The 53,252-nt window shown below is 38.9% G+C and overlaps 1 protein-coding gene across 1 annotated transcript; it reads right to left on the reverse strand.

Annotated features, from left to right (window-relative positions):
- Positions 1-6,892: 6,892 nt before the first annotated feature.
- On the reverse strand, positions 6,893-27,903 carry Gpr37 (G protein-coupled receptor 37). The gene is made up of 2 exons (XM_004642705.2): positions 26,127-27,903; positions 6,893-8,183 (listed from the first exon to the last, which is right to left on the reverse strand). The coding sequence occupies exons 1-2, from the start codon at positions 27,135-27,137 to the stop codon at positions 7,365-7,367; spliced, it is 1,830 nt and encodes a 609-aa protein (XP_004642762.1). The 5' UTR covers positions 27,138-27,903; the 3' UTR covers positions 6,893-7,364.
- Between the last annotated feature and the right edge of the window lie 25,349 nt (positions 27,904-53,252).

Here is a 53,252-nt window from a genome sequence, read left to right on the forward strand (position 1 = left end):
GGAACTCGGCAGAGAATCGAACTCGGCGGGCTCGATAATTGCAAATTTCTTATGTCAGCTTTATCACTAGTGCTGAGGCTGCCCTAGGAGATGTCTGTTCTTCAGGGATCTCCTCTAGATATAAGTAGCTCTTTTTAGCTATTCCAAACACTTATTTTTCCACTTTGTAAAGGATACAAAGTTACTATTTGGCTTAGCATCGAATCCTTTGTTATCGGGTTGTGATGGTGATTATGACAATGACAGCTTATTATACAGGGGAGAAAAGCTGATTATAACATGTAGGACATCCTGGATAAAGTAGTACAATTAATAATAACAATGCTTTCAAGTATAGCTTACGTACTGACAAACTATGGTCCATATTAATATGTGACACCTGACTAGAGAAACAAACTCTAAAATCATGTAATAAAATAAAACATATAGCATGTGTTTGTATGGAATGATTTTACCCTTATTGAAGTGATTTTACCCTTTTGTGTATAGGAAGGTAGGATGGGCAGGGGACAGGATAAAGTAATGATTGAGGAGACAATATTTACTCATTTGAAAATTTAAATTTGAAAACACAGTTGAGAAGAGTGAAACAGGATCAGTAGAAAAAAACAGGAAACATAGGTAAGAAACCTAAACAGTATAAAAAACAGAAGGAAGAAAGAGCAGGAGAACAGAAAAGAAAAAACAAGAGAAAAATAGACCCAAGGAATAGAGAATACAAAACCAAAAATAACCACAAAATACAAGACAACTTCCAACTTTCCAAACTACAGGAAAGGGATAACTAATCAAACATACAAAGAAGAATAAAAGTAGCAAAATATCTCTGGTGATTGCAGTTCTGTGATAATGTCCATGTCAGACCCCAGAAATGTGCAGTGTACTCCAGCCAAGTTTGCCATGGGAATTGTGCTGGGTGTGGAGCTGGTCTTGGCTTCTGGATGTGGGGACTGGGATTGGTTTTCTGTTGGTGGAGCTCTCCAGAACTGCTGGCTCCTTGCTGCTGCCTGCGACACTTCTATGTGGGTCTGGTGGATCATTCCACGCATAGGATGGCTGTGCTGGGTGTCAGGACTCTGGTCAGTCTGCCTGCCAAAGCATCTCTCTCTCTCTCTCTCTCTCTCTCTCTCTCTCTCTCTCTCTCTCTCTCTCTTTCTCTCCTGCTTAAAGAGGAATTTCAAACTAAGTTCAATTTGATAAGTTTTCCTAGTAATATTTAGATTTCATAATTCTTGTGTCATTTTGGTGATTTGTTTCTCTAAACTTTCCAAAATTAAAGACCCAGTTAATTGGGAGGAGGGAATGTTCTACAAGGACTTCCTATAAAGGACAGAATAGAGGATAATATGTGAAATTTTAACCTTACTTGTAAGTTTTATGAAATATTTAAGGAAACTAATAAGAATTCATCAAACAATTATTTGAGAAGATGAAGAACTTAACATTTCTTACCTCTATGATATCCATATTACTATGACGCCAAAGACATCACAAAAGAAAACAGGCAAGCAAACTGCAAACCATCATCACTGAAAAATGGCACTGCAGAGATGGTGGAGTGAATTGGCACATAAGCCCAGCCATTCCTACTCAGGAGCCTAAGCAGGAGGATTGCAGGTTCAAGAACAGCAAGGTCAATTTAATTAGAACATGTTTTTAAAAAGATTTTTTAAAAGCTTAGAAATTTCAAAAAGCACTGACGATACAGCTCACTAGTATAGCACACAAGGCTATGGATTCAATCTGTAACACCATACTTGCAAACAAACAAAAAAGAACAAAGAAATAAACCACTGGCATACAAATTCTTTTCTGTAATTTTGTTTTCGAAGGAACCTTGACTAAAACAATAGCAATACTGCAAGTTAGGAAGAGATATGGGAATAAGTCATGAAATGAGGAGGAAATGTTCTACAAGGACTTCCTATAATGGACAGAATAGAGGATAATATGGGAAATTTGAACATTAACTGTATATTAGTACATAATTCTGTTTCAAAATTTAATTTCTTGTATCAGATAATAATACTGGATGATCAGGAAAACATTCTTGCTCTTAATAGATAATATGCTGATATGTTTATGGAGGAAGCCACTTAACGTTTTCAAATAATGAATGTTTCGGCTTGCACATAGACTGTCCCCCCAAGGTCTCAGTTTTTCAAAGGTAGAACTTCAGGAAGATGACTACATTCCAGGTCCATTATATTTATCAATGGAGTGTCCTCTGATGAGTTCATAGCCAAAGTGTTCTTAAGATGTGGAGCTTGTTGGGAAGGAATATGTCACAGAAGGAGTGCCTTTGGAGAGAGTGTATCTCTCCACAGTTCTTCTCTTCCCATTTGATCTCTGTTTCTTGGCTTCCCTGGATAGAGAAACTTTCTTCTTCTAGGCCCTTCTGCCAAGTCTTACAGAGAACCAACTATGGACTAAATCTTCAGAAAACCTATGAGCCTAAATAAATCTGTCCTCTAAGTTGTAGGTGTTGGATATTGTGTCCCAGGGATGAGAAGTGACAATAATAAAATAAAATAACATTGAAACTTACCAAGTAGTGAATGATTTTATGAAAATGGTATGTGCATGTTTATCATTCGTCTTGTCTTTAAACATTTCTGTTAAATTTTTAAAAATATAATTGATGAGAGAAATGCAGAAACACAGTGAGATGGCATTACAAACATACTAGAATGCCTACAGTTATTTTTTTAAACTAGTAATAGCAAATATCATTAACAGTGTAGAGTAAATGGAATTCTCATACACTGCTGTTGAGATTATAAAACAATATAGCAACTTTATTGATAATTTTTTATAAAGTTAAAATACACACTTAGTATGCCACCCATATTCTCCTACCTGTTTACCAAAAAGATATGAAAACTTGTTCACATAAAATTTCACACATGACCATTTTACTGGCTTTATTCCAAATCTGGAAATGGTCCAAATGTTTTTTGATATACAAGGATGCTTGAAAAATACAGTGTGCATTAAAATAAAATTGATTACAGTAAAGGACCTGTTGCTATCAATGCCCCTCAAAACACTCCGCCTCATTTTAAAGACACTTATCGCAACATCTTTGTCACTTTCTGAAAAAGTATTGGAACTCTTATTTTATGTGTCCTTATGAACTATGACAAAACCTACAGTGGCTTCTGTGTTCAATGCCATCCAATAGAAAGGAAGGCACTAGAAGCATTACAGTATGTCCCCACTGACCTTATTCCCTTGACCTGGCACTATTCAACTTCTGACTCTTCTCCAAAGGTTAAATGGCCAGGACAAGTTAGTGTTTTGAACACAACTGAAACACTGAGGCAGCCGCAGCAGAACAACTATGCATGAAAGAGGACTTTTAGAATTGCTTCAGAAGGATTACATACTGCATAATGCCATTAGTATGGCACACTGCAAGAGGCAAAATTATTTAAAACAAAACAGATCAGCTAGGGAGGAGTCATTTTGGCTGCAAAGGGGAACTGGGCAAATGCTCTTAAATGTAAAAACTGCCTGGTACTTTGGGCTGATGATTATGCAAATGTGTGTGCTCATACCTATATGCTGAAAGGAGTAAATCTACTAGATGCTATTTTGTAAGATTAAATAAATTTAAAAGGTTATTAAAAATCATTTCACTGTGTCTAAATCCATGCACAGATGTCACATCTGGAATAAAGAGTGAAGCCCGTTTTGGCTGCTCCCACAGCCTCCTCGTAGGTCCCTGCTCTCCTGTTAACTTCTCTTTCTTCCCCTTAGGCATTTCCAATTTCACTGCCCTTCTCATTCAGAAACCCCTTCACCTTCACTTTCCTGTCATGCCACTTTTTCTCCAAAATCCATTTTTTTTACATATATGTCTTAATTTCAAAGAATAAGCTACTCAATGGCAGGAATCAAAACATTAAAAAAAGTTAAGTCATATTCTACAGCAGGTAAGCTCTAGCACCAGGCACAAAAAAGATTTATGCATGTTCATGGAATTGATATTTGAAGGGATGAATTTAAAGGGATCAAAATTGTTAATAATTGGGGAATTTTTAAATCATATTCATTGTGATATAGTTATAGAAATAGATGCACATATTTTGAAAAAAAATTGACTGTCTTGAAATCACAAATTTGTTGTCCTTAAAGTAACCATACAACATTTACAGAGCTTTCTAATGACTATTGGGTGTAATCTTAGATTTGAGTTTCTTTTTTCAAATAGGTAGAGGAAGACAGGAGATAGAATATCAAACAGGGAAAATTCTAACAAAAATAGCTAACAATATAAAAACAAGTTATAGGACTAATAAGCTAGATCATTTACATAAGTGCCCACCTGAAAAGTGCAACGTTCTTAGTTCGATCCCCAGTACAAATATATATATATATATATATATATATATATATATATATCTTTTCTTGCAAAACAAGACTATGAGAAAAATTTCAAATCGCTTTATATTCTGGGCAACTTATTCTGAGTTATTAAAGTTCCTACTTTGAAAGAAGTAGGATTCAACAAGAAAGCACGTGTTTCCAGAGGCAAGCATAAAACGAAAAAGAAATTAATGTTCCTGCTTCGACTGTGGCTTGGTATATATAATAGCTTCCTCATTGTCTCTTCCTGCTGAGCCTTTGCCTAACCAGACTGTTTATCTTCCTATTGCAGTCATGATGCTGTTTCTCCATACTCAAAATCCCCCCAAAACAAAGGTATACTTCGTAGACTCCAACTGAACATCTTTCAAAACATGACCTTTTTATTATATAACCTCCCTACATATCTTTCACAAGACTTCTGTTGTCACTCCATTTTTGTATCCATAACAAAATACCTGCTACTGAGTACTGACTGTATCAACTAAAGAAATTTATTTAGCTCTCACTTTCAGAGGCTGACAGTTAGGATCAGGGTGCCCCAGTTGTCTGGCCTCTGATAAGACAACCATTGACTACATCGCAATATGGTGAAGTAGAAAAAGAATAAGTTGTAGGCAAAAGAGGCCAAGTACGTGGGGTGGTTTGCTTTATAACAACCTGCTGTGGTCTCACAGAGATAACGGGGTTTCTATGCAACAAAATGCTTCTTCTCCATGAGTACAGCATCCTCATGGTCTGTGCGCTTCTACCTCGGCTTCAGATTGCAGAGGCTTTCCTACCTTCTAATGCTGACACCCTGGGCCCAACTTTCCAACACATGGAGAAAGGCACACTTACACTATATTCAAACCATCCCAGCTTCTATACACATGGAGTATGGGAGCCAAACTGGTCTAGTCTTCCCTTGTTCAGCCACACTCAAGGAATCCTTTCCCTGTCTGCTGGCTACTCTCTTCTTGGAATTTTCACTCCTCGTGCAACATTTCATTGCCTATTTCTGAGAGCTTACCGCTAGTTATCTCATAACATCTGTCAGGTTCTTCTGTAGTCTGACTTGTTCTTTCTTTTTCCTTTACTATGAATAAGTCGTACTCCTTCCTTGTGGCACCCGAAAGGTCTTAGGTGATATCATAATTGATTGTGTGTTTGCCTTATTCTTACCTGCCAATTCACCTCTCAACTGGTTTTGTATGATCTGAGCCTGAATTCTATTTATCTTTATTCACTACAGGCAATTACATAGCAACTCTGTACATGTTTCCCATGCATATTTCTGGATGTGTACATTAAGCATCAGAAGAGGCACAGTGCAATCCCCATTGTGTACCTGCTCTGCAGCCCACACCGAGGTGTCCTCAAATGTTCGCTTGAGCAAACAGGTATTGGAAAGAAAACAAGGATGCCTTGTTTTCAGCCTCCCTTAAGTCCCTTACAAAACAGAAATGGCAAAAACAGCCCATGAAAGATGATAGTCTGGGTACTCTCTCTTAGTTAGCAGAGGCTGCTCTGGAAGGTAACTAACTGGTCTAGTTCAGTTCTCTTTATTTCATTTTTCTACTACCGAATTTTAGTGAATTTAAATAACATCCTTCTTAGGATGAAGGAAGGCACTGAATCAGTTGCTCCGAATAGTAAAGAAATCCACAAAAGGAAAACACATTCTCCCAGATAGAAAATTGGGTTCACTTATCATACAATGTTTTACTGAAGACAGACATTCAATCACAACTTTTATAGCTTCTAAATATCACCGTGTCACCAGGTCACCATCTCTGCCATCTCATTCAGACATATGTTCCATATGTCAGGAATCCAACACAATTGCTGCAACTTAAAATTCCCAGAGAGGCAAGGGGGTTGCATGTAATCCAAAAGGAGAGGGTTAGGGTATTATTAAGAATTCATGAAGTGTCAGTTTAAAGATAGTATTTGAATATTCAAGTGTTGTAATCAAGCTATATAAATACATAGTTTATTATTGTGCTACTATACTTTCATTCCACTTAAAGAAATTAGTTTTATAGTTTTAATCAACTGAACTTTTTAAGAGGGGGAACATTGGAATTCAGAGTGCTTCATGTAGGGTTCAGAAAGCTTCAAAGGCCAGCATTCAGAAGCCAACTGATGTCACATGTCTTTTTTAAAATCCCTGATTCTGTCCATAATACCCCATGGGAAAACCTGTAGCTCTTCATGCTAGTTCAGAGATGAATTTAAAAAATAAAGATACTTTCTTCCTACCCTGCTATTTATTCATAATTCATAAATATTCAGATGTAACTGTACATCTATATGAATATTAAAAACAGTTCTTAAAGATACAATATACTTTATGAATCATGCATATAAAATAGTACTATTAGGAAAACTCCTTTATAACAGTTATTGCCTGCCTTAGAGGAGAATATAATAAAACAGTAAGGCCAGTTTTAAATTGTGCATAGAACCAGTAAGTGTGTCTTTAAGGCAATTAAAAGATTTATTGAATCTTGGTTAAAAGTAGATTGACAATGGCATTAAAGAATAAAGTGTAGTTTATTTGGTGCTACTTTGTGAATGCCTCTACATACAGATTATCTTACAGTATCATATACAATATATGTGCAGTCACAATTTAAACATAAAATAACTTGCAAATCCAGATAGCTATAATCAATATACAACACTACATTTTGAAAGGAAATCTAGCCAATTAATTAAGTTAAGGTGCAGTAACTTTTCCAAATAAAATATTAGCACCAGACCAGATAAAATGATCTAAAACTATTGGCCTTTTGGTTCTTCTTCAATAACTAAATATAAACACTTTCTTTTTCGGAGCACAAATATTAATTTGCAAAATCAGTTCTATAGTTGTTAATATGTATTCCTTTGCTTGGTTTATTAATTTATTTTTTGCGTGTTTTCCACGTAAGGAAAAAATACTAGGTAAAAATGTTCAAGGATATGAAAATCAAACAAACAGATCTGACCAAACCAACTAGTTCCTTTCAGCAGTGAGTTCCCACTGAAGCGAAGGTGGACATCTCCCTGCGTATGGTACTGAACGGGGAGAGCTCCAGCTCGGTGGTGTACTCGTTGTCGTTGTCATCACTGGTCACTGTGGAGGACTTCTGAATGCACTCCTCGCAGCAACAGCAGCAGCACTCCAGGAAGGCCCGGCTGAAGGGCTTGCAGAGACAAAAAAGCAGCACGGGCGTGACACAGGACTTAAAGAACAAAAGGAATTGGCTGATGATGTTCAGGAGGTCCATGGTCTGTTGTGAAACCCCGGTAGCCATATAGGCAGTGACAATGTTGCAAATATTCTCAGGAATAATGCAGAATCCGTATAAAATGGTCAGGGCTACCACTGTGCAGTTCATCTGGCTTTCTAGTTGGATCTGCCGCTTGTTCCCTCGTGTGCTGGCTTTCTCCGCTTTGCGGATTTTCCTCGCAGTCACTAAAGAGCAGGTGATGGTGAAAAGGGTGGGTAAACAGAAATAACAGCCAAAATACCACCACAGCCTCGCACTGTCGTAGGTGAGCGCTAACACGTATATGGTGTCCGGTAAATTGGGGGAGATCTTTATGACACATCGTTCTGCAGGAGCTCGGCCGCTGAATCCCAGGTCCTCCTTGCTCAGCTGACGGAGAACAACTTCTGGAAGTGCCAGCAGTAAAGCACCGACCCATATGACGGCCAGCTTGGCTGTTGTCGAAGAGCAGTTTTCAATCATTTCGTAGTACATCTGTACGTTGCTGGCAGCGCGGAAGCGGTCTATACACAGAGCACATAAGGTGAATGTAGTGACTCCGAGGGAAGCGACCTGTTGGGGACAGAGAATACATTCACCTAAATGCTCTGTGTGTTTTGTTTTGTTTTTTTAGAGTAAAGCACTAGATTATCATCAGAGCTGAGGGAAGGAGGGTGAGGGAGCGAGAGAAGAAGAAGAAGAAAAGAGAGGGGGGGAGAGAGAGTGACAGACAGACGGACAGACACAGACAGAGAAAAAGGAAGAGAGACAGAGAGGTAGAGACTGACAGACATTTCCAGCAATAAGGCTCGGATAACAGATAGTTGGGCTGGTGACACCAGCTGAATCACTCAGCATAACAATAGAAGAAGGAAAAAGTTGTAGTAGTTCAAGGCTGATGTGGTTAAAAAAGAAAAACAAAAAGCTTAGAGGCTAGAAACATCTATAAAGTCCACCTAATCTAACACCATCTTATTACAGATAAGAACTCAGAGATTCTAAGAATTTCAGTCACCCTGAAAATACCTGTCCTCAGGAGTTTGAGATATGAGGTAAGCGTGCAGAAGTATGCTCCATTTTCATTACTAAGAAGGATGTTTTCCAGCATGAAAATCAGTAATGTTCCTTACCTCACATTCAGGAAACACTGAGGACATTATTGTCCTCAACAGGCTAGAAGGTTAGAGATGTTCCCCAATTTCACTGAAGTGCAAAATACTGTATAGTATTTTAATATTATTTTCAAAGGCATATATTCATGAGGAAAAAAAAAAAGAAGTTTACCAGAGGCCAAAATCAATGAGGAAATGGAGCAGATCATAATTCTTGTATCTTTCCTCATCTTCCTACCCCTGCATGATGCCTTCAGGGCATCTGCCTGTCGCATATAGTTAGTTAGAGGCAGAAGGGTGCGATCAGGTATCTAGGCCCCCAGAGACAAGAGACAAAGCTGGGGTCAGCGTTGGTGTTAAGGCAGAGGTCTAAGTTGGATTTGGAATGCCCCCAATAACTGACGTCTTTAGGAATGCAAAGAACATTTTTAAAAAGAGATAGGAGAAACTTAGAATGACAGAATCTGACTAAGTGCTTGCTTAGGCAAGCACAGGGACTGGGGTTCCAATCCTGGCCCCACCCCACCCCAGGGCATATTGAACTGGCCACTGAGTCAAGGCATGGTGGCACACACCTGTAATTCCAGCACTAGGGAGGCTGAAAACAGGAGGATCACTATGAGTCTGAGTTGCCTAGTGAGACCCTGTACCAAAAAAAAAAAAAAAAAAAAAAAAGAAGAAGAAGAAGGATAGACTCCGCCTGATAAAAGTCAGGGGTGAGTGGCATGGGAAAAGTTGGCAAATTATAACCAAGAGTCTGAATTGCATGGCATTAAGGCCAAAATTCGCACCATCTGCTTAGCTTAAAAAAAAAAAATCCAAATGGATTTTAAAATCATTCCAGATACCTAGGAGAAGCAAGCATGAATGTTGTTTGGAAAATGTGCTTTATATCCGGCCTCAGATAAACCTCATGAAGTTCAAGGGAACATGAATTCATAAGCAAAAATCTCTGTATTCAAGAGACAATCAGCCAATTTGGGCCAAAGTGTGCTGAAAGAAACCAAGTTACAGCTGTCAAATAAGAACATTCATCATAAAATAAACCTGTTTAACAAATATGAAGAAATATGAGATATTGAAGATTTTCAAAATTATACATAAAAAGAACTTTGAAAATAGAAGGATGCAAAATAAAATGACTAGGTGATTATAACCACCTAGTCATTTTAGGAAAATTTTGAATCCAAAGTCACTTTGACAATGATTACATAAAGCATTGTATCCAAACAGCATTCTTCTTACATGTGTATGCCGTGAACATTTAGATGAATCAGTGATTGAAGGCTAAGAAGAAAACATACATTCTTGTTTCTTTCACACAGAGGTTTTTTTCAGGAATATGAATGCATGTTCCTAAATATTGACCATGACAGATATACACTAATGGGCCATACAAATCAGTACATAACTCAATATTCATTTACAAGATACCAACTCTATGCTAGGCACTGTTCTTGACATTGGGGCTACAGATGGGAATGCGGAGTCTTCTCCCCCAGAAGATCACAGTCAGCCAGCAGGAGGAAAACTATTCTCAAGGTCACAGTATAAACACAGAAGTCACTTGGTAGCATCAGGTTGACTCACCTATTTTGAGGGAAATTTAAGTAAAATTAGTGCTTAATAGATGCAGTCATTATTTATGTATTTAAGCAAGGACAGTTAATAAAAGATAAAAATGTTAAAGAGATTCCAGACACAACACGATTCTACAAGAAAAATGGTGATGCTTGGAGATGTTGTTAAGAAACCAGAGTTTGTGCATTCACTCTGCCTCTGCCTGGAGGTGGGAGTACCTAAGATATTCAGTGGTGGTGCACCTGTGGCATGCACACTACAACCTGTTGTTTAGCAGCACTGAAAGCTCTCAAAGGTTAGCCATCACCGGTAGGTCATACCTTGGCAAAAAGGCAAGGAAAACATGATTATAACGTTAGACTCTAATTCTTGAGGACCCCATGGGATCATGTTAACAAAAGTAATACCATTTGCCATCCAATTTTAGTACTAAAAACATTTGTTGTTTATCTACTGCATTCAAGCTGTCACTGTCCCCAGAACTATGGCAACTTGCCTTGTGGATTCTAAAAGTCCCAATGTCAAATATTTGCTCTTCTTTTTGCACACTATACATCACACTAGACCTACTAGTTCTAATGTAAAAAATAGGCACATGACATCTGGGCCATGGACAGTTCCGTAACCATTAATGCAGACTGTTTCCAAATGAGACACACTGCACATGCAGAAAAAGTAAATGAAGGAAAATATGATTAAAGCTCTGGATCAGTACAGACAAAGAGCTTACTGTTGGGTAGACACCCACAATTCTTGTTCTCTGAGAATTAATTTTGAGGACAACTTCCATAGACACCAGTATACGGAAGAAAAATAAAAGCCATTTCTACATTTGTCTTTTGAAAATTAAAATTTCAAATTAATGAGCTTTTCATCTTGATGGAAATTTGCTTCCTACTTATACTGAAGACCAAAAATTTCTATAGTAGAGGTCCACACTGTGCATATATTTCTTCTGTTCATATATTTCTAATGCCAGTAACTGCAACACCGGAGAAATCTGGAAAGGGCCTGCCACGTATCACCCAAAGGAATACATCAAATATTGTCATGTGGAAATTATAGTAGTTAATTTTATACTATTTTGCAGTGATAAGGATCAAACACAGTGGTGCTCTACCACTGAGCTACATCCCCAAGCCTTTTTATTTTTTATTTAGAGATAGAATCTTCCTAAATTGTCAAGGCAGTATACATTTGTCATTTACATTTAAGTTTGTCAGATGCTTTGATTTGTGTCTCTTAAGAACATAACAAAAAGAATTCTCAAACTTGTAAATGTATACAAATCTTTGTAAGTCTTTTTGAATAGTTTTTGTTAGGGTAAATCTCTGTGCACTGTCCCCTGTCCCTTTGTGGGTCAGCCCACATGTTTATCTTTTATTCACTGTCCTTGTTTAAATACATAAATAAACGTTAATTTTACTTAAATTTCCCCTCAAAATAGGTGAGTAAACCTGATGCTACCAAGTGACTTCCGTGTTTATGCTGTGACCTTGAAAATAGTCCTCCTCCTACTGGTTGACTGGAAAAGACTCCTCCCTGTTCCCATCTGTAGCCCCAATATCAAGTACAGTGCCTAGCATAGAGTTGGCATCCTGCAAATGCACTGAAAGGAAAGATCAGTTACAAGAATACTGGAGACTCTAGGAACAGGCAGTCTGTTAGAGGTTCAGAAGATGTATTTGTTGGCAATTTTCTATCATCATTTACAAAGAACACACAACACTCAAAGGATATAGCATCTTCTCAGTTAATCTCCTTAAGCATAATTATAGAGATTTTTAAAAATCTGGACCAATTATCATTAGTCGTAGCATTTGCCTCCCTACCTCAAAGTCACTTAGAAGCACATTTCATGGGAGCAAATGCATGTGGGTGGATGCATATTAAGATGATGCATTAGACTGTTAGCTCCTTCGCTCTCAGGAGCTGTCCTGCACAGCCACTCTTCATTAGAAGATGTTCCCTGCTTTAAAAACCAAAACATTTTCCTGGTTCCCTGCATTCCCTCTATCTCATAAGGAAACAATAACAAGGGCAAATGTTAATCAAATTATATATGTTGTAAATTTTCACTGAAGAGTTTTTATACTACTTTTTATTTGAAAAATGCAGCTCTTCAGACATAGTCCCAAAAGCTTCAGTATCAAATTAGAATCTCAGATATATTCGATCTGCAGTCTCCCTGACAAACTACGGAAGAGGACAGGGAGAGGGTCCCTTCCTGATTTGCGTATGCAAAATTCAACAAGCTCTTTTACCCACCCTCTTGTGTTCTAATTGTTTCTCTAGGATAGCATGCTCTGCAGTTAGGATCTAGCTAAAGCAGGATGAGTAAGCCAGAGAAGTCATAAGAACATCAGAGATAATTGCTGAAAGAGCCAGTAAGAAAAGCAGCTATACCAGATGCATACAGTGCTTGCACCCAGATGCCAAGTATAGTCATCAATTCTGCCCTGTTGCCACTGCCTGCAGTGTTATTTCAAGTATTCTTTTGTAAATATACTTATGCACTACCATTTATCCTGTGAAAGAGAAAACAAGTGTGCAAAGACCTTGGCCAATATGTTTCCAAAGTATTTAAGAAGTCTTTAACTTGTGTAATGTTTTAAATACATACCTCAGAAATTCATTGATAAAAATCTGTCTGAATAAGGGATAGTGGCCTAGCTTCTACTTGCCTACATATGAAATCTGTCCGTGTAATTAAAATCCTAAAGGTTGGAAAACACAAAAAGATTTTATCAAAATTTTTAAATATGCTTGTTTATGTCAAGTTTATTAAAACTCTACCAAGATGAATAGTGCAATTATATGCAATTATAAAACTGTATCATAAATGCTGGATCTTTTTGCACTTAATGACCATAGCTGATTGCTACAATGCAACATCACCATGAAATGTGCTCCTGGGAAGAAAGCATTCCGCTTGGGCTGAGATGAGCGGCCTTTGGAGCAACATCCTCAGGTGGAATAAGGAAGATGCAATCGCTTTGAATTAAATTGCAATGGGAGGAATAATTAACATCAATAAAAGCAGAACTATAAACATTTTCAAGATGAGAGGAAAGCTAGAAGCAGACAATGTTAACCATTAGAGAAAAATAGTGAGCATTTTGGGGAGACTGGCATCAAAATTCAGAAATGGCAGGCAAATCAAAATAAACAACTCTAAGCTCTTTCTCTCAAACAACAATGTTCTGCTGTCCTTTGTATCCCAAAGTAAGGACAGTGAGCCTCCTTTAGCTCCTGCCCAGTAGACATCCAGAGCAGTAAGGCTTTAGGCAGATGTAAGCACCTATAATACAGCAGTGCTCCAAGGCACAGGCAGGACAGAGTGAAAACAGAAGCCTGAGAACGTGCACAGACAAGTGGCAGTCTCAGTGCCATGTGCAGGATGAACTGTCATTCATCTTAATCACCATGGTAGTGCCACTGTTCTCTCTTCTTGGCCTTATGGCTGCATGCCTCTGCCCCCAGTGGCAGAGCACTGTATTAACTCAATGCTATATATGTACACATGTGTGCATTATTTCTGAGAACCCTAAAAAACTGATTATGTTTTCATGGAGTGGTGGTGCACACCTGTAATCTCAGCACTCCAGAGAATGAGGCAGAAGAGTGGGAAGTTTAAGGAAAACTTTAGATACATAGAAAGATCCTGTCTCAGAAAAAAAGCAAAACAAAACAACAACCAAACATTGTACTGTGGTTACTTCTAGAACTTACCATGAACAAAGCATGAGTTTTGTACTCAAGACAAAAAGTGTCTTGACTATTCATGACTTGCTGCCATGCAGCCAGCATGTAAATTTAAATGTGCGTGCTCCTTAGAGTTTCTTGGATAGACTAGACTGCCCCGTCTGGCACGCTTGATGTGACTGCTTGATCTAAACCAGGCCTCTGAATACTTGGAGATGGTAATTCAGAATCACTGGTTTACAAGATGAGGAGATAAACAAATTCACAGAAATTCCTTGGAAAGTTACTACAAGTATCTAACTAGCTTCCCAAACTGGTCAAATGATAAAACTTGCCATTGTAAAACTTCCCACTTATATTTCAAAGGGTATGATCTAATTCACTGAGATTTCTTTCCTATATTTAGTCTATTAGACTAGGGTGACTTTAAGATTTGGCAGTCTGAATTATATATTAATAGCCAGTGACAGTAGGAATTCGTACTTTGAGACATGCATTTAAATCTGTGGGATGCCAGGATGGCTCACAAAAGCAGGAGCATTTGAAGATCTCCAACAATGGGGTTCTTCACATGCTTTTTGTTGTTCCTGACATACACAGCAACCTTTATAAAGTTGCAAAAGATTTGTTCTTGTGTAGGAAAAACTAGCCCCCAAAAGAAGATGATTTGCTTCGTATATTACTTTAGTCACTTATAAGATCATTTAATATTTCAGTGAGTTACTTAAATTTTCTCTTGTGTGTTAATGCATTTAGAGATAAAGATAGTATGTTTGCAATATTTGCTAATTTGGACACTTACAAAGTATTGGAAAATGGATACGAAGTCCTTAAATCGCGCATAGTAAAAAGCTGTGAGCTGAGGAGATAGCCCGGCAGTCTAAGCACTGGCCTGGCAAGTGCAAGGAGCCACGGTACTGCTTGCTGCGCTGCCCCTGCATCCGGGTGAGCTGCATAGTGAGACCCTGTACCAAATAACTAAATAAAAGATTTTCAAAAAATTATAAAAATAATTTATAATATTCCATACTTTAAATGTCTTACTAAATCAAGCTAGATTCAATTTTGAAATCACCTTAAAAGGTTTATTCCTAATCACAGTCAAGATACAACTGACTTAAATTAATGATTATACTCAGTTGACATTCAATGCCATAACAGTGAGTTCTCGTATTCCTTTCTTCTGTTTTCTTAATAAGGAACAAAATTAATATTTCTTTCTTTCTTTTCTGTGTAACTTGGGCAGATAAATCACTGGAGATGGAAAACAGAAAGCTAATAACTGAATCTGAGCCTACACAGAAGTTTTGAGAATAACTTATAGAGTTATCTTCTAAATTTTTTTTACAGAAAAGAAACTAACAAAGAGTCCTAGTCTGATCATGACAACAGAGCAGCACAAGTATAGCCACCTGCATGGAAATGTTAAGTTCTTCAGCTGGTTCCTTATCACCTCTGGAAAGAGCAAATTTATAGAAATCAACCCAGTACTCATAAGCTCCACCTAAGATAGCAATTTTATAGTGTTGCTGGAAAAGTAATCCAGCCATCAACGTTTGTGTGACAAGAGTGACTTTGGGTAAAGACTCAGGATGGAGCTGTTGATCCATAATCAGAAAAAAAATATTGCTCTTTCCTTAAGGTTAAGTTCATGGTTTCCTTGGTTTCTGTTAAAAATAAAACAAACAGAAACCTGTAAGGCAAAAATATTTGGTAATTAATATAGAAGACATAATTTATAAATTAGGATATACCTTCATTTCTGTGTTCCTACTCTTCAAGTGTCTTCCTACTCTTCAATTCTGTCACTTATAGGATCATTTAATATCATGCCTTGGGGAAACTGGGCCAATGGATTTACTTTGTGCTACATCAAGTCCCTTGTCACTCAAAGTGAATGAAACAAGAACACAACCTGTGTCTTAGGTATTGCTCCAGGTCTCAGAAGCTTGCTGCAGACAGCACATGAAGCAATGACTAAGAATGAGAATAGACCATGCAAACAGACAACGTATCATCTAAAGTATAGTACAACTTTTATATGAAAAGAGAAAATAAACCTTCTGCTATAACTCATTGACACCAGTGATAAAGAGGAAAAAGGCTGATGTATTGCTAATCAGAGTCATGTGCATGTGAAATGAAGTCTACATGTGTAAGCCCAGTGAAATGACTGGCATACACTAATTTTTATAAAACAAGGAAATTTCTAAACAAGGTCATGACAGTTGCACTCTTAACTATTTTACATCAAAAAAGTTTAATGCAACAATTTATGTGTTGTCCTTTGTTTACAAGTAACTCTCCCTCAGAAACAAGGACATTACTGTTAAGAGAACCCATTCATTTGGGCCATGAATGATAATCTATTGTAAGTCAGCGGTTTTAGGACTAACAACCAATCGAGGGAAACACAGGATGAGCAAAAATAGTTTCCTCTGAAACGCTAAATGGTTTCAGCTTGCCTGCCACTGGCTTCCTTTTCCATTTTCCATAACCCTCTTCCTTGTAGCACTCCAGGGCAATTTCCCCACAAAAATGGTACTGCTTCCAGCACCACTGGGGAAAGAGTGTTTATCAGGCTGCTGTGAATAAGATGACCTTTATCAAAAGCTCTTCTATTGAGAGAGCAAGCAGATGACATGGCAGTGGCCCTAGTCAAATCATGTTTCCACACTAAAAACGGAGTAGGAGAGCTACCTCACACTTTACAATTATGTGCAAATCTCTGTAATAAATGGGCTTCTTCATGGCCAACATTCTACTAGCTTCTCACCTTTATTAACATTTACTGATACTTCCTTGGACACATCCACATATAATAAATATTCATTTATGTCTATTACATGAGGAAAAGATGTTAAAGTCAATATTTCAAAGGCAATTATAACTATCAATTGTAATGATTGCCTCATTTTCACTTTTTCTTTTACTTAAGCTTAATAACATGCACACATTTACTTAAATAGCAATTAAATCTATTTTAAACTACTGTATCAGCCCAAACTTCCCTTGATTTCATAATTACTTTTCCATTTTATACTTGCAGTTTAAAGCTTTCTATTGAATATGATGTTAGCAGCACAATAAACTTACATAGTTAAATTTTTTTCATTTAAATATAACTTACCTAACATTCTAATTTAAATATGAGGGCTGGCAAGATAGCTTAGTGGACTAAACACCTGATTAGGCAAGCAAAGGGACCAAGGTTCCATCCCTGGCACCACATGCTGTGCTGGCCCTGCCCCCAAGGTACGCTGAGCTAGCCATGGAGTGGTGGCATGTGGTGTGCACCTGAAATCCCAGGGCAGAAGAGCCTGAAAACAGGAGGATCACTGAGTGCAATATGCCTAATGAGACCCTATAACAACTACATCAAATATATATATATATATATATATATATATATATATATATAATGATTCGTGTCCATTATGCAAAATGCAAATAAATAAGATTAGCATCATTTGTCCAAAAAATAAGCTATCAAGTGGAATCAAACTGTATGAAGACTTTTGTTTCATACATATTCTTAGTAATTAGAAATCTATGTCAAAATGAAATATATATCATAGTCTGTTTTTCAATCCTTGCCATTAGTACAATGGCTCTAATCAATGATCATGTGACTGGGCATTTCAGCTGTACACCTGGAGGTTCTGAGTAGTATCCAAAGAGTAGTAACAAATGTTCATCAACTTTAGTTTGTTATTAGTGGCACTGAATTATATGATAATGTGCCCAAACTAAAACCAAAATTTTGGTGGTCAGGTCATTATGATTTGAAAAAGAGAAAATCATATACTCTCAGATGAAATTTCTCAATATCACCAAAATTCTACCATTGGTGACAGTACAGTAGTATAGAAATTCACTTCCTTCATTTGATCCTGTTATTTTAAAAGTTAAAATAAAAGGGGGAGCGGGATATAGCTCAATGACATAAGCACCTGCCTGGCAAGTGTAAGGTCCTGAGTTTGATCCCCAGAACCTAAATAAATAAATAAATGTCAGATATTTCCAAATCTCACAACTCAATGAGAATTAATGAAAGATAGTTATCCTCTAAGAGAGGAATTTGAACAAAGGAGAAGACAGAAGTAGGGGAAAGGCCACCGAAGGGGAAGAGTACGAAAAGGAGCCTGTTCATTAAAGTCACAACCCAAGAAGCCTATTTTGTGATCGACAATCCTGAGTAGTCATAAACCTATGGAGAATGACTCATTCCACACATGGATCAAATTAATGACCTTGGCTTCATAAACGCCATGAGCCATCTATATGGGAAGACAGGTAACAGTGAAAGCTATCACAAATTCACATACTCCAAGTATTTAGCCACAAGAATAAGCCCAGAATGAAAGGTTTATCCTATGTTTTATGGAAATCTTATGGGAACTATCTGTACCTCCTTTGTAAATAGAAAGACCCCCATATTTTAGTTTGCAATATTCTCATTCTCCACTCCACTCAGAAGTTTTAGATGACATCATCTCTTCTGGCATGAAGAATACTGTTTTAATTAGGATATTTAAGAGTTGGCGTTGGTTAAAAGGTTGAGTTAATTATGGGACCTTGATGATTCTTGGGAGATGAAATGACAGGAGCATCCGGGAGGACAGCAGCACCAGCGCAGCTCTGGAGACCAACCACAGTGCCCAGCAGCCTGGCCACATCTCTCCCCCAGCTGTCTGTCTACCTCTCAGCCCCAGATCCATATGCTTGCAGTGAAACACTGTTAAGTCTGGCTGTGGGATGTAAGAGTGTCATTAAAGATACAAGAATGTCACAAGGTGTGTGCTGCGCGAGCTGAAGAACAAGGTAAACTCTCACCCACTCAGCCATGGGCGGACTCACAGGCTCAGACCTGTTTTCCTTTGGCAGACATATTTGGTTCCTTTTCTCTGTTGAAAATGTTTTCTGGACATAACCAGGCACCATGCAAGCAGCCAAGAACCCAGGTTAAATTGCCACTCTGAGAGCTTGAGGGATGGTTCCAATTCCAGGCTTCAAATGAAATACTATGTGTGTGGAGATTTTTAGAAAAAAATTAAAAATTCAATTTGCTATACTATCATTAATTGCTAAGCATATTAAAAATTTGAAATATTATTTATTTAATATCCTTATGGCTAATAAAGACTAACAATTGCAAAGCAGAGGTTGTTATTTAGGCATTGGCACAAACTCAGTATTTTAAAAGTAATTTCTATGTCTTATCAGCTAATACCTTGTCAACTGTTATTACAGCCTTCCTGTGTCAGGAACGGTAAAGAAATCAGCAAACAGGGCTGGGGAGATAGCTCAGTGGAATACGTGCCTGTTTTGCAAGCACAAGGTCCTGAGTTTGATCTGAGGTACCAAAATAAATAGAAAGAAAGAAAGAAAGAAAGAGAGAGAGAGAGAGAGAGAGAGAGAGAGAGAGAGAGAGAGAGAGATTTGTAAAGAAATAAGCAAACAAATACTAAAATATTTTCATTTTTGTAATTTTTCATCATAGTTTAAGGTTCTATAGGCATTTATAAATACTAGGAGTCAGAACATAATTTGCAAGAATTGTAAAGAGAGGTCTGGTGTGGTGGTTCATGCCTATATTTCCAGCACTCTGGAGCCGGTGACAGGAGAATTGCCACAAATTCAAGACCAGCCTGGGCTGTGTAGTAAGTACAAAGCCAGCCTGCACCACACAGCAAGACCCAATCTCAAACAAACTAACCAACCAACCAACCAACCAACAAATAGAAAAATGAATTATATGGAGTATGATGTTCACTTGATTTTTTTCCACTGTTAGCAATAACTATGCAAAATTGTGAGCTGACCCATCATAGGGCCATTCCTGACACTGCATAATGCTTTGTTGCACACTCTATTGTAGTATTTGTTATGATGTAGAACACTGCTTTTCCCCAACTAACATGACAGTAACTTACCTATGACAGTCATCTTCGGAAACTTTGCCTCTTATCCTCCTATCTCTTTCTGCCCACTCCTAATACAGTTCCTGTCACTGAAGAAAAGCCCAACAAATGTGTGATGAGTGAATGGGTGGTGACTCAATGCCTGCATGATGATGTATATGAAAAAATTATACGAGATAATAAATTATTCACAGACTCTTTGGCAGTTATTGAGTACTACTGCTTCATATATAATCCATAAAAGCTAAATGTCAATGTCAGATAATGTATTTAAAAGGGAAGTAAACAAAATAGGTATTCTTGGTTATACTTCATTGACACACTTTAGAAAAAGAAATGTCCTTATTATGATTAACAGCTGACTTTTTAAAAGTTTGACTATTATAGCTTTTAGTTTTTATGTAAAATCCAAATACAAGCTTTTTTATCCTGCAAGAATTATCAGCTAAATATTGTCACTTTCATTAAATGTAGAAAATGATTACAAAGGGATTAAGGGGAAGTCATAAAATATTTGTAAGCACCATTTTCACATACTGGGTCCAGAGAATGTTATTAGTAGCTTTCAAATTGCTCCTAAACCGGTATGTTTCTAATTAAAAGTCCATCAGAATATCTAATGGCTAATCTACCACTCAAGTAAATATAGCATCTTCTATGATAAATGTGCAATTACTTGAATGTGGAGATTCTAGGGAAATCTGTGTAGGCTCTAATACTTACACAATGATGTCACAATTAACCTCCAATAGCATCCTTTTTAACTCAGGACACTGAAACTAAGGCAGTGAAAGAAGCAATTGTTTCACAAAGTTTAAACAAATGTTTCCAATGTCATTGAAGAAGTTGGCTTTTGCCATCAGAAAACATTCTAGATTTGTCACATATTGTCCCTGGAATGGAGGCCCTGGTGAGATTTGTTCCTTTTTTTTTTTTTTTATCATTTATCATCACACAGGCATCTTATCCCAAAGAAACAAAAATACAGATAAATCTGTGTTTGTGTTAGCTCTAATTGAAGGCTCTGTCCTACTATGTAGCTGTCAATTCTTTAATGCTCACCTACTTCAAGGTTACCAATTAATATTCAAAGATGAGAGACAGAGATATTTGGAAGTGGGTCTGGACCATGTGATCTACTGATGCCAAATGGCTCAGTAGATCATGCCTATAATTCTAGCACTCTGGAGCCTGTGACAGGGGAATGGCCACAAATTCAAGACCAGCCTGGGCTGTGCAGTAAGTCCAAAGCCAGCCTGCATTACATAGCAAGACACAATCTCAAACAAACTAACCAACCAACAAACAAACAAAACATGAATTATATGGAGTATGGTGTTCACTTGACTTTTTCTACCTTTAGTAATAACTATGTAAAATTGTGATCCGTCAAGTAATGAGCAAAGAGCTACTCCAGTTGACATATATGATACTTGAGTTACATAGCTTTAAACATTTGTTCAATCCTTAAGTTAGGGGCCGGGAAGATGGCTCAGTAGAATAAGCGCTTCCCTGGCAAGAGTAAGGGCTTGAGTTCAATCCCCGATTCTGAAAAAAAAAAAAAAATTCTTAAGTAAATGGCATGGTAGGGAGCTCCTTCACCACTGGCCTTCTGCAGCCCACATACAGCCTTCCGTATCCATATCTACAAACACGCAGACACACCCATCCCATCCCATTCCATCCCATCCCACTATTGCATGACATACAACTATTTTTTAAAAAGCACTGATTCTTCTGGTATCTTTTTGATAAGTTACTTTGAAATGCTGCATCCTTTTTTTTTTTTTTTTCATTAATGTATTTGGTACAGGGTATCACTACGCAGCTTGGACTCAGCAATTCTCCTCTTTTCAGCCTCCCCAGAGCTGGGATTACAGACGTGCATCACCACACCCAGTCTCAGTCACAGCTCAGCATCCCCCTGGGGTGGATCAAATCTGGTCCCTGTGCTTGCCAAAGCAGCCACTTAGTCTGCTGAGCTATCTATCTCATTGGCTCTGAAATGCTGTATCTTTGATTATGGCCTCCCTCCATCCAAATTCGCTCCTCTCTTATCCCCACTTTTCCTCCTATTATCTTTGCCCTTGGTTCTTCTGAGACATCATAATTCTAGAAGAAAAATGGAGAAGTTATCTACAGAAGTTAACAGTTCTCAGAACACTGCCATTAAAGCCATGTTGAGATCTTTAGCTAGATGCCAGAAGCTAGATGCTGCTTTCATGCCTTAGGCCAATAAGATGAAATCAACAAACTGTAGTCTGTAGTTTTTGCTGAAAAAAGCTCCCGTTTTGCTATACAAACCCAATTCTCAGATCATGATAGCATCCAAACTGATAAAAGCAAAAAGTAATGAAACATGTAGGCAGAAAGGGAAAATCAGGAGAAAGAAAAAAAAGAGGGGAAAGAAAATGAGAAGTAAAAAATGTGAATAAAATTTTAAATAAAAGAAACTTAACAGTGAAATTATTTTGAAAAATGCTAGCTACATTCCTGGAAAAATGATAAAGGCTACATTAAGAAAATGGTCAAATTTAAAAAAAAAATAGTCAATGAATAAAATAGGTACAAATTGAAGAAGAGGAAACATCTAGAAACATGAAAAAGTCTGAGCGCCAGATGGTTTTTGGAGATTTTAAGGTCAAGGATCAGAGCATTATACATGGAGATTTGGGAGAACATTTCAACAAGTGCAACACATCTGTAATAGCGTACAAATCTAACACATTGTGTGAGTTTAAGAACATAATATCCAACCCATATAATTTATTTGATGACTAAAATAATCATGTTTGACATATCAACATGTGTATCTGTTTCATGTTATTGCAATTTTTTAAAAAAATTAATCAGCTACCATCTGTTGAATTTGCTGTGTTTATGACAAATAAGATGAAACTTAAGAATAGGAAAAAGTCACAAATTTCATTATAGTGCAAATTGTATCAACTGGCCTTCCAGTTTCAGTGCCTGTTGAATAGGTTCAACACCCATTTATTAGCAAATATATTTTTGTCTGTTTAGTAGATATAGAAACATTTTTCAAAGATGCTAAGGAGCAGAAAGAAAGGCAAACAAACAAAAACACTCAGTAGATGTGACTTTTGCCTCATTAGTACTAAGAAAAACATCAACACAAAGCGTTTAGGTTAATGTCCACTTGCCACTGATTAACTATATTTTCTCAGGACAGTTATTTCCCTGCTCTAACCTAAGATTCCTTATTAAAATGCGTGGGCTTCATTAGAATGCCTTCTGTTTCTGATTTAACATGGTAATTGAAAACTCACAGAAGCAGATACTATGGTTCTCCACCCAGAATCCTCCCTCCTGAAGTTCTTTAGGAATAAGGCACTGCCTCTTCCTTCAGCTGTGGAGTGGTTCAACTTCTTAAAAGCATCCCGCTCTAACAACTGACCTTGACAAAGAGGTCCACCTACCTCAAGAGTAGGCTTCATTCCTGGGAGGAACCGGTGTCTGATGAGTAATTCGGTGAGAAATATAAGGCTAGGCCCTCTGAGCTCAATTCAGAACATCTCTACACTGCCATATCAGCCCTTCAGTTCTTCATGGCGTCAGCTGGGGCCTCTGTAGCCACTGCAGCACAGTTTAATGTCTTCCAATCCTGTTTCCTTTGGAAATTCCTTAGGTATTCTCTAACACTTTTGAGCCACAAAGCATGCCCCAGTGAACTTGATGCCCAGTAAATCTCCATCTCAGTTCTGTTTCTTCAGGAATCTGACGTGGGGCAGGCACTAAATCTCTGTTAATTCTGTGAAAGCAGCATTGGATCTGGGAGGTAGAAATGTTTTACTCTGAAATATGGACTGTCGTTCTCAGTAACGAGGAATGATAAATCTGATACTATTTCTAACAATTACATTTGTAAAAATGCTAAATATTATAAAATTATTTATAAGGAATAAAAGGTAGGGCCATATTAAGATTGCCATTTATTCCTGTAACAGTAAAAAGTATATATTACTCAAAATATATAATATAATTGTTTTAAAAAAGAATTGAATTTTTAAGCTATTTTCTTCTTTAGAAAAAAATATAGTCTAAAATGAATAACTGAGAGAGGGCTATAAAAATAGGGAAAAACGGGGCCGGGGAGGTGGCTCAGTGGAATAAGTGCTTCCCTGGCAAGTGCAAGGGCCTGAGTTCAATCCCCAGTTTTGGAAAAGAAAAAGAAAAAAAAAAAATAGGGAAAAACTAAACAAAACTATGAACAGATATCTTATTAACAGCAAAAGTGCTAAAAGCAAAATATTATTAAGAACCAGAAAATATAGCTAAACACAAGTACAAAAAAGTACCAAAATATTTTTTTAAAAACCCCCAGAATTAGTGAGAAAAAAAGTTAACCAAATCATAACCAATGCCATTATTGCGTGACATTGTGAGGTCTCATAAGGCTAAAGTTGTATGTTTCTTCCTGAATTTGACAGTTGATTCTTTTTCATTGAAAGTTTCTTTCAAGAACTCTAGAAATCGATTCTTCCCCACTTTCTTTCTTCTAATTCTCCTTTGTTTTTCCACCTAACGTACAAATAAGTATCCACCTGTCTAGTACTAATGATTTCTAGTGGGATAGGCCAATACACTTCTCTCTTATTGGAATAGCTCCCCTGTTCACTTTAGAGTCCTTCCTGCATGAGTCTATTTTCCTGTATTATTAAAATAAACCATCAGAGAAATCCTAAACTGAAATTGACCTGTGAAAGATGATTAGCAGACAGACATGTGTTGTCTAACATAAGTTCCATCACTTTCTCCCAAGTTCAGGAGTGAACTGTCTCCCAGACAAAAGTAGAGCTACCTCAACCTTGGCAACCAGGGCATCATGGATTCTGGTGAAGTGGCAACAGCTGATTCAGTAGCCGTGGAATGACTCTGCATCTAATCCATGTCAGGGTAACAGAGGGGCTTATTTACAGTCTCTTGCTTTGGTTCTTCTAAGTGGGTACTGTTTTCTGTTTACTTCTCCAATTTTAGGCCCTGGAACAATGTTGAACATAATGTCACTGGCCCTGGTGCCAGGCAGGATCAGGGGCTCTGGAATATTTAGTTTCCCTTCTTCTGCTTCCATAAAAGAAATGGACAGGCTGAATGAAGAAAATCAAGGGCCAGCTGGCTAAAAACACAACTGGCAGCAAGACACTTGGGCCTCTTCCAAGAGCTGGTGTTTAAAGAGAGGCCATTTAAAGAGCAAATTCCAACTATCACAGTAACTGCTCAGAACACTAGCTGTAAGAAAAAGCAGTAAAACCTTAATAAAAACAGTTGTCCTTTCCAAAGTTTGGAAACTGTTACATGCCTCCTTCATCCTTAAGAATTTACTAGTCTTGGAGTCAGTCCCTTCAAATAACTAATCCTCCTGCTATACACACAACAAATGACAACTATATGCTGCAGACTTTGAAAACCACAGGGTGCCAAGAGTGTTAGTTTTTGCTTACGTTCATTCACATAAAAAGAATAAAATTGCGAAGATAAAAAAGGAAAACAAGAAATTATCTAAGAGTCTAGATGAAATAATCTGGAAGTCAGCCTGACACTTAAACTGATTTGAGAGGTTATTAATATAGCAGAAGGCCAACTGACAAAAAAGTACTTTTGTTGGTGTTACTCTAACTTTCAAATTAAAGAAAAAAAATGCCATCATTTTCCTGGGGAAGGAGCAGATAACTGCGAAGCATTAGAAATCTAGTAGACAAATGTTAGGGGGTTTTTTTCCTGCTGGGATCTGATATGGACAAACGTGAGCTGGTCATTTTTTAACCCTACAATCTCTGGTGGTTGCCACATCAAGAAATGTGCATAGCACCACATTCAGAGAGATAAATCTACAAGTATCCAAACAATAGTGTACATCATGCGATCATCTTTTTTTTTTTTTTTTTTTCAGTACCAGGGATTGAACTCAGGACCCTGTGCTTGCCAAGCAAGCACTTTTCTACTGAGATTTTTGCACATCCTAGGAGCAGATGAATTTGTAAGTAATTTATCAGGGCTGTATCTATTTTTATATAAACACATGCTCGCATAGACGATTAGGGAAAGAAATGAAAGAGGAACCCAAAGAAAGGACAAAAGGGCCCAGCCAGGTAGGGGGTCCACGGAAGTTCTTTGTTGCCATAATCTTGGAAATAGATAAAGCCAGTGGTCTGAGACCCCCCAGAAGGCATTACCTCGATATAGGGCACTATCTTGCAGGAAAAGTCCTCCAGCAACCACTTCTTGGTCAGCTCGTGAAAGATGACAAGTGGAAGGCAGAAGAAGATAATGAGAAAGTCCCAGAAAGCCAGGTTGGCCAAAAGGGAGTTGGAGATGCTCCGCATGTAGTAGTTATGACACACGATGCACATAACAGCCAGGTTGCCAATGATGCCAGTGCCAAAGATCACCACCGATAAACACATGACGGCGTAGGCTCCGTAGGACTCCTGGGTCAGCGGGTAGAAGGGGTTCTTCAACCTCACACGACGGTTGGTACTGTTCCCCCGGCGAGGATCCCCGCGGTCCTGGACATCCTCACCCGAGGATCCATTCTGGGCTAGCGCCCTGCCAGGGGGTGCAAGAGTTCGACCTTCGTGCCCCGCGGGTCCGCTGACCCACTCGGGTGAGGGTTTGTAGTGGGAGTTCCTGAGTTTTCCATCTCTCCTGGGCCAGTAAAAAAGATCGCTGGCTCCGGGTTCCGTTTTCACATTCTGCTCCTGACTGTGCCAGGAAATGCTAGCACCTCTGGAACTCCTCTCTTCCTCCTCTGAGGTCTGAAGGAGGAGCTGGAGGGCCACAGGATCCCCTCGCCCTAGCCCTCCAGGGCGCTCCTGACCCCGGGAACCTCTCTTCCTCCCTGTGCCAAGTTGAGGTCCCTGGGGCCTGGCTACAGTCGCCTCCGCCCCTGCGCCCGCACCTGGGTCAACGCCCACGGCTGCCCCGAGGTCCCAGGAGGGCGCTGCGCGCACCGCTGCCTCCGGCTGCGCCCCGGGCTCGCGGACTCGAAGAACATCTCTTGCAGAACTTCCTGGTCCCCAAGCATCCCTGTAGCGGCGCTGGATCAGAGCAGGTGAACAGCTCTCTCCCACACAAGTCTCGTTTCTGGGAGCAGGAGCAAGATCCAGGGCGGACACTGAAATCTTGAGCAACAGCAGAAGCAACAGCCGGGATGCGCGAGCCAGGAGCGCGCCCTGGTCCCTCATGGCTTGAGGAGGGCGCACCGGCGGCTAGGCTGTAGTTGTGAACCTATACCTGCTGCCTAACTTGCTGCGGTCAAACACATGTCATCCGCGCACCCATGCCTGGCAGCGGGCAGCCGGGAATGGGGGAGAGCCGGGGATAGTCCTGGGGTCAAGGACCTACAAGCCTTCCTCTTTCAGCGTCCTGTGCATTTCTCGGTCAAATCCAATCCAAGCTCTTTGTACCCCCAGGGTCGGAAAGGGAATAGCTGCTCCAGTGGCTGACCTTGAAAAGTTGCAACAACACCTGATTGTTGATTAATGTTGCGACTGGACGAAATCCGGACGAAGCCCCGCGCTCCTCCCTGGCTTTGAGTAGTGGTTGCCTTCTCAGTAACAGTTGCTCTGCCTATTTACATCCTCTCGGTACTGCTTCATCCAGTGCCAAGCCGACGTCTCTGGAGAGAAAGAGAAGCAAGTCCCCCTCCCCCAGACGACTGGCAGTCACAATCCCGTTCCCTGATCTCTGGAAACAGGTTGCAGTCAGACCCAGGGCTGGTGCGCCGGGAAAAGTCTCGACCCACCCAGCCTAGTTTCTTTAAAGGCTACCGATGCCAAGAAGCCACATTCTAAACCCACGACCACCGTCAAAGTAGTTCGCCCACCAGCTCCAAGATGACGTGGGGGTGGCACAGGCTGCGGGGTCCAGTGCCCCTGCGCAGATGGGACTCTAGGGGGGCAGCGAGGGAAGAGGGAGCTGCTCCTCGGTAGGAGCTATCGCCTGCACCGCGGGACCCGCGGAGCGCGTGGTGCCTGGAACCGCCGCGGGCGAGGCGGTGCGCGGCCGGGAAGGGGAGGTGGCCCGGCGGCTCCAGCCTCTGCGCGCGCCCGCGAGCCGAAGCTCCGCTCTTTGCCTCCTCCCTCTTCTCCTTCTCCTCCAAGGCGAGATTCCGGTTTGTGGGGAGACGGGATCCCCTGGTGGTTTACCACTCACTAAATCCTCTCACGTTTCATTCAAGCCGTTTAGAGCCGTGAGGGAAGGAGGGCGGGCCGACTGGTGGGCGGGGGACGTACTCTCCAGGTTAATCCCCAGAAGGAGCAACCCGCCCAGCCGGTCCCGGGGCGGGGATGAAGGGGCGGGGCTAGGGTAGGGTACAGGGAGGGGGGCGGAGAGAAAAGGGGACCCAGGAGAGAGGAAAAGGATGAGATCCGCGCGTCGTCCTCGGGTGACCAGCGAGGGCGGTGCGCATGCCCAGGCCTTAGACACCAGGGAGTGTAAAGTGAGGAGATCAACTCTTCAGATACTCCCCGGGGCTGAGACGCGAGCTGAGAGAATTCTCTCCTGAAGAAAGAGTAGGATGCAAAATAAAAACAGCCAGAATGTACCTTCGCCTTTACCATTGACTTCGGACGCATCCTTTCAGGGGTTGTTTCCAACCATACCAGAGCATGAGTAGTTTTGATCGGTGAAGTCCTGAGAAACGACAGAAGGGGGAAAATTCACTTGGACAGACCCTGTTCCCCCAGCCATGTCCTTCCGACCTTTAGACTATATTCATTAGTCTGTCATAGCTGTCAGGATGTAGCTGATGGACAAACAGACAAACTGGTTAGGAGAAAATGATCGAGGATGTGATACACAGGTCTAAAATGAAAAAGTAAAGGCAACACATCCAGAGATACTAGAGAAAGTGTACTGAAAAATACTGCAGATGTGCCTTCCAAAGGATGTTTGGAGCCTGATTGGATCCTTGTGAATATGGAAGTTTGCAGATGGTCTTGAGATGCGAAGAGTGACACGAGTTATTCAGGTGATCACGTTGCAATCCTAAGGTGCCGCCACCGTAGGAGTGGGAGGTGAGAGCCTCTATGGGCACGTGAGTGATCTCCGGAAGCAGGAAGGAACCGGGAGCAAAAGGCGCTGGCCGGCTGTTTGAGATTCTGACCACTGGAACTATACGTTTCTGTGTGTTTGTTTGTTTGTTTTTGGTACTAGAAATCCAGCACAGGACGTCCTGTTTGCCAGGCAGGTGCTGTGCTAGTGAGCTATAACTCCAGCCTCATTTGTGGTGTCTTAAGCCACTAAATTAGTGCTCATTTATTTCAGCAGCAATAATAGACAGACACAAATTAATGTAAAAATGTATACATCAAGGACAGTTTTATAAGAAAAATACAAGTTGCTGAAAAATAGCTCAGGAAGATTTTTAGAAACTTAAGTAAAATTAGAACATTAATTAAATCAAATCATTTGTCAAGATCTATCCAAGAAACCACTAGGCCTTGACATAGTCCAAGGAATATATATCCATAGAAAGTGTTTGAAAGCTGCCTAATTCATATTTGAAACCAGAATAAATTTAATATCAAAATAAAAAAATTGGCTAATATCTCATATTCATCTATACCTTCACTTATTCATCAATACACATGATTTCTCTCGTATTAAATCGTTAAAGAAATATTTTTCTTTAGTTACTTCAGGCAGAACAGTAAATAAAATAAAACTTTGTTCTCACAATTCATAGTCTCCTGGGAAAGTCAGGCATGGAACAAATAAATAAACGATATATGTTATGACCGATGATAAGTGCTGCAGGGAAAAGGATTGAGAGAAGAAACAGAATAATGGGCTGGCAGATCCCCACTACAGGAAAGCCACCAGGGTACTCTATCACCTTTCAGGACTTTTATAGCTACAATGTAAACAAAACAAAAACAAAAAAACCTGGTACTAGGGTAAGATACCCAACTAGACCAATGAGATAGGACAGAAAAAAATAAAATGCACATAAACATATGTGGGAATTTTATAAAATAAGGGAAATGACATATAAACAGTTGTAAGAGTTGAACCAGCCAATAAATGGTACAAGAGAAAAAAATGATAGGATAAAAATACTAAATTCACCTCTTTGCACTTATATAAAACCAAGTTCAGACAGAAAATGAAAATTAAGTATTTAAAACTTTGAGGAAAAAGTTGGGGCTAATGAAATTAAGATATTAGAGTAGGAAACATTTCTCTAAGTAAGACTCAAGGAGAAAAAGAATAAAAGGTCATAGTTACTAATAAGGGTATCTTAATGTTTTACATTTCTGAACCAATAAAGAAACTACAGTCTAGCAACATGTTGGAATCAAGGTCCTGACTTCAATTCACAAAGAGAGAGAGAGAGAGAGAGAGAGAGAGAGAGAGAGAGAGAGAGAATATGAAAGGAAGAAAGAATTAAAGAAAGAATTAAAGAAAGAAAGGAAGAAAGAATTAAAGAAAGAAAGAAAGAAAGAAAGAAAGAAAGAAAGAAAGAAAGAAAAAGAAAAGAAAAGAAAAGAAAAGAAGCAAGAAAATCTCCTCTGTGACTGAGAAAAGCAGGTGTCTTGGAGACACTTAGAAATGGTGTGGCCTTAGGGTGATTTACTATTATTTTTATCTTTCAAATAAGCCATATCCCACAGAGCTCTTTATAATTTTAGTCTTATTCTGTAACCCAGACAAAAAGATTGGCATCCATTACCTACAAGAACAGGTTTAAATTGACATGAAAAGTAAGTCGAAAATTTCTAGTGGAAAAGTGATGGGCAAAGGATGAGATCAGAATTTCACCAAACAGGAGATACAAATATATTAGTCACTTTCCTGTGACTGGGACAAAATAACACTGACAACTTAAAGGAGGAAAAGCTTAATTGGGCTCTTTCCAGGGGGCTCATTCCATGGTTAGCTGGCTTTAAGGAGAAACCTCAAGGTGAAAGGGAGAGACAGGAAAGCCTTCACCTGGTAGTAGCCCAGAAGTGGAGAGAAAGGAGGAGCCCAGAGCAAGGAAATGCCCTGCAGTGTCGTGCTTCAGTGGCCGGTGTTTTCCAAGTAGGCCTCACTTTCTAACATCACATTCTGTACAAATGACAACCCCAAGATCCAATCACTTCTAAAAGCCCCACCTTCAAATATATGAAACTTTGGAGGGAGGACACTTCTTGTTGTTGTTCTTAGAACAGGGTCTCTCCATATAGCTCTGGTTGGCTTTTACCTCACTATGTAGCCCAGACTGGCCTTCAACTCCTGATGTTCCTCTTGCCTCAGCCTCCTGAATGCTGGGTTCAGAAGCATGGGCCACCATGCCAACTGCGAGGACATTTTAGATCTAAATCATAACACCAGATGACCAATAAAATGAGACAAGATCCCGAATCTCACAAATAAATTAATCTCACACTATCAATCTCACAAAGTAAAACACTGAAGAAACTGTACCTTCTACAAGAATGAAAGAGGGCACTATTCAACTGTATGAGAGGATAGGAACTGAGAACTGTCCTGCTCTGTAGTGGAAGGAAATAATTGGTCAATACTTGAAAAATGTTGAAAGTTTATGCTCTACGAACCCTTAGTGCTGCTCAAAATTATGAACCCTTGCAGAGCTCCTGGACGTGGTGCAAGGAACCTCCACACTTGCTTTTAGAAATAAAATGGGATAGAAACAATATAAATGCCATTCAGAGCAGGAATAAAAAAGAAAATTGCATTGTATTGCAAAACCAAACAAACTAGACTTATATGTGTCACCCAGACTAAACCACAGAATTACAAACCTAAAAGGAAAAAGCAATTTACCTCTACTGTGCCACTATTTGTGCAGCTCAAAATGCACAAAATCCAAGTTACATAACACGTCATAACATCTGAATGGAGCAAATGGAAAACATCAATTCCAGAATATTAATCATGTTATGAAACAGAGGGATGGAAATGAGACAGGAGGAAGCTTGTGTTATACCTTCAGTTTTTTGTTTCTTTCCTATGAATCCAGGATGATGTGGTGACACAGGCCTGTTATCCTGAAGGCTGAGGCAGGAGCACTGCACAATTCAGCTCAGCCTGGGCAACATACAGGCTTAGCAAGACCATGTCTGAAAATTAAAAAAGAAAAGTGCTTTTGATATAGGCTAATGCAAAAGCCCTGAGTCCCATCCCACCCACACCCCAGGGAGATGCAGAAAGAACCTTAGGTTAATTTAGAACAATGGGAAAAAGTTTTCAAAATGTTGATATTCCTTCTTCTCTTATTTTATTAGCTTGCAGCTTGCCTTAGGTGTGTCGCTATTTTTCTATCGTTTTTACTCTGGAAATTGTAAGTGTAGTACTTATTTCCACCCTATTTAGTCAGAATCAGAGGAATCAAAATCAATTTTGTCCTTTCCAGATATTCCTCTGCGTGTGGCATTCTGGGCCTGAGCTGGGTGTTATTCTCAAATCACTAGGCTAACTCACTCGAGGTACCTCAGAGAACAGCTTACAAATCTGTCGTAGGTGCGACTGACTGGGTTTGTCTGAGACACTATCTCCTGATTCACAAGTAGACTCCACAGCCTGCACAGGGACACCTTGCTATTGAGGGCAGCAACATATTAGATCCTTCCGTAAAAACTTACTCTGACCATGAAAAAGAACCAACTAACCAACCAACCAACCAATCAAACCAACCAACCAACAAACAAACAAACACAAGGAGTTCCAGCCACTCTATTGGAGCCTAGAAAAATTATTTTTCTTTTTATAAATATAATTTTCTCATCTTTAAAACAAGGATACTCACATCTGCTCTCAGCTCTGCCTATCTAGGACATTATTTTAAGTAGACACAAAGATTTCATGAAGTGTAAAATATTAATTGTTCTTATGCTTAGTTCATCTATTTGTGGTTTGCAACAAAATATAAATGCCTTTAAGAATATGCAAGCCTTGAAGGAAATTATGCTTGATAAATAAAATTCTAAATAAATTTATGTAAAAATTTATAATGCATTCACCACAAAAAGTCTTTTCCTAAACTTATCTCACATTTGCTATAATTTTAAAAATAGAAATGGCCACACTCATCTACTTCTGTAGTTTTTACTTTAAAAATATACATCAAAAAGAAGTTAGCTAATCATTTTCTGGTTTAGATCTCAGGCCATTTATCTACTCAGAAAGAACAGATTTACACATGGGTTCTTCTTCATCAGCATTTCACAGGGTTTATACTACATACATTGATTTTTCTTTATACAAAGGGAACATGTATATCATTACCTATCTTGGCATTTCTGTGGAGTCTGTTATACTCCATTTAGTGTTTGGTGTGCTGAAATAAGACACATTTCATGTTTTAAAAAATGACCATTTCAAGTCTTAAAATGCATCATTGGACAGGACAAATTTTACCCATCAGCCAAATCATATCTCAAACACTTAGACTTTTCATTTTACCTCCAGAGAATTCAAAAGGACTGTATTTGTAAAACACACTGTACTTTGCAACCAATAAATTATTATTTTCTGATACTCAAACTGCACCTTTAAAAAAAAAACAAACAGTTCTCTGCTGCAAACTTCTCACTCCCTGAATTTCTGTTTTTGGATTCCTACAGTGCCCACCTACTCTGTCTTATACATATGAGAACCTAACTAGATTAAATGGGAGCAAGTGGTACTGTTAAGACTATGACATCAAAGCACAAACAAAAACTTAGAAGACTATCACATCAAAATAGTTATGTGTATCTTCAAAAATAAATATCAAAATTAAAGTTTTTAATATGCAAATCAAGGCAAGCTGCACAAACGTCAGTCTTTGCTTAAAGTAGTACATGCTAGAAAATTTGACTCTTTAGCAATCTGACTCTAATGCAATTTTGTATACAAACCTAGTAAGGAAGAGTAGGCAGTTCTATGAAAAAAAAAAAAAAAACTCTTTTGAGTTTAAAAGACAATGTACCATTGCTTGGGCTCTCTTGTCAATTGATTGAATTTAGGCTCCAGCATGGAAAACAACTCAACGGACACATGCAAGCCTGGAATCCTGGCATTTTCAGTATTTATTTCTTTGATCCATAGTTGAAATACAAATGGTATCAAAATAAAGTTTGCTTGTGATTTATAAAAATCCATCCTAAATTGTGGTCAACAGGAACTTTTCAAGCACAGCAGATTTGTTGGAATTCACATTTTAGGATCTTTTGCAGAGAATATTTTGCCTTCTGGGATGCAGGTCCAGAAAGGACAACAATATTGCTCATTCTCAGGAGGAAATCTGCATTATGTTTAATTTTCAACTCACTCAGAAGTATATGGCGAGGTTATGGTGGCTATAATCATCACAACAAAGTGGTCTGTAAATGTAGAAAATTTTGAATGTTAAAATTAATACCACTTTAAGACTTGACTGATAGTAATCAAATTTTGGTACTTGAAGTTTCTACTAGAAGGTAGAGACTTTCAGAGATGGCAAAGGGGATGGGGTAGAGTGGGACAGGAGAGTTGAATAGTGAGGAATACAATTATTTCAGTACATATACCAATATACCTGAATAAATTCCCTGATTCTGTATCACTACTACTACTACTACTACTACTACTACTACTACTACTACTACTACTAGGCTATTATTTTCTAGTGTTTGCACTTTTAGATTTCCATTGCACTCATTCTATGCTAGCCTAGGAAATGTTTTATCTAGGACTAATTTTCTGCTCCCTTTTTCATAAGTCAATATCCTTCCTGGAATATTTACCCTTAGAAACTAGAAGATTTTCTGCTTAGACTCTTAGACAAGTTGATTTCTTCTCTCATGTCAGAGAAACAGTATGTCATAATATGGATGAGGACCTTAATGATCTACCTCTTAAGGAAACTCCTTCTGGTGACTGCAAGAGTCCAAAGGGCGACCCCTTCTGGGCAGTATAGGATGGAGCAATTTCCTTTCCATTATTTCTAGATGTTTTTGAGCCCACTAGAGAAGAAAAAGAATCATTTGACCCCTGACTAGACTTCCTTCACTGTAAATATCAGATCTCATGAATGAATTTTATTTGTAAAGAAATTAGGCCACTAAAAGGAAATTAAATCTAGTACAACATATTTATTTTACAAATAAGGAAACTGATCTAAGTGGTTGAGGCTATTTGTACTGTATTCTATAGTTCAGCAGAAGGAGTGAAGAGGAGCAGCAGCTAGTGAGAGGTTCTGAGAAGTTTCCAGAATGCAGGGTATACAGACAGATACTGAAATGAGAAGTGGAAAAGTCCATCTTGCTAACAAAACATTGACTCCAGCAAAGATTGGGAGAAGGAAAAAAGAATGTCACCCATGGAACTAAAAGCAATTCAGTGTCCCTAGGAATAATGTTAAAAATTTCATTATTTAAAAGAAAAGTGTTTGTCTGTGGTAGCTGTCATGTGTCAATCTGACTGAAGAATCATCTAGAAGATTATTAGGTTCTGGGTGTGTCCATAAATGATTAACACATAAGTCAGTAGGCTGATGAGGGAATACCATAACCTGATGCAGGTGGCACCAAATTCTGTAGCTTGGACAAAAATAGAAACAGTAGAAAGTGTTCCCCTTCTTTCAGGGCTCTTGGATCTTCACCACTTCACCACTTGCATCTTTGCACGTTGTTCTCCAGCTCCTTCCTCTTTAGGTCGTCACTCACCAGCCATCCAGCAGATGGCCCCTGGGACTCAGTTCTGATTCTGTAAGCCTACTAATAAACCCCTGGCATAACTGCACATACATTGGGTCTGTCCAAGGGAACCCGAAGTTATCCACTGTCTTAGCTTTCGTAGAGTTGCTCAACTGTGATGTTAATTGGATCACTATTGTATTTTAAATCTGATAATCTATCAGTATAGATTAATCTCTTCAAGAATAATGCCTACCTAGTCTGTGCTACCACCTTGTTTTGAGCACTATGCACACATTGTGAACAAAGCAGGTGTGGCTCATTTTCTGAAAGAGCTTGCATCATAATAGAGCAGTCAATCAAGAGAAAAGAAATTTTGTTAGATTGTACTGCAAAAAAAATTACTTGTTTAACAGGAATTGTGGGAAAGACATAACAAGATCTTACACAGAGGATGGGGTCAAAGTAGACAAAGTTAAGGAAGAAAGCTTTGCACTGAGGCCTGTGAGAAAGTAGGGGAGCCCAGAGGGGAAGGGGAGAGTTGGGCTTACAAATGATACTGGGAAGAAGCTGAAGTGCAACATGATAGACTTGAAAAGGTGGAAGGAGTGTGGAGGACCTGAGAACAGCATTGACAGTAGAAGCGAGAAGAAATGGGTTAGAAAGTCAAGAGAGGGATACTTTACAAATGGGTGTGACCGAAAATGCAGTCCAAACAGGAGCACCAATTGCTGCCAGGTCCTGAGAACGTGCTCTGGGAGATATAGGGTAAAGGGCAGTACAGAAAACTAATCAGAAACATGACCCAGCCTTTGTTTCCTTCTCCCACAAAACGTTTTCCAATCCCTTCATCCCACCTGGTTTTGCATCTCAAAATATGATAAAACACATGCAGTAAAGCTTTATGCATCAAAATGTCAGTTACTAGGAGATAAACAAAGGCCTTTTCTTTGACTTCCATACCTCAGGAAGGGATCCAACATGGTCAGATGACCAAATGTGGGCTTCTCACTTGTGGTCAGCAAAAATGTGCAAATTGAAATAGCACCCAACTCTCTCGGATATCTCAGCTATGTTATACAGACAAGTGAGTTCACGGAGCAATTATGCAGAATTTTCTCAGCATGAGAAGAGGCTCTCAGCAGGAAAAGCCATGTGTGCACTTCCTTGACTCAGAGCATTGTTGTGATGATTAGAGGGTGTATACAATAAAAGAGCAATGACACACAATCACGCAATCAGTGCTCAGGAAGAGGCTGTTGTGTAACCCACTTTTTTTGGTCTCTTAAGTAGCAATGAAAAGATTGAAGTCATACCAAGGACCCCTTTTGTGATTTAACACTAACAAGAAGACTGGGACCCACTTTCTCCAGGCCAGCTTTTCTGGGAAGTGCACACACACCAAGAATTTGGTGTCCTAGTCTTTACAAATCGACCAAAGATTGGCCAACTAATCCCATCTTTGAAACTTTTCCACCTGGAAAAGAAACAAAGTCCGTGAAGAGCAGTTCCACTTTAGACAAACCTGGGAGTTGTTAGTGATGTGCTTGAATAAAGATGAAGTCACACAGAAAAAAACTTAGAGCTAGGAAGAAAAATGCAGGAGTTTCCAGAAGGGGGGCCCACCAGGACTCCAAAGAATGGTTCTGTGCCTGACATCCAGTGGCCTCAGTCCCTAGCTTAGGCTGAACTGTGATTTAATTACTTGCGATTGACTACATCATTGTTAATACATATTTCTTGCCCACAGATATCTTACTATACTCTTACCTACTCCAATTCCCCAAATTAAGGAAAAAAAACATTTTAAGTACTAACACTACAGTGACTAATAAGCAATACTTGAGATCTTGCTGAATGGCTATAAGTAGATTCTTAACTTGTGGCAGAGTTTCCACAAAACGGTAAGCTCTTATAGCTCTTGAAGTTCTCAATCTGCGGGAAATTTTTGCTTGCTTTTAAGCAATTAATAGGAATATGTTTTGTCCACAACTGATGCATCCTTTCACACATGAAAAGATTTCTCCTAATAGGCCAAATAAAGAAGCAGAGAAAGAAAGTGATACACTTGTGTACCTCCTCTACCTGGTAATTTGTCAAAGATCAGTTGGCAGCACAGCCTTTCCATGAATCTGTTACAGGAAGGTGAATTACATCTTCCCTCTCTTGCCCAGACTGACATGGAAGAACACATGTATATAATGAAAAAATCTATACCTGAGCTTTTTGGTTCTGAAGAACAGTTCTACCTGACTCTTGATAGCACAGGATATGGAAGGTGGCTAGAGAAAGCACTGCTCCTCTCTGGGTTTGAGATGAAAAGGAAGGAAGCAAATAAAATATTTAAGAAAGACCTGTAAGAGAAAAAAAAGATTAAATGATCAAGTAACCAGATCCAACAAATGCCTTCCTGGACAAGGTACTCATTTGGGTCTTTGGCAAAGCAAATCACACCAAGGCAGCACTGTTTTGTTTCTCTTTTTGTTTCTTTGCATTATTTTATTTTACTTTTTAAGTATTTGACTGATACACAAAGCCATACATGTTTTTGCAGGCCCATGTGAAGTTTTAATACATAGAGATAGCATGCAGTATTCAAATTACGGAAAATATTTCTATCTTCATTAATGTTTATGATTTATTTATGTGAAAACATTTCAAATCCTTTCTTCTAGATCTTTTTAAATACACAGTATCTTCTCATTGTCTATAGAAACATTATTATACAACAGCACCCCAAGAACTTGTGTCTCTTGTGGAACCAAAATTCAGTACCCACTGATCACCCTTTCCCCACCTTTTCTTCTCCTGTAGTCTCCAATCTTTGCTTAATGAATCCTACTCTCGACTTCTGTAGCATCCACAGATGGGTGAGATCATGCACCACTTGTATATCTGCCTGGGAAATTCTTAGTTTGAGTTATTTATAATCAAAAACTGGACTTCAAAATTATATAGTTTTGGGGCAAAACAGATGCAAGTCACTTTTATTTCTAACAAAGTCTATAATTTTTTTAACTTCGGATACTATTTCGACAAAAGCAATGCAGAATTTTGTTGCTTGAGGACTACTGCAATTTGGATGAAATGTTGACTTGATTGGCCTTGGGGTTGTTTGGGTTGATACACTGTGTTAACCTGAGCAGTTGAAAAGTTTAAGTGACTCGGTCCTCACTTGGCAAACATCCTGAGCCTGTACAAGAAGAGGACACCAACACAGTGCCACATCCACCTAAGGACAGATAGCCCTCATACAAAATAAGTGAGAGAAAGAGACTTGCTACCCTCTTTTGCTCTTGTTGCTTTTGCTGTCCTCTGCTATCATGAAATGCTGCCCCTCTGCCATGTGCCACCCTGCCTCTGAGGCAGTTGGTTATAAACCGAAACCTCTACAGACCATGAGGTAAATAGACTTTTCCTTCCTTAATTTTGGGTGTCGAGTATGTTGTCTCATCAATGAAAGACAAGTAAGTGAGAGAGAGGTCCACCCTGAAGGACTGGCAGCCCTCATACCTGGGTGCATCCAGTGGCATCATGGAGGTACAGCCTTAAGGTCTAGTTCTGGCCCTCCAATCTTCTTAGCTGGCATTGCTCCCTTGCTGTCCTTCCAGCCACCATGAACTCCAAAGCTTCGCTCTGCTAGGCCCTTCCACCGTGGTGCCTCCACCTTCAGCTGGCCACAGACCCCATGAAACCAAGAGCCAAAACAAGTCTCTTTCCTTTTAAGCTGTGGGTGTTGAGTATTCTGTCTCAATGATGGGAAAGTTTACTAATACAAAGATGTACTGTTGATTTTTGTGAATGCTTATATAGAAGCTGCTGTGACTTGATTTGTTTATTTGTTTGTTTTTTTGGTGGAACTGGGGATCAAACTCAGGCCCTTGCACTTGCCAGGGAAGCACTTATTCTACTGAGCTATCTTCTCTGCCCCATGATTTCAGTTATTAACAAAGGGGCTGGGGAGATGGCTCAGTGGAATAAGTGCTTCACAGGCAAGCACAAGGTCCTGAGTTCAATCCCTGGTTCTGAGAAAAAACATTATTAATAAAAATATACTTAAAGTTGTTTGAAATTTGTCACTGTAGGTGGGGAAAATATTCTGGCTGTGGTGGTGCACTCCTGTAATCCCAGAATTTGGGAGGCTGAGGCAGAAGACTAACCTGGAAAAAACAGTGAGACCCTGTCTCCAAAATGAAAACCCAAAGTATACCCACTTAGGAAGAAAATACTCCTCCCCCAAGTCATCTCTTAAATCAAAATGACTATGCTTCATTCAGATATCTATAAATGTTACAATAGTGAAAAGCTACCCGGATTATAATCCTGACTTTGCCATTGATTACAGAGCAGGTTAATATTTGGCTTGTCTCTAATCTTTCTGTGTTCATATATCCTTATCTGGAGATGATTAAGGTAGTATTGAATTTATGATATAAAAAAAACAATTATTATAGTGATATTCAAATGATTTGCATATTAGTGGTTTCTATCCTTTCTATTGTCTATAAAAAATTTTTGTAGAGGTCATTTATGGAAAAGATGGGAATCTAGAAATTAGTTTTAGCTACAACATTGATATTAATATTCATGAGTTATAATGAGAAAAATTGATCATTATAAAACCATAGAATTATATTTTATGTGTCACATACAACATTAGCTAAAAACATGGACTATGTTTAAAACTATTGTATTATTACTAGTCGATGCATGAAAGAACATTAAAGATATAGTGCAAAGGCAGAAATAATTGAATATTTGTAGTGCTATTCCAGCTGATGCATTGTGTATGTGTGTTATTTTCAAATTCCAAAAATGAACACACTGTCATTGAAAGAAGGAAAATGCAAATTTTTGCAAGAAAATTTTTCAGTTAACATTGACCAAACTGTCACCTTGCCCAGGATCAGATAAGCCACTCAGTAGTAAGTGCAGGCACTGATGCGCCCCACCTTTTCCTTCAACCATGTTGTATACCAATGTCAACATCGGTTGTGCTTCTTTCTTTACCTATGAAACCCGGTTGTACCTGTCACTGCGATTATGTAAATTACTGTTCATAAAGAGAGATGATGTGATTATGAAAATAAAGTTGTTCTTTAAATGTTTCATAAACACTGCTAAATTAGAAGTTAGAGATAAAGTTAGAAAATATTGCAATACAAAGTTAAAACTGCTTATATTTTATAAAGCATTAAATTCTGACTCTTGTGCTATAGGAGAGAAACACAACTATGTTATGAGTGGAGTTTGCACAAGAACATGTTCACTCAGCCAGCTACACTACCACGTTCTTGGCCTGATCTCAGAAGGCTGGTGACTAGATAGTAATAATATGACTTCCAATTAAAAATAATAACATTTACTACTTTTGGTAGCTCCTCACTATCTGTTTCTAAATTATGCAACAAAATAGGAATTCTAATAAAATCAGATGAGAAAACTTCTATTACCAATTTATTTACATGCCAATGTGTTTGTCTAGAGATTCTTTCTAACTACAGCTTCTATTTAAACCTAAACCCTTCCATTCCACCCAATTCCTTTCTTAATGATCAACAAGGTGTAGATATTTCCAATTTATAATAAACTGAAAGAAAATCACCTGGAAACAATTATATGTATCATTAGCATATCTGCATTCAATCCCTTTTATTGTTCTAATTATTGTCCTGTCATTTTTATAGCGAATTCATCACTTGTTAAATCTCCTCATTTATACAACTGCATGATTCCCATGTACAGCATAAGATCATTACTGTAGTTTATTGTTTTTTTAAAAAATTAAAACATATGTCACAACCAAACAAAATGTGTTACTAAATAAAATGATTTGTGAAGAAAAAAATTACATACGTAGACTACTATTTTAAGTGCTTATTAATTCAACAAATATTCACAATTTTATGCAAAAGACAGGGCAATGTAGTTATGTAAAGAAGAAGCAAGAAATAATGAATAAGGAAGCCTGATAAGCCTATTGTTCTAGCTACAAAGAAGGTTTCTTTTGACAGTTTTAAGCCAAGAAGTATAAATAGACTACATAAAATGGGATGTGAAATCCAATAATATAGTTTAAAAAGAACTGTTAGAAGAAAGTATTTTTCCTTCAAATTTATGAGAGCAAATGAATTAATTTTTAAAAGCGATGGGCACAAAAAATGAAATAGTAACAGAAATTCGGAGCTTTCACACAAAAGTTGATTGTTTAATCTACACTCAATGCCTTGAAAATCTTTCATGATTTTCACTATGATCTGCACACTGAGACAACGCCTGACGCCTTTCTCACTACACGTCTTCGGCAATGCATGGCTGCTACTGACAGCATTTGCTCCTGAGCCTTCCCTGCAGGAAGAGGCAGCCTCTGGGGTGGGGAATTTTCTGCAGCAGCAGACCTGCCATAGCTGATCTGTCAGGGTGAGTCAGACAGGCATTCTACTCCCTGCCATTGGCAAGGAAGCAAATAGAAGTCACAACATGCAAACATTTACATTGGAGGCATTTGGCAAATTAGTAGTTATCCTACAGAATTGAAAGCAAGCGTAGAAATACTCATCATAGTCTTTCATTTTCAACATTCCCAACAGATAAATTAAGCCATCAACAGGTCTTCAGATTATTCCATTCCCACAGAATATGAGCTTGTCACTTGGACAGTATTGCATCTCAAATACTGCTCATACTTTTTTTTCATAGTTTTTATGAGTATTTATCAAGTTTCCACTACTCTGAGTTGCATGCTAGGCTTTGCCGTATATAACGGTGGGCAAAAAGTGATGAGCACTGTCTCTTACAGAGCTCACAGTTTGATGGGGGTGTGAAGGCAGCCCGGTAAGTGTGGACACAAGCAGTTGGAAATTGCAGTAGAGACAAATTTGATGGAGGTGATTTCTGTGATGCTTGGCATCTGCGATTCCTTCTTCCTGATTTAGAAGGTTGAGCACAGCTTCCACAGGGAAATGCTGAAGAACGCTTAGATGCTAACTACTCAAAAACAGGAGGGACACAAGCACCCCTGTCCAAAGACTCTGTGGCAGGGAAAATGTGGTCAGGCAAGAGAATGAACAGATGTCCCTGAGGCCAGAGTAGAGAGAGTCAACTTGCTGTGACATATCCTGGAGGTTGTGCCTGAAGGAATTGTAGGTTTAAGAGAGTCTTATTTTTATTTTTATTTATTTATCTTTTTGAGATAGGGTCCTGCTATGTAGCCCACACTGGCCTTCAACTCCCACCAATCCTCATGCCTCAGGCTCCCAAGTTTTGGGATCACAGGTGTATACCATCACACTTGGCCTGGTATAGTAGAGTCTTCACTCTATTATGAAAGACATATAAAATCAATGAAATATTTAAACTCTGTGTGTGTGTGTGTGTGTGTGTGACTGCTGATGATAGTAGTGTCTTGCTGTTTGAGTGACATGACATGATTAAATTTGCTTCAATACTTGTAACACCTTATCAATAGACATTTGACTTTGTTGATAATTTCTGCATATGGTTAGAGTAATATAGGTTGAAAATAAAGCATTTTTGTAGATTATCAGCTAGATGGAAATCCATATTAGATGGCTTTTCATCTAGATAGAAGAAAGCTCAAATACAGCACCATACATAAGAAAATGTTAAATAAGTTTATATATGCACACACACGTTTTGTTTTCATAGATAACAAACCAAAATAGCCTTTTTAAATTTTTTTTATTTGTATCTCCTTTTTTGTCAGAGAAGAACATTCCATTGTCATTTAAATATTGTAGGTGCATGAATTCAGCAAAATATTCCAATATAGTCCAGTAGTCCATAATAGTAAAAATAGTCTTTTTAATTATAGTGTATAATTATATTTTGAAATAATATAACTGTTATTCTTATAAGGAGACTCAAAAGAAAGCTCATTCCAACCAAAAGTAATAAAATATTTGAATAATCATCTTAAAACACATACAATGATTTTCCTAAGCAATATAATGAAAATCACACAAAGTGAATACTGTCCTTTTTAGGAGGAAACAGGATATAGTACATGCACAAGAATGTAAGAAATATAAAAATTCTAAATAAACATTGACTAGGGAACACTGAATGTTGTAGTGAATGATAATATACACAATAACAATAACTTGCTATTGTGAATGACATTAATGATGAAGAGAACTCATGCCATAGAATACTATTTCTTAAAGTCAGCCTAGTAATTCTATACTTCATAATTTTGGACAGTTTGGCAAATGTCATGGAATTCCAGTTTTTACCTCAGTTCTATATTCTGAATGCTTGCGATATTTACATACTTAATCTTTGTAAACCAGTTGCTTGCCAGCGGAGTCCTCCTGGAGCTTGATGCCCAGGCCTGCGGAAGCCTAATTCTGTGTAACAGGGTTTCACTTCATCCCTCCCACGTGTAAACACTTGGGAAGGCGCTAATTTTGTTTTGCACTAGTTATTTGCACCCAGTAAGGAGGCAGGCATGTAGCCAGAATCTCCAGAGCAGCTGGTTAGTATCAGTAGGGTGTGTATATGTGTGTGTGTGTGTGTGTGTGTGTGTGTGTGTGTGTTTATCTCCTGATTTATGTAACTCTTCTATAACTTTTCTCTCTAAATTTCCTGACCATTTTCCATTAGAATCTTACATCTTTCCATTGACTTGCACTGCCATTCATTGTGTCAGTCCAGGAATTATTACACTCACTTTAGAAATGATCACACAGAGGGTCTGAACAGTACAATCCTTCATTTGCATAAAAAAAGCAACATTGAGATTCTGAGTAGCCCATCAATGCCTCTGGATGCAGTCTTTACAGTAGACCAGGAAGATGGGGTACAGTTATAGGGTGAGGAGAAAAAAATAAAAACAGACCCATGAATGTGTAATAGTGGCACTCAATGAAGAAATCTACATCTTCTCCAGGTTCTTCGTGACTATGAATAAGCTGTATGATTAAGGAAAGCCTGTTGACTCACCTCTGTAAGAACACTATCGAGCAAAAAGCTGTGCATTTAATAGCTGATAAATCAGCATTTACATTTTTAAATTTTTGAAATGCCTTTTGATTTGAATTACTTCACTGTTTTAATAAGGTTGAAAGATGTAGTTTGCTTCTTAGGGGATATATAATAAATGCTGTTTCTAAAGAGGCTATTTTTGGATGGCCTTTCCATGCAAATCTGTAGTCACTGAGTAAAATAGATTTTCCTCTGTCTGCTGGAAAGACCTCAGTCAGTCAGTCAAAGGCCTGGCCAGAGCTAAAGTTTCACCCAGCGGGTGGAGGGGCCCAGGAAGGAAGCTGGCTTTGCCCTTAGAGTACAATGTCAGTTCTTCCCGAGGTCTCCAGACTGTCTGCTGACCCTGCAGGATTGCTGACCCAGGCAGTCTCTAAAATTGTGTAGCACAGTCTACAAAGTTAGAGTAGAAAAAACATGGAGTAAGAAAATCACAGGGCCCTGCTCTGGAAGTTTTCACTCACCACGCTTCATTCATTTATCAAATGCTACCTAAGATCCCATAATAACCGCAGTCACCATTCCAGGAGGGTGAGGTGGGGAAGCTTTCCTCCTTGCTCCTTTGGTGTTCGTGCAATAAATAGACAATATGTAAGTAAAGAAGAGATAACCTAGCTACTTTCACAAAGTAGTAACTGTTATTAAGAAAAAAAAGGAACAGATACTGTAGAAAGTTTTTAGATTGAGTGAACAGGGAATATTCTCCAGAAGAGTTGTTTGTTTATGTAGAAATGTTGATGGCAACTAGGAGTCTGAGGACCTGGAGAGAGGGCCTGTTAGACAGGTGGAAGGAGCCAAGGGCCTAGGTGGGACAGCATTTGCTCACAGGTCTTTGCACAAGTGACTTCTCCCCTCTGAGCCACGGTGTTCTCATCTGTAAAATAAAAGTGACGAGAAGGCCTTAAAATCTCTCAAACTTAGAAATGATATTGAGAACATCAACAGTACAATTGCAGCACTTAATAGACACATAAGAAATGGTAGCTATTCAGAGGATATGGTAAGGTTTGATTTGGTCCAGTAGAGAAATCATATGGATCAAACAGGAGACCCAGGCAAGTATTCTAGGCTGAGAGATGAGCATAAGAAAAGGTCTGGAATATGAAGTACACGTAGAGAATGGCAGGCAAATCAACAGTGAGAAATTATAATTAGACAGCTGTTTGCCCTCTGCAGAAAGGTTCCTTTATATTATGCAAGGATATTCATGTAGGTTTTTGAATTTTGCTTTATAATTTGCATACTTGAAAGCTTTGAGGCAAACATTCTTGAGTTCTTCATACAAATCTCTTCTCTGTAAATCTCTCTCGTCCCTCTGCCTCTCAATGTCTCCTTTTGTCTCATATGTATTTTCATATTATAAGCATCCGATTTTGAAGTAGAAAGATAACAATACCAAATTAAGGGAATTTCATTGCTCTCCTTCCTGACAGTGCTTTTCAACCTTGGACTATCAAGACTTATGTGTGTGTGAGTACGTGCCCAGAGAATCTCGGTCTCATTTGTGGCTTGGACACGGAGATCATTTTTGAAGATCTAAACACTAACATATTTCTTTACTGAACAAACATGTTTACGTTTTTAGAAGCTAAACATTTTGAATAATTTTAAACTTGAATTGTACTGTACTTATACTTTAAAAAAACACAATCAAACTTTCTCATTATATCCAGAGAAATTTGACATTTGAGTTTCTCATCCCTCCTAAGGCCTATTTTTAAGTGTGGGAAGAGAAAGAGAGACAAAGAGACAGATAGGCAAAGAGACAGAGACAGCAAAAGAGACAGAGAGAAAGCAATGTGAATGGCTGGATAAAATACCAAAATTATTTTCCTCTTCAACCGTGGCATTGCTTATTAATGGTTTCCACATTAGAATTTCAAGTTATAACACTAAAATATAGTGAAAAATAATATATATGTTTATGAATAGGCATAAGTATACAGAAACATACACTTTGTGCTAAAATACATGTAATAAAACTTACCATCATAAACATTTTTAAATGTTGAGTTCTGGAAATTTAAGTGCATGCACACGTTCAACCAATCTCCAGAACTTTCTCACCTTCCAAAACTGAAACTCCACACATATTAAAAACAATTTCTCAGGACAGGGAAGATAGCTCAGAAGCACAAGCACCTGCTTGGCAAGCACAAGGACCTGAGTTCAATTCCCAGTACCACCCCCTGAAAAAACAAAAAAGTCTCAGCACCTCCTTCCCTTTCCCTGGGGAAGCCACCATTGTACTTTCTGTCGCTATGAACTTGATCATCTGACGTACCTCATTTAAACTGAGTTTTATACAGTACTTGTCTTTTTATGATTGGTTTAATTCACTTAACATAATGTCTTCAAGCTTTACCTCTGTTGAAGCATGTATCATAACCTTGTCCCTTTTTAATGCTGAATTGTACATACATACTACATTGTATGTATACCTCTCTATGAACATTTGGGTCATTTCCATTTCTTTACTATTGTAGGCAAAGGTTTGATGAATATGGATATCCAAATATCTCTGTGACTCTGCTTACAGTTGATCTGGATCTCTACCCACAAGTGAAAGTGCTAAGGCAAATGGCAACTCCATATTTGATTTTGGCCATATGATTTTCTGTAGTTCATGTACATTGCACATTCTCTGATGAAGTAAATTCATTAGATGTGCACATATTTAAATGGCATAAACCTCCTACAAAGCAACTGTAACCATTTTATATTTTCTCCTCTATTAAGTAATCCACTCAAACCAACACCTCCACCAAAAAGGCCCACATGATGCTGTCTATACTTGTTTGGGCCAGTCTATCTGGAGAAAATCTTAGACTAGAGATCTGGGCCAGTCTATCTGGAGAAAATCTTAGACTAGAGATCTGTTCCACATAGGTGTCTCCAGCTGGGTAAGACTCCCCTAGCTAATTACTATGTTCTTATCTGGAAATGCCTACACCTGCTACTCCCAAGTGTTCTTCAGAAAAATACCCATCAGGAACCATGCACAGGAGCAAAAGCAATGTTTACAGTATGTTAAGAGACATTTACCACTTTTGGCTCTCTGAGCAGCACCATGACAGTAGGCAAGAACAAGCTCCTTATGAAAGGTGGCAAAAAAGAAGCCAAGAAGAAAGTGGTTGATCCATTTTCTTAAAAAGACAGGCATGATGTGAAGGCACTGGCTATGTTCAACATAAGAAATATTGGAAAAACACTCGTCACCAGAACTCAAGGAACCAAAATTGCATTTGATGGGCTCAAAGGTCGTGTGTTTGAAGTGAGCCTTGCTGACCTGCAAAATGATGAAGTTGCCTTTAGAAAAGTCAAGCTAATTATTGAAGATGTTCAGAGCAAAAACTGCCTAACTTCTATGGCATGGACCTCACCTGTGACAAAAATCTATTCCATGGTCAAAAAAAAGGCAGACCATGATCGGAGCTCATGTTGATATCAAGACTACCCATGGTGATTTGCTTTGTTTGTTCTGTGTTGGCTTTACTAACAAGAGCAACAATCAGAAATGGAAGACCTCTTATGCTCAGCACACAAGTCCACCAGATCCGAAAGAAGATGATGGAAATAAATCATGACCCGAGAGGTGCAGACAAATGACTGGAAGGAAGTGTTCAATAAGCTGATTCAAGCCAGCACTGAGAAAGACATAGAAGAGGCTTGCCAATCTATCTACCCTCTTCATGATGTCTTTGTCAGAAAGGTAAAAATGCTGAAGAAGCCCAAGTATGAATTGGGAAAACTCATGGAGCCTCATAGTGAAGGCAGTATCTCTGGAAAGGCTACTGGGAATGAGACTGGAGCTAAAGTTGAATGAGCTGATGGATATGAACCACCAGTCCAAGAGTCTGTTTAAGATCCAGATTTTTTAATATTGATAAATAAAGTCTTATTTGTGATGGCAAAAAAAGACAATTAGGTTAAGTTTGGCTAGATTATGTCACATGAGTACAATGAAAACTCCATCAATTTTGACCACTGACAGAAGTGTAGATACATTTCTACTCTAAATTTTGATTGTTGTACATTGTCGTGCATACCTGTAATCCCAGCGCTTGAGAGGCTGAGGCAAAAGGATTTCTGAGACTTCAAGGTCAACCTGGATGGGCTATGCAATGAGTTCAAGGCAAGCCTAAACTGTACAATGAGACACTGTCTAAATAAATAAACAAATAAATAAATTTGTTTATTTAATCTTGATGGGGTCAAACACTGTGGCTGCTTTTTTAAACACTGTATTTTACCCTCCAAAGTCAAGTTCAGTGTCTGGCTCATCGTTAACACTGGAGAAATAGTTGGTTCTTTGTTGGTTTGCTTGTTTTTATGGTCCTGAGGATCAAAACCCAGGGTCTTGTGCATGCAAGGCAAGCACTCTACCACTGAGCCACATCCCCAAACCAGAAATAGTTGCTAAAAATGAATAAGCAAAAGTATCTGTGTCCACCATAGTCCCAATAGGAATCATAAAACAAGGACAATTTGAAGAAGGTTCATTTATCAAAGAGCTAATTAATAGGCTAGGAAGGGCTCCAGGGGAGTAAAAGTAATAATGCAAGAACCCAAGCTACAGGGCCATCCAGAGTAGAGGTTACCAGGATTTTAAAGAGCAGACCAAAATGAACAGAGCTGAAAACTTCCTCCTATGCCTTTCCACAATTCCTCATGTGCTACCTCTTAGGTCACACTTCAGAAACTGCTTTTTGTTTGATTCAACAGCTTTATTCAGGTGCAATCAATATACAAAAATCTCTTTCATTCAATGTATTCATTTTGATGACTTTAGATCTATTATATACCCCCAAACTACTACCCTAAATGACATTATCACCACCTTTCTATTGATAGAATTCAATAGAAATCACCTTAGTATCCAGATGTGGGAAACAGCAGGCAAGAGTTGAGAGCGACTCTAGAAGGCCCACGACACAGGCGGCACCCTCATCTCTGTGGCACTGCTGCACTGACCTGACCAGCTGAGGAACACTGCGCTGACCCAGGCTGCACACAGGTGCAGACACAGACTCACACAGGTATGAACATGATGCCCCAGCCCACACATCTTACTGCACTATGGTTGGATGTTTTAAAAAAAATAGAGGTACAATTACAATTATCCAGTCTTGAAATGAGAACTGAAACAGCATTTTGTTAATGCATACAATGTCTTCAACACATCAATTTCCTATTGCTCTCAATAAGAAGAGAGAAAGGAGATAGTAAGAGAGGATAAAAATGCCTCTGAAAGACTGGGAGAAAAACCAAGAAGCCCTTAATGAAAGATGACAGAAAATAAAAGTGGATGGAGAGATATCCAGGCAGGGAAAATAGCATGGCTCTGTGGAGATGGGAAAGTGGAAGGAAAGGGAGGTAGGAGAGGAGGAGAAGATCAGAAATGTTGCCATGCTCAATGCTTCTAAGTAAATACAATTTTTTATTAGTAAAGAAAGAAAGAGGCCATAGAAGCTATGAAAGACAGCCCTGGACTCAATAAATAAATGAGCTAGGAGGTAGGAGCTGTTCAGGCTGAGGGCAAAACTGCAGCTTGTTAAACTTGAAAGATACTGGGGAAAGAATTCCTAGAAAAGTGAAAGCAATCATTTCTGAAAAAAAAATTGTCCTTGACTTGCTGACTTAATAATTAATGTTTTTTATTTAATTTGGAAATGATCAAACAAAGTTTCTATGGAATGAAAATATTTCTTACATACCATTTTTTTTTCTTTCAACTCAAGAAATTTGTATGCAGCTTGGATTTCAGTCTCCACAGTGCTGGGATTACAGGCATGCTCCACCAGGCCCGGTTGTCTTGGTGGCAGGCTCAGCACACCTGGGGGTGGGGCCGGCATGACATATGATGCCGGGGATAGAACCCGAGTCCCTGCGCTTGCCTAAGCAGGTGCTTATTCTGCTGAGCTATCTCATTGGCCCTTCTCTTTATTTTTATTTTCTATTTTATTACACTGCCTTATCTAGTCATGTGTATGTGCCCATCACCATCTATACCTACACCTACCATGTCTATCCACTATGATTTATATCTTGATGTTCCTCTAAAGCTTCATGTACATAGAGTTAGGGCTCTTGGAGGGTAATGGAATTATGGGGATGCCAGCTGACTCTCTGTGAGGACAAGGGGCCTGATGTGGAAGCCAGGGCCTGGGGGCTTCCCTGGAAGGGCAGCCCTCCCTCCTTCTCTGCTTCCTTTGCTCTCGGCTTCTGACTGCCATGAGATGGGCAGTTTTCCCTGCATACTCTGCTCTGCTCTGCTGCTTTCTGCCATTAAACCTACCATACATGAACTGAAACTTCTCAAATGGTGAACTGCGATAAACCTCTCTTCCTATAACTTAATGAGTGTCAGGTATTCTGACCCAGCAATCAGGAAAGTACCCAAGACACCATCTATGTAGATATAGGTAATGAAGTCTCTGTACATATGTATCATATATAATACATATCCTATACTTTTATTTTAGTAACTATTTTATATGTGCGAATAATATTTATATCTCTGACTTTTATAACTACTATGCCCCTTCCTAAATATCTGACTCTGTAGCTAAGACTCACAGTGAGAAGAAATAAGCACGGTATTGATACAACCAGTTAGCAGTGAGCACAAGATGTAGATTTCTTCAGTTTCCTGCTCTGTCAGCCCTGATGCCTCCTCAGCCAAAGATTTCAGTTGAATGTCTAGATGTGAATTTACCAATAAAATATCATTTTGGACCCATTTTTCTAACTTTCCTTAAAACCGTAATATCCCCATCAATTATTTTGTACATGTTGGAAACATACTGAAAGATATAATTTAAATATGATTTATTTATGAGAGTAAATTTAATGCAAACTATAAAAGTTCATGATCTACAGTGCTTTTTTGTCTACTTTTTGGTCTGTGCTTTGTCTACTGCTGAAGCTAATATGTGGATTACTAAAAGAAACAGCCAAAGGCTTCTACTTTTGGCATTAATGACAGTGACTGGGAGAAGAAGAGCATCCCAAAGCCTCGCTAATGTGGAACACAGAATGCTAATTCATTAGGACAGGATCACAAAGTTAGTTCTTTTAAAAATATACTCAGTATGGTCACTTGGTAGGTAGATATGAGGCTGGAGAGCACGCAGCACTGCCGCTGCCAATTAAACGAAGAAATACTTCCATACAATCGATAATACAGTCAGTAAAGAGGAGAGGCTGATGGCAACCACAGGTTAAATTATAGCAGAACAGAAGAATGCAGGAGGGCTTTGACCATTACGCTCTCCCAACCACAGAGGCAAACCCATTCTTTAAGAAGTGCAGAGGCAGTTTAAAGCTTCCAACTTCCAACTTTCAAACAGGATGTATTTTGATTTTGTATTTCAAACTTCTTTAAAGGTATGTGAAAGAAAGGATTCAGAAAGCTAGTCAGATAGCTCAGCGGATTAAAGTGGCTGCTTAGGCAGACGCAGAGGCTAGGGGTTCGATCCTGGGCCTGATCCCCAGCCTGCTGTGCTGGCCCCGCCCCCAGGGCACACGAGACTGGGCATCAGTGGTGTGTGCCTGTAATCCCAGCTATTGAGAGGTTGAAAAACAGGAAGGACCACTACAAGTCTGATCTGTGTACTGAGACCCTGTAGAACCTGTACTAAATAAAAAGAAAGGATTCAGAATCCACAATCAAAACCCATCTATATCCAAGTTGTGGCATCTTCAACTTCTTTAGGACTTCTCCCAGAAGTAAAGGGCCCTAATTCAGCAACTCAAATCATCCCTAGGAACCTAGTCATGGTCATGTTTGAGATTGAAGGCTGGGAGCAGACTTGCTTCACCAAGTCCACTGAGCTGAAACCGTTTCTTTTTCAGATCTGATTGGACAGGATAACTTCAGTATTTCCCCAGAACTATTGGGAGTCTCCGAAAATCTCTGCAGACTTGAGCAAAGAGCTCACCACCAGCAGCTACAACAGAATTAACTATGTTTCTCAAGGCCTCCCAACACGTATTGGCCAGGATGTTGCTCCAACTTGTGCTATTTCTCCTACTAAACTGGTTTCTCACACCTGATTTACTTTTGGAGGATTAGTGCAAAATACCGCAGGAAACAGCTCCCTCACCTGCCTTGCCAGAGGTATTGCTGCTCCCTAAGGTTCCAGGATGCGTTCACTCACTGCCTTGGGCAGCCAAACCATTTAACTTGATTGCAGGAAGTGCCTACTTTAGCTTGGCTGGATCTTTTCTATATTTACATGCTTGATTTGTAAGTACAAGTTCTCCATATAAACAAATGCACAGTCACACATCCATTATAGATTACATGTTTAAACAAAAAGAAAAAATTTCACAGCAACTTTTCTTTGTAAAAAAGACAGTTATTTCATATGTGATTTTGGTATGCATAGACATTTGTTTGTGATTTATAGGCACTTCCAGCTCTGAGACTGTTACAGAGATAACTGTGGCATATAATCAACATGCAAATAGAATGTTGATGTGTGATTTAAAATGAAATTTGACATATGTGTGAATATCAAATATTAAAATTTAAAATTTGAGCCTTTCTTTTTTTTAATTTTATTTATTTATTTATGTGTGTGTGGGGGGCAGCTCAGTCCACCAGGGGGCGGGGCTGGCTGACATGTGGTGCTGGGGGATTGAACCGCGGTCCCTGTGCTTTGCTAAGCTTGTTCTAAGTAGGTG

This window comes from Octodon degus, unplaced genomic scaffold (genome assembly GCF_000260255.1).
Source record: "Octodon degus isolate 3935 unplaced genomic scaffold, OctDeg1.0 scaffold00160, whole genome shotgun sequence".
NCBI lineage: Eukaryota > Metazoa > Chordata > Mammalia > Rodentia > Octodontidae > Octodon > Octodon degus.

Coding starts and splice junctions, on each gene's coding strand:
- Gpr37 (XM_004642705.2), bottom strand. CDS start 27,137: ATGAGGGACCAGGGCGCGCTCCTGGCTCGCGCATCCCGGCTGTTGCTT. Junction 8,184..26,126: donor AGATAGTGCCCTATATCGAG/GTAATGCCTTCT, acceptor TGTCCCCAACAG/GTCGCTTCCCTCGGAGTCAC.